At 35.2% G+C, this 72,089-nt stretch overlaps 4 protein-coding genes across 5 annotated transcripts in view; 3 read left to right on the top strand and 1 right to left on the bottom strand.

The window, feature by feature from the left end:
• The window catches only part of LOC144447066 (normal mucosa of esophagus-specific gene 1 protein-like), a 13,585-nt gene extending 5,712 nt beyond the window's left edge, over positions 1-7,873 (top strand). The window contains exons 3-5 of the mRNA XM_078136960.1: positions 4,005-4,093; positions 4,846-4,906; positions 6,010-7,873. Of these exons, the coding sequence (XP_077993086.1) occupies positions 4,005-4,093; positions 4,846-4,906; positions 6,010-6,090 (231 nt within the window). The 3' untranslated portion in view covers positions 6,091-7,873. The remainder of the gene's footprint in view (positions 1-4,004; positions 4,094-4,845; positions 4,907-6,009) is intronic.
• Positions 7,874-11,169: 3,296 nt separating this feature from the next.
• On the top strand, positions 11,170-17,794 carry LOC144447065 (normal mucosa of esophagus-specific gene 1 protein-like). 2 transcript variants are annotated; one of them, XM_078136957.1, is made up of 5 exons: positions 11,170-11,505; positions 12,397-12,466; positions 15,804-15,892; positions 16,434-16,494; positions 16,665-17,794. In XM_078136957.1, exons 2-5 carry the CDS (start codon positions 12,425-12,427, stop codon positions 16,749-16,751), a joined length of 279 nt encoding a protein of 92 aa, XP_077993083.1. In that variant the 5' UTR covers positions 11,170-11,505; positions 12,397-12,424; the 3' UTR covers positions 16,752-17,794. The 2 variants fall into 2 exon arrangements, with proteins under 2 accessions (XP_077993083.1, XP_077993084.1); XM_078136958.1 differs by having other exon boundaries at positions 11,170-11,509.
• A 10,638-nt stretch (positions 17,795-28,432) lies between these two features.
• LOC144447757 (protein hinderin-like) lies at positions 28,433-40,259 on the bottom strand. Its single transcript, XM_078137841.1, has 5 exons — positions 40,217-40,259; positions 38,777-38,815; positions 31,160-31,335; positions 29,616-29,719; positions 28,433-28,568 (listed from the first exon to the last, which is right to left on the bottom strand). The coding sequence occupies exons 1-5, from the start codon at positions 40,257-40,259 to the stop codon at positions 28,433-28,435; spliced, it is 498 nt and encodes a 165-aa protein (XP_077993967.1).
• Positions 40,260-64,096: 23,837 nt separating this feature from the next.
• The window catches only part of LOC144447334 (death-associated protein kinase 1-like), a 13,736-nt gene continuing 5,743 nt past the window's right edge, over positions 64,097-72,089 (top strand). The window contains exons 1-7 of the mRNA XM_078137301.1: positions 64,097-64,140; positions 68,098-68,186; positions 68,825-68,935; positions 69,406-69,552; positions 70,147-70,257; positions 70,968-71,084; positions 71,594-71,887. Of these exons, the coding sequence (XP_077993427.1) occupies positions 68,831-68,935; positions 69,406-69,552; positions 70,147-70,257; positions 70,968-71,084; positions 71,594-71,887 (774 nt within the window). The 5' untranslated portion in view covers positions 64,097-64,140; positions 68,098-68,186; positions 68,825-68,830. The remainder of the gene's footprint in view (positions 64,141-68,097; positions 68,187-68,824; positions 68,936-69,405; positions 69,553-70,146; positions 70,258-70,967; positions 71,085-71,593; positions 71,888-72,089) is intronic.

The following is a 72,089-nucleotide window of genomic DNA, read 5'->3' as shown; positions in this document are numbered from 1 at the left end:
TTCTGAATTTTTTTGCACTTTCATGAAGTCACAAATGTCTTACATTTACATATGTATTGGTAATGCATTTGGTGTAGGAAAGTGAAAGCTATATTTGTCAGACCTCAGTGTACATAAAATCCTTAGTTTGCTAGCACTTCATGACATCACAAATGTCTGACATTAGATAGTTATTGTGTTATGAGTATAAATAGATATTTGAATACACTATGTAGGTGATGTGATGTCCTTAGATACTCCCCACAAATGTCCCCACTACAGTTTTTTCACAAATCACGCATGTGAATGTGTGTTTACTCTGTGTCTGTGTTTCTGTGTATGTATCAGCGAATGACAGTTAAAACCCCCACATCAAATGCCTTGGTATTAAGTGATGACTACTTATGGTGTCTAGTTGGGAAATAAACAAGATTATACCACATGTGTATGATTACATGTATGGTCAAAATGTTTTATTTTGTTTTGTTTTCTAAAAAACTTCCTCTACAACTACTAAGTTGTTTGGGCTGAAATAGTAACATAATAGTAGTACCAAAAGAAATATTACAGTTGTGCTACAGTAACAGACTGTCGACAGTCGTTCACGCCTTTTTTTCCTAGACGTTTTATCTAAACTCCGGTCCGGCGCAACACTAGTCTAATCGCAAACTGATTTCGAGGGCCGAATTGCGAAGGCCCAAGCGAGTCGCTCGGGCCTTCGGCCCTCGATCACTGTGACTCGGGCCTTCGGCCCTCGATATCAGTTTGCGATTAGACTAGTGTTGCGCCGGATCGGAGTTTAGATAAAATAGAGGGGGAAAAAAGGCGCGAGCGACTGTCGACAGTCTACTACAGTTAGTTATTGTAGGGGACAGGATATTGTGCACTTTTTTTCTTTTTTTTGGGGGGGGGGGGGCATGAAATTTTTATACTTTTGAAAGGGGGGGCTGTGAAATTTTGGTCACAGTGGATGGGGGGGCCAGGAAAAAAACCAAGTCAGAGATAATTTCTCCCCAGGCCCCCCCCTGCCGTAAATTCTGTCCGGTCCCTAACACCAACATGTACGTGTTCAATCTTGAATACGTGTATATGAAACCCAAGCCTATATACCGTATACGTTACAATGCTTGTCAATAGTGATAAATTTTAACATCTAGTTCGGTACTTCATATGCTATTTTCACTTCTGCTATAATTATGAGTCAAAGGCTACGAACTGTAGATTAACACATTATCTGGTACGTAATTGTCCAGAAGAGGGTCGTGTCACCGTTTACTTTATAGTAGTTTTAGTCTTGGGACACGAGGTATCGAATTGCAGTGAATATGTTACACATGGCACGTTGGAACGTAGATCCCCGGCGTAGATCAATCATGTGTGTTATCACACTACGAGTGTGTGTGTTTGTGGATTGTGATTGACTTCAGTAGTACAGGGCAAGTAGCCAGTCTGAACCGGCATAATACTTCTCTGCATTTTATTGACTTCGTCGAATTCGTGGTAGCTCCACAGAATATAGGACGAGTTTATTTTGAATGTGCTTACTGAACCTTTGCTGATTAATTCATACACGTACACGGTGATAAAACTACCATGTTCTACTTAAACAAAGTGACTGTTCTAAAGGCTTTGTTCGTGTATCGATACAAAATGTCTTCTTCCAATATTTGTTCGTGTTGTAGTCATACTCCTCACGGGGATAGTTTGATCGTTTTGTCGACAAATTTGTCAACAAATGCTGTTTCGATATTCGCACATTTTGGAACAATTAAACATCCGCCGGGAATTTCGCTTTAGGTTTAGGTTAAATTCTCAAGGTCAAGGTGACGTTGGGATTTCACAATATATCTGTTTAGATAGTTAATGTATTGGGTCAATCATCATCGTCATAAAACAACAACGATAAAGAAAACAACAACAACAACAACAACAACAATAACTTATCCGAGTCTGCTGTAAGTTGCCAAAAAAAACAGACAATACTTGCTATTACCAAAGTGTTCATAGAAACATATACATAAATTTAGTCTGCAGGGACGTGTCATTCAAAATAATTTTCAAGGACATTGAGGTGTTGGCATTTGGCCAAAGTTGTAAAAACCGTGGTACTAAAGTCAACTTGTTGGCAATATAACATTTGACCAGTGAGGCCAACAAATTGGCTCGGGTCCCATGGTTTAATTTTACACAGAAGTATCCATATACATCATGTTTGTATATGGACTGTATCGTTACCAGTAAGTCTACACACTAACTATTGTTAAAATGTTGTTTTAGAAACCACGCTCTTCTTTATTTTCGTAGGATAATTTTCGCTTTTTCTAGTACTGTCCATCAATACAGTTACTGACTAGTATTCTTTTGGCTGTGCCTGTGACGGGACCTGTGACCCCAAATGATACCAAATAAACAGCTCAACCGAGCAGCTCGAGTGTTTTGCGTTGTTTTGTGTTGGGTTCAATACCACCTGTACATGTTAGATGATGGGAGAAAAGTTTACAATAATCAATACAGTGTATTGGGTTAACTAGAACACAAATCAATAGCTGATGATAGTTAACGCTGTTCAGGCGTAAACTCGGTGGCAACTCAACAAACGTAGTTGCTGTGCCGCATACAGCTTTGCGAACTAGGCAGAAGAATGAAACTTAAAAGCAAAGCACGTTATACATTTCCTAAGAGACTTTCAAATCTAATGCATTACATTGAAAAAGCTTTCCATTGATTGGGATTTTGAACTCTGTCTAACACAAGACATGTCGCGTTTTATTGAATTCATCGACATAATAACAAAGCTGGCTGAAATCCATCCAGGGCTTTGTTCTTGTCTAGTTTGAGATTTCTTTCTTTGAGTTCGTTCACCCTCCGAAGGTTGCCGTATCAAATGAAATATATATATCGCTTTCATGTTGCCATGGAAACACAAATCGAAGTACACATTCAGTCATGAGAAATGATTTGCTCGATTTTTATAATCACTTAAATCGTTTTGCAAGTTTTAAAGAGCTGCGTAATTTCCTGTTTTACACACACATAACACACACACACACACACACACACACACACACACACTCATATATATATATATATATATATATATATATATATATATATATATATATATATATATATATATATATATATATATATTACATACATACATACATACATACATACATACATACATACATACATACATACATACATACATACATACATACATACATACATACATACATACATACATACATCCATCCATCCATCCATCCATCCATCCATCCATCCATGCATGCATCCATCCATCCATCCATCCATCCATCCATCCATCCATACATACATACATACATACATACATACATACATACATACATGCATACATACATACATACATACATACATACATACATACATACATACATACATACATACATACATACTCATCTTTTTGAAACATAAGAGCGAAGTATCACTGGCAAATTTGCAGGAGTAAAATCTGACTGCAAGTTGATGGTCACATCCTTTTCGTTAGGAAACATTCACCGTGTTCATAAGAGGCAAATGTAATCAGCTTACTAAGATCATGAGTCATCATGATCGATCAGTCTCAAAGTATTCTCACAGTTTGTAAAAACACTCCTTGTCGTCTAAGATAGCCTTATCTTATGAAGACACAGGAAGCTTTTACTTCACCTACTGAATGTAACTAATATTGCACAACATAAAGCAGTTGCCATAGTAACATGATGTCCTGACGTAGTCGCAGTTTTATTCACCATATACTAAAAAAGACATAGTGCAAACATTATTTATATGTTGACCTATGACATATGACCTATGACATTTGATATTCTAATTCTGTTTAATTTTTGTCTCATATTTCTTATTTTATCAGATTTTTACAATTTCAATGTTCTCTGCAAAATAAACACTTCAGAACTAGACTAAGGCAGATTTCATAAAATGTACTTCTGGAAGACGTTCAGAATGTTATTGATTATGTATTTTGTGTGTTTTTTTTCCTACAGTTGACCCCACTTATTACAATTGTGGGTGGTGCCTGTGTTATGGCCGGTGCTTACATTGTCTACGCCGTTGCGACGAAGAGTGACGTCATGTAAGTTGTTTTTGCTATTACTGTTTAAAGTTATAGTTTCGCTTTGCTACAGCATATGAAACCTAAGAACGACGAAATGCGATTTAATGCGATTGGCTGTGGTTTGTGCGAGCTTAATTATCATTGGTTACGGTTTGTGTAAGCTGAGATATGATTGGCTGTGGTTTGTGTGAACTTAACTATGATTGACTGTGTAAATTTACAATCATATGAATGGTTATGGTTTGAGTAAGCTTTGGCTGGGACTTTCAGTGGCTTAAATATATTGCATTCTGGTTAATGACTTTGGTTTAAGTAGATAATATATATATATATATATAAGCTTATATAATCATAATTATATATATAACACAATATCCAGAAAGATGCTCTGGAGACGTTACACAGTGTTTCACGCTGTTGCGATAATCCTAAAATGAAAAATGAAATAATTACTCGACAATTGAGGATAATCGCAACAGCGTGAACCACACAGAAGGCTGTGTAAGGACTCCTGTGTATCTTGCTTGATATTGTGTTATTTACACCGCTCTACATACATATGTATTGAGCACTGTTTACTCCAGCATAGACATTTTACATATACTGAGTGTGTGTGTGTGTGTGTGTGTGTGTATCTGTATCTGTATCTGTCTCTGTCTCTGTCTCTGTCTGTACCCACCAAAAATAGTCTACATTACTCTCAAATTGTACAATATATTATCATATCACATTATGGAGACACTGACAGCGCACTTTTCAATACTTGACAGGGTGAACAGGAAAGCCTATGACCAACCATGGGATAAAGTTGACCCAACAGTCCCACAGAAGGTACGTATACATGTATAGTGAGCAAACCGTATACAAGTAAATACACCCTACTTCAAACATTTCACATTTTATAAGCAGTCTGGAACATTACGTCATAGTTCAATCGCTATAGTTACTGCACGTGTAAGTCTCAATACACGATTTTACGAGTCAGCTAATTGACAGGAACAATATATGCCTAGACTACGCTATTCACTGTGTAACCATGGTTACTGGAATTGAAATGTGATCTATTACTTAGGAGACATTCGATGTGTAATTATTTTAAGCAAATAGTGACCGCATGGTAAACTTAATTCTAGCAAAGTCAATTCAAAACTACACTGGAAACCAATTGAGTTGAGACAAAACGTTGTCTAGCTTGACAAAATGTCTTACTAACTTTGCTAAATTATATCGTCTGGCTTGACAATATATTAATTGCTACTTTTTGTCGTCTTGTTGATAAATATCTCGTCAATTGCTACTTCTTATCGTCTGGCTTACAAATATCTTATTAATTGCTACTTTTTGTCGTCTTGTTGAAAAATATCTCGTCAATTGCTACTTCTTATCGTTTGGCTGACAAATATCTTATTAATTGCTACTTTTTGTCGTCTTGTTCAAAAATATCTCGTCAATTGCTACTTCTTATCGTCTGGCTTACAAATATCTTATTAATTGCTACTTTTTGTCGTCTTGTTGAAAAATATCTCGTCAATTGCTACTTCTTATTGTCTGGCTGACAAATATCTTATCAATTGCTACTTTTTATCGTCTGTCTGACAAAGGTCAAAGTTCAATTCTTATATTTTAATCCATTGAAATGCCTGAAAACAATACATATTGTTACAATGTACGTGTATGTGTGGTTTGGCAACGATCTGCAAAGATAACGACAGCTTATATTACACAATAATAATGAAAATGTCACAACGTTGGTAAGATTTGTATCACCTCAGACCGGATGAAATAAAAGAAGCAAAAATAGTTAGATTTTTGTTGAGCCAGACGACGGATTGTTGCAACTCAACTGGTTGCCAGTGTATTATTTCTTTTACAGTGTGCCATCACAACAAATCTAATTGGCGATATATTTATTTTATTATCTTTTTATTCTACAGATCTTCACAATCAACCAAAAGTACACTGTTAATCCTGAGATTCTCAAACTTCGCAAAGAAATCGGATCACCAGCCGTCTAAATCCAGACACCCTTCTAACTTAGATAAGAAAATAATATTAATTTTATTTTGTTTTGATAAATATATGAACAGATTGACATATAGCTAAACTAAGAATTTATCGGGAAAAATTTACAATGTTAGTGTATGAGCGATAATGACAAACATTATTGAAAACTGACTTGAGGACTTACTAAGTCCGAAGTTTATAATTATTTTTGAACAACTCTTGCAGTGGAACAACGTTGTTTTTTGTGTGTTATGTAATTTTGGAAATTATTAACAAATGAAGTAATTTTGCTCACTAATTTTGATAAATTATGGCTACTGGCCCAGAACAATTAATCTGGGATTTCTATCTGGAAATGGGAACAGTTTTAACTGCACTTTGATGTGTTCTGCGGTGGTGAAATTGCCACCAGACATTAGAATTCATCGATATTCAATTTAATGATATTGACTACCGAGGAACCCCCCGGGCAGAATCATTAACACTTTGGCGCTGTTGGAATCCCGGTACGAGGTCACGGAGAATGTAACTTTTTTCTCAGCAATTTGATCAGCGTGAATAAACTACGAAGACAACACATACTGCAACCGTACTATTCTAAGTTTCAAAGTTTGACAGATTTGTCAAATATAACCAGGGAGCTGAAATACACTATATACACTTACCTCCAGAACATATTATCATCAGAAATGTGAACATAAACTATTGATATTGTCTGTGTGGCGTGAGTTGCTTTGACGATATCATGCGAATATATATAGACAAACATATACAGTCAAAGACGTAGATCATTTTAGAATTACTTAAAAATTCTAAACGTGTTGTGTACAGATGTTCAATAATCGAGGTGACCTTCTACGTCAAAGGTCATTCACAGTTGGTTAATATATCATCCAATTATTCTGAAAATCACTACGCAACGACCTTCGAGCTTAGGGGTCATTAACTCTATCAACTCGCAGTGTCTTAAGAAAAGTAATTTTCCTGACAACTACTTGAAAACCTCTAATTCATATAATTGTAAGACCAATCACATCCAATGCTTGGTAATTCCTGGCACGCATATCCATACCTAAGACACGACATATAGATCGTATAGTGGAAAAGTCTTAAAATCCCACTATCTTGCTAGTATAAATAGTCAGTCTGTGTTGTATGGAAATTTTCCCTGAAAAAAAACGACACAAATTTCATATTGTAGTGTTTACATGTGGAGATTCGATCTATGCAAACCTTGGCAGTTGAGATTTCTATATAAAGGGATTTTCGTATCTGCCGACGGTTGTAATAAGAAGCAGCCAATGTAATATTGATGAGAGATTAAAGTCTTATCATAACCATTGACTATAAAAACCAGACCTACGTCATCACTGAGACGTGACGTCATGTCATCAAATAAAAAAAAAGATGAAATAAATCAACCGAAGTCTATCTCCTGAGATCAAATTATCTGACCAGAAATTAACTCGTACCAGAATTCCAGCAGGGCTGATATACGTGATGACAATATCAAAATTTGTTCAATATCACTGCAGATATATCAAGTCAGTATTCTCTATTATAATTCAATCCAGTTGTCATGGTAACACAAAAATAACTTACGCTATGAATCCATCAACAAACTATTATTACTGTTATGCAAACTTTGCAATATTACCTGGTGAATTATGATATTTATTATTATTAATATTTAATAATGATCTAATGCGTGGAGAGGTCTTTTAATAAGTCAACAGAGTGATGTGGTTGTCAAATATTATTAAATTGGCTTGTCAATAAAAATGTTTAGTTGTATACATGCTATGTTTTATCTGTTATTTGTAAGTTTAACTGGCAATATAATTGTATGTATGGCAATATTTTATGATGTTTGTATCCCCCGGTGATCGTACCCCCACCCCCACCCCCGACATCCATGTCCCAAATCATACCAAGCGTGCAAAACAAACTAAATCATATATTTCAGACGACCTCGGATCAAAGAGAAATCGACTGGAATTTCTTATAAGTGATCTTTTGCGACAGTAGCCAGCTAGCTACTCTCTAGAAACTTAACGAGTGATCTCGATTGTAGAAATTTGACGCTGTACCTCAGTATTAAAGTCTCACCACGTACCTTGACGCTAGACACGAAGTATTACAGTATTACAAAGGAACCCATACCGTGACGTTAAAACTAAAAGGTTTGTGCCTACGTGCCTACATTGTACATAAATCGCCTCAGTCAATAGAGATGACGGGTGTTAGTAATTTATGAGGCAATAGCAAATGGATTACGATAATAACAACAATAGTGACTTGGTTTATTCGATGGATGGCACAACAAACACCGACATTCAAATATAATTAGCACGGCTCTTATAAATGTAAGATGGCATGAGTTAAACCAGTATATGGTCGTATTTCTAACGTCTTAAAACCTAAGTGATCATCTCAAGCTCCAGTTCTAACACGTAGTCACAAAACGCTGTACAGTCGCACGTTAAAAGTCAATATATTTACAATAAGGGGCATTACGTAAATAACAACCTCAAATATAATAGCAATATTCAAAGAAAAAACACATAAACAATGAAATGTTTTATGCCAAAAAGATATATATATGTTTTGAAACACGTTTTTCAAAAAAAAAATATTTTTTTACCATTCCAGGTGGGATCAATTGATAATCTAAACTTCACATACTCTAAAACTGACCGAATAAATGTCCCTACGTGTTTATTTGTTTTTATTAAAATATGTTCTAATTAGTAAAAAGCCCCGTGTTTGTTTTGTTTACATTGAACTGTTGCTATGGTTTGTTGCTATGATCATTGACAACAGGTGGTGCTAAGGTCAAAGATGTACGATATCAGTCGTGACGGCATGGTCCTGGTCCTGCCGCCATCTGCACAAATGGGCTGCCGCTGATTGGCAACAACAAAATTTGCTGCGTCAATGCGTACGTGACGTGAGGCGTGGTCTGTTATGTACTGAATAATTTTCAAATTAATGTTAGGTTTTTATGACTCTCTCCCGCGGTTTCCATTTATCCATTGCCATTTTCTCTGTTATGCTTTCGTGTGTGTTTTTTTTTTTTTACCTTTTCCCTGCAACCTTTTACATTCTTCTGTTCTTTCCGACACATATTTTCTTTTCTTTCGGTTTATTAAATTTGTCTACGAGCCAAACAGAAATAAAAATTTACCCACACATAGACATGTGTATGATGGCTACATAACTTTAACAACTGGGTGCAATCGAAACTAAACACTTGTTGAATGTGTGAAATGTCGGCAAGCTGGTTTCATGAGAAATAAGTTCCAAGTTGTGAATACCACACAAAACTTCTCAGTAATATTAAGCTTACCAGGGGAAAACCTAACAAGGTTGTTATTTCAACAGAACGAAAAATTTGGTCAAGTTTCCATCATTTCTCAATTGAATTGTTTCAGACGCTCTGACGATAAATGACACAGTTAGAGTGACTTTACCGACCATGGGCGCCAGTGTCGAGCCTACCGGTACGATGGAGCGATGGCCGGGCTCGACAAAAGGGGTTGGGCCGGGAAAAGACTCCGTAGCCCAAAACTGCTGTTGTAATAATCCGTGTGAGGATAGCATGCAACTTAGGCATTGCGAATTGTATAAGTTATGGTTACCTACAACCTGGACGTATTTTGTCTATATGTTATTCCTGTTTTTAGTTTTTTGTTTATTCACAGACAAAAGTTAACAGTGCGTACACATGATCCTAAATGTGTAAGCGATCTCATGATAATATATGTCCTAGTTTTGGTCAATGCATTTCCATTCAATTGAAAAACACACCCCGTGACGTTACACCTTTTGGGATAACTCGAACATAACATGCATAACAGATATAAATGAATAGGTTGTGAGTAGATACACGATACAGTCGTGGTTACGTTCCGTCGCTTTAAATAAGGTGATGATGAACATGAGACGATGTAGGGTAATGTAATATCCGCCTTTACTGTCAAAAATTCTTATCAAGCAAGTATTTTTTTTCCGTGTTTCTAATTTTTTTTAAAATTTTGTTTGTATAAGCTTGGGTGTGATTCTGTTCTGGTATGATTTCAAAGTAGAGGAGGACCAAGATAACAGATTTGTTATTGATAGCCAGTGGTAGATTTACGTGCCGGTATTTCACTATTTAGAAGTACGTACGTAGTCACGGTTGAACGGTGGAACAAATGTGTTCCTAATTGTAGGAATTTTTTTTTTTAATGTAAAATATGTCGGTCTTGATCTCAAACGTATGAGAGAGCATTGATTTTTTTTATTTGCGTTTTTAGAAGAAAATGAGCTAGAAAAACATCCGAGACAACTATATTATAATATATATGCATATTTTCTTCGGCTTTAATTTGGATAGAAATCGCAGTATGCTAAAGCTAATTCCCAAGCAGTATCATAAAAAAAAAGGGAACGCAGACGAGAAACAATTTTGATCTAAGTCATCGCTACCAACAGTATTTTACTTAGCCTTTTGGAATTAATAGTCACTCAATGCTGTATATCGCTCAACGTTCAAATTGAAAAATTGTAAAGAACGGATTTCTTAGTTTTTAAATGAATTCGTACTTACCTTGCAATTGCCATGTCATAACTTCAGTCTGTCTGCCATCCGACGTGACGCTCTACGGCAAAGGATCGGCATCGACAAGAAATGACTGAATCATACCAACGCCTTCCCAGTATAGTGGTGTTGGGTGGGTGGAGGTGTGAACTTGTTCGACGACGACTTCGTGGATTTACGGCCATGGGAGGAGATTTTGGGAATCACATGATGACATTTGTGACGAAACTAATTTGGCAGTGATTGCTCGTTTTAGTATGTTCAAGAAGTCTAAATTTAAGTTTCTTCTTCAAAATGCAATCTATAATAATATAATCTGAAGAAAAATCCAATGAAATTGTGTATGGAAAGCTGAGTAAGAAATTTGACAAAATTCTAACGTCCCTCGGCCCAAATCCACAAAGGTGTATGCGATAATTTTAAGTGAATATACATATATATAATAAAAACTAGCAATGCGTTCCGTGTTCGGACGTTTTTTTACGACCCATGACTTAATATAGTTCACCGCCAACGCACCTCAAAGGTAACGCCTATTAGAGCGACCAATTGGAATACAGGATGAACTCGATATAACGAATGGCAGGAGTGAAGTCCTTGTTTTACGACAGAGTTGACGGAATTATATATTTATCGTGCATAATTAGACATTTTTGACAGGGTTTACGTGTAGTTTCGCAGCACCCCCAAGAGGTGATTCAATGTGGGGCACTTCCTGAACTTGAATATTAAGCTTATAGGTTTGTACCGGCTTCGGATTTTGTTAGTAATATATTCAACTCGTCCTGAAAAGGTGTGAGGTGCAGAGTACCGGCGAAATAACACATACAGACGTAGTATTAAGGTAGGTACGTTATGTCCGATAACAGATGTAGCTTTCCTTTGACTGGGAGTGTTGACAACCTATACATATTTTCACCACTCCAAATCTATTTTTCTTGTATTAATTTTTCTCCCAATGCGATAATACGATAAGGCTATTTATTTTTACTTTTATGTGAATACGAATGGAGGGCTGACACTTCACACTTTCATTCGAATATAAATGCGAATTTTTCCAAGAATCTTCCAGTAACTGTTTTACGTTCTACGACACTTTATTTTGAAGATTTATCGCATTGTTGACAATCCAAGGTTTTCCGATTTCTAGCTACACTTCTGCTACCTACCGTTGTAATACGCAATGTCTACAGACGGACAAATGATGGCCGATTTGGATTCAATAACGAGGCATCCATTTGCAATTGTAACATTATGTACACACACAAAATACAACTCCCATTTGTATACTGGATGATACAGATTGTTACTGCTATATTTATGGTTTGATTTTCAACTAAAGTGTGCTTCTACGTGACAATGTAATTAGCAATTACATTTCGAGTAAATGTGTAAGCCATGCATATGTACCAATTACATTGGTTGCCTAGTAATAACAACCGTGCACAAGATAGCGCGTTATTAGGCAGAATTTGGTAAAACAGATATGTGTGAATATGCTCTCTTTGATAACCCGTAGACTTACCTATCTGAGTTGGAACGAGTCAGCTAGTAATGACTTATTATCATTGACTTATTTGTATTTGCAAGACACTTGTTACCATGGTTACCTTTCTTCAGGGAAATGTGTGTCCAACTTGAAAACGCTATTTCATCTTATAATATCTAAGCACTCGATTTCAGTTTCTGTGTGGATTTTTTTTAGTAAAGAAAGTGTGTTTTCACCTCCTTACAGAGAAGAAGAAGGTAGCTTGTTCAACAAAATGACGTTGTTTGGTCTCAGAGTTTGGCGAAAGCATTATGAGGTAAGATCCCCGACCGCCCCCCCCCCTCCCCCCCCCTCCATCTCCCACGCCCTGCCGATCATGTAATAATAATACGTCCCTTCGAGAGAAATAAGTACCGACTCTGAATTACAAAAACATAAAAACCGCGGTGATGTAGGAAAAATAACAATTCAAATTTACATTCTCGCAGGTCAGCAGGATACTTTTTTGCGCCCTCGCATATTTTTCTCGAGCTCTCTGCTGGAGCATTTTGCCGTAAGGGAGCCTTCAGTATTTACAAGGGGGCTGAGGAATCGGGGGTGGGTCACATTTTACAAACCTGTTCTTGGGGGAGGGTCATCTTTTGCATTACAATGTTTGGGGGAGTGTCACATTTTACAATCCGTAGTTTTATGACCAAATTGAAGATTCAATTATTGTAAATTGGTTTTGTGTGTTTTGAGATGTAAAAGTGAGATTAGCACTCAACATTTATTTTCCCACAGCACTTTACATGCCAAAATACAAAAATAAAAATATATGGATTGTAAGAAAATTGTTTTATAAAAACATTTTGTTGAGTGTATCATCTCACCTTATCACTCACACTGTCCGTTGTTGTTAAAATATGATGATGATGATGGTGGTGGTGGTGGTGGTGGTGATGATGATGATGATGATGATGATGATGATGATGATGATGATGATGATGATGATGATTTAGTTTTGAATGTCATAGAGAACACGGACAGTGATACATGTACTGATTCAAGTAGTACCAGTGAGTCAGATTAGAGTGACACTGATAATGGCAATACTGAAGGTGAAGGTGATGATGATGATGATGATAATGATATCAGGGAACTTTTACAAGTGACCAGATCAGGCAGAGTATGCACAACATGCCGGAAAGCACGTTTTAGATACTAACTAGATTGTGTATGATTATACGAGAAATGTAACTAGCCAGTCTTTTACTGTTTGTCACTTTATATTTACAACTATTGCTTTCTAATACAGAGTCAAAATGATTTAATTTGTATGTATACATACATATAATGGGAATATTGATTAACGTTCAGTATATGTAATTGTCATGGGGAGGGTCATGTTTTACAAAATGGGGCAAAGGGGGAGGGTCGCTTTTTCCAAATGGAGAATGGGGGGATCATGTTTTATTTAACAGACCATGTGTGATTTCCTCCGGGCTCCCTGTAAATACTGAAGGCTCCCTTATAACGTTACGGCAGATAATTTGTAAAATTCATCCAGTCTTGCCTTCGCCTAATAGTTGAAAGTCGCACCGACAGCGCCTATCTATCAAACATTGCGAAAATCTGCGAAAACTCAACAGAGCATGAGTAAGTTAGCTCACTGTCAACAGACTGCATTAACGTGTAGTTTGCCTTGTACTGTTGTATTGCCATGCCAGTCACAATTGCAGTATACTAGAGCCGAGAAATGGCTAATCGTGTCCACGAGTATTTAATAGCCAACACGCGTTGCTGGTGGTTATCTTACAACACACAGACAGGCGTGACGCTATTACTGTAATTTAAAAAAAAAGAGTATGGTAACTGACAATGTTGTGACGTGGATAGCCACGATGTCGGAAATTCCCAGCGTCGGTCAATCAAAGAACTCATATCCCTGTTTCTCAAAACTGATCTGTATATGAAGTGGATGTAGTTAACGAGACGGATCTGCACGTACAGTCTAGACGTATGACTCATAGTTTCATATGTATTAGATAGTCTGGTCTGCTTCTGAACGGTTTCGATTTAATAATTATTACTTTCCACCATGTTCATTTCATTCAAAAGACGACTGATCTAATTAAAATGCTAAATAGACATTGGTTCTATCATATTATGATGAGACAGCTAAACATACATTATTGTCATGTATGAATTATTAATAAACTTATACACGGTTAGACTGAATTTAATCTCACAGTGGGCGGCTTAATTTTAATATCAAAGTTTTATTTACTTAACCTCGGCCAGTAGTCTTTCAAATTCGTTTTAATACTGACATTGTAATTTACTACAATTTTTCGTTGTAGATTTCTCTCTGTGACGTGCGCGGTCATCATTTTCCAGCTGAAACAAACATCAGAATATTTCACTTTTACTCCTACCGTTAAAATATATCAGTTTCATATTTCACTTTATCGATATATTGCAAAACATTCTAAATATATACATACATACATACATACATACATACATACATACATACATACATACATACATACATACATTTTGTACATACATACCGTTCTCATACGAGAAATGTGATGAATGTATGTTATTGAAATCTGAGGAAATTGTTCCATCTCTAGTCGACGTGATACACATCAAAACGGATATACAACGCAAATACTTAGAACTTAAAGAGAAACAAGAGTCTAAGAAAACAAGCACGGAAGGTCAGATTCTGGGGTCAATTCTGAGGTCAAATCATCAATAAATCAAACTCTATAAATGCACCTTTGGTGTTCTACAAACATTATACACCGTACAAATATTTGTGGTGTGTCTCTTATAACCGCTGCTTTCCGGGTTCAAACTAGGGTCAATCATGTGTCCTTCACGTGGTAGTTACGAACGTTGCCCACGCACTATAGAAATAGAACTGTTTTTGACAGAAAATGCCATTTCCGGCAGATGGAGGAAAACGTGTAGTATCCTTGGAGAATTTATTTCTCTTTAATTCTATGCGTTTTCGTGTTAAATCCGTGTAATGGGTACATGGGTTCCCTCATCTTCACTTAGATGGGAGAACCAACAGTGGAACTCAATACTACATTGCATAGGGTCATATTAAACTATCATAATAGTAAAGGATATATATATTATATATATATATATATATATATATATATATATATATATATATATATATATATATATATATATATATATATATATATATATATATATATATATATATATATATATATATATATATATATACATAAAAATGGTCCAGAGGAAGAGGTGGAGAGATTATCACATTACTTCGAGGGGAAATGAAAAGCAGGAGACAGAACATAGTAATGAAAGTAGCAACATCAAGAGAACAAAATATAAAGTCTGGATAAATTGTAACCAACTCAACTAGATTACGTTGTACATATGGCCGTATATAGGGTTTTCATGATTGCATATATACCTGTCTTCCAATCATCTCACACATAGAACTATGACTATGAAATAGTTCCTTTTTGTGCACATAGTAAAACATTTAATATTACTCTTTGAATATTTAAGTGACTGCATTACGGTGCTTTTAATATGGAGGAATTAACTAGATATATAAATAATATATTACCTTTAACTTGAAATTTGACTTTTCATTTTATTTCTTAAAGTTGACACCATTGGTTGCCATCATTAGTTTTGTTTGTTGTATGTCATCGTCAGCACTTGCTTATGCAGCCTATCACAAGTCAGATGTCATGTGAGTACAGTCTCTTCGTTACAAAGAATTGCATTGGACACACAACAAATCCAGGAATTACATATAGTACAGAGCAGAAATAAATTGTACAGTTAATTTTGAATTGTTTACTTAATAGCAAGTATGTTCCTAGAGAAGTGGTTCCAATCTTCATACAATATTTATTGTTAAAAGACAACATATTAGTATAGTTACAGTTCAGGTAATTTCACAGGTTGAAAAACTCTAGTATAATGTCAACAAGAAATTGTGAATGTATGTATGTATGTATGTATGTATGTATGTATGTATGTATGTATGTATGTATGTATGTATGTATGTGTGCATGTATATGTGTATGTATGTATGTATGTATGTATGTATGTATGTATGTATGTATGTATGTATGTATGTATGTATGTATGTATGTATGTACATTTTGTATGTATGTACACACTGGTTTGCATACTGTTATTTATATTTTTGATCACAGTTAGAAAAAGAGCACAAAAAGAAAAACCTTTCATAAAACCAACCATACAATTTCATGTTGTCTTTGCAGAATCAGGAAGGATAGCAACCCTTATCCATATTACAGAATTGATCCAACTAAACCACAAAAGGTGAGTATAGTACTAGCTAGTTTTTTTTACAATGTTACAGACAATTACATAACACATCAACTCAACTCACAATGTAATAATTATTAAGACTCTTAAAGATTGGACTGTCGCCTTGTTAATGCAATCAATAATAAAATAAAATTTAAAATTACTTTCTTTTTCCTTTTCAGTTGTTGACAATTAATCAGAAATACGTCCCTGATGCAAAGCTCGAACAACTGCGCAAAGAAATTGGATCACCACCCTCCCCTCGTTAATGACTCCCCACCCTCATCCCCTCTCCCGTCATTGATTTGAAGTTTTATGTCTTTTTCGTACCAGGGTTATTAATTCTGTTTGTCAAAATCTTGCGTCGATCTAGTCAATAAATACAACGAACTGAACAAAGTTGTTTTTTAAGCAACAAGGGTGCGAAACCCCTGTCGTTTTTGAATGCCCTATGGATAAATTGAATTTTGTTCCAAACCAGTTAGTTTTCTGCAAAATATGGTATCATAGCAACCACAACGGTTAAGATACTCCCTCGAACGTTAACTGTGAAGTATAGGTGTCACTGATCATTGAGTCCGGAGTCTTGCAATTGGGAACACTGTTTGAAACGTTTGCTTGCTAAAGTTATCCGAGTGTAGACATATTGACCAATAATGTAATACATGTTATGATTTTTTTTACTTGCAATAACTGTACTTCAACTACAAACGTGTGATTGAAAATAAATATACACAGACGAAATACCTTGAACAGTATGACTGTAAAAAATCGGTATTTATAGTTTTAACACTAATTCTAGGGTTACCATACTGAAATATATACTTGAAGTGTCTTGACAATGGACTCTGGTATGTTACCTTTTATGTCTGTATTGATTCATATAACTTTCAGTAGTCTGCAAGGTACGACATGACGGGCGCCCTCACACGTCGGTCAACCGGTCGGTGAGGGCAGAACATCATGACATATCCTTACAGTCTACGTTGAGTTGTGTATCTATGAATATTAATATTTTAAAATGGGCACTTATGAATATTCATATTTGAGTTTGCGTTATTTATGAATATTCACATTTGAGTTGTGTAATTACGAATAATAATGTTATTTAAATTGTACACTTATGAATATTCATATTTGAGTTTGTGTAATTATGAATAATAATGATATTTAAATTGTGTAATTATGAATATTAATGCTTGACATGTAAACTTTTACCTCAGTACTTCAAATGCCTGGTGCTTGTGAGAGTCCTAAAAATTTTACACAAAGATATTTTGATGTTGTGTTCCAATAATTTATAACATGAAATGTGTGAAATGTAAACACAATAAAAGTTTAATAATTGATTATGGCTTTGTCGTTTTTTTTCCATAAATCGTTGATCTCAGTAAGATGATATCAGGGGCTATGTCTGATTTGTTTTCTAGTTTACACTTTATCACGTGACAATCAAACTCTATCATGTGTCACCAACTACCAGTCCATCACTTGGAAAAAGTGTCTAGGATAGGATGTGATCACTTTTGCCACTCAAAACTGCAAGTCCAGTAGGGTAGATTTTAATAGGAAACTTGCAAACCCACCATGTTGAATCATGGGAAATGTGATAACAAATACTAATGAATTGGTATTGTAAACAATACTGCTACATTGTTTGCAACCACAAATAATCAATTCATAGTTACCCTGACCATTGTGGGAGGTTTATTTTATCGGTAGCTCCAGATTAGGTAGTACGATAACCACAGATAATCCCATATTCCTTTGTGTCTGAGCATGCTCAGTCTGGATTGCAACTTCCCTTATTACTCTATTCCAAAGTAAAGGTATATATATGGGAGCAGATATGTCAAAATGGGTCATCTTTCAACTATAAAACTCTCCTAAAGATGGAGGAATAGTTATACCTATTTTGATTATTTTGACATTTCCAAATATAAGAACATGTGCAGACAGAAATATTAACCCTATCAGCCTTTAGTTTCTGTATGATTATACCCTGAGAACTGGAATTAGGTTTCATACTCTCAATAAACTAATTTATTTCAATAAGAAATATCAACAATATTATATATCAATAAAACATGATTCATAGATTCTGATTGCCATAGCAAAAGTATTGTCATCTTTCGTTTTTACTAATATGGACACTAGAGGGCGACATGTAACATATGTATATAATGCAAAGCTTATGTACCAAATACTACTAATTGGGACTCAAGGCCAGTTTGACCAGTCTTTTGCTCAGGACTAAGCTTCACCCATGCCCCTTCATCATACTTTCTGCTCTTTTATTTTCATAGTGCCTAAACTTCCAACATAGCACTGTAACTTTGTGTAGAGACGCTAGCATTTACATACACGAGTGGTTGAAAACAGACACATAAACACAACTCTCAAAATCAATGGATTTATTTATAATATACAAATTGATTATCAAAAGATAAACAAAACATTTATGATATAATTCTTGATTATGTAAAATAGCTGACCAGTATACTTAATTATGTAAATTAGCTCTAATCAGTATACTTAACCATGACCAAACATCATGCTAAGACTACACAACTCTAAACATTGATAACTGAAAAATACTACTACGGAAAGCCAACTACGGTAAACACCAACTAAAACTATAGTTGTTACATGTAGTAGATTTACATGTATAATACAAGTGAGGGATACTGGTACCTATGTTATGAGGATATACTCCCCCTGTAATCAAGATGATGTACACATAGAGTGAAGTTGAATGTGTGGCCATGTTAGGAAAACTTGTCTATCACAGATACCACCCTACTGAATGAGGTTGAATGTGTGGCCATGTTAGGAAAACTTGTCTATCACAGATACCACCCTACTGAATGAGGTTGAATGTGTGGCCATGTTAGGAAAACTTGTCTATCACAGATACCACCCTACTGAATGAGGTTGAATGTGTGGCCATGTTAGGAAAACTTACATCAGAGATGCCACCCTTCTGTGAGTGTAATTACATCAATGTCTATTAATAGCTACATTACCGTAGTTTTAGTTTGCTGATAGCATGCTTCCCACAATAGTAACTCTGCATAGCTTGGATAAGTGGCTTACTACATGAACGAAAACACTTTATTGCATTGCCATTTGAACAAAATGATGGCAACTTTCAAATGTATATAAATATATATATGTATCAATCATTGTATAGTGAACACTTGACCTAAACCAAGACTACATAATCCATACAGACTGATTGTATTCTAGGATTCAATAGTTAATACACCGAGTCTTCTAAAATTTGACAATGTTTTCTACAAAAATTATAACCATAATATTATTCAATATTAATGTTTTATACACAGATTTTTTAACACAAACATATATATGCATAGAATTGATGTTTTTTTAATACTGACATATCATTCAAGTGATAGTAAGATTCTTGTTTTTTCAAAGTGACACAAGCTAAGTTTGTAAAAAATAATGTGTTACTCTGATTTAAAGGGGCACAAGCTGAGTTTATACATTTTTGGGGCAAGATTTATGCTGCATATTTTAAAGTCACTCATAGTATTCTACTTACTGAAGCATACAGAACCATCACTTGCAATTAACTGAACTCAAACCTGGTATGGGGATATAACATATAAACGACCCAATGATGTATTTTTTACATGTACCAAAAATGTCGAGGAATCCATACTAGGTAATCAACTATTCTAAAAATGCCAGAAGGCAATCGTAATATCATAGAAGGTTAATATCATAGTTGAGATTTCTTGTAAGTATTTTTACTTCAATAAAAGGTTTATAAACTCATCTTGTGCGACTCTAATACAACATACATCTCAGATATACATTAGTATGAATTTAGTTAATGTTAGTGGTTTGACTTGTAGAGTACAATTCCTTTCTGACAGTCTACCATAAGGCCAAAATAAAAACTGTTTCTGGTCAGCGCGCACATCACTTAAATACCCTCGCATCGTTTTTTGTGTGTGTTTGTCCAGCCCATTGTAGACAAACCTGACCAGAAACTATTTTTTTCTATTTTTTGGCTTATTTAAATATTAATTGATGACCCTTACAGTGAGGCAGCCTTCAGGGTTTCTTGCAATAAAGTCAAGCTGAATGAAAATCTGTAATTTTAAAGCTGCCGAGGAAACAAGTGGAAAAAAAAACCAAGAAGTGACAAACAATTGTGTATAGTCTAAACTGTCATTGCTCAATAGTTGGAAACATGATATGATATAAAACAAAATATTATATAATACACCCCCCCCCCCCCCCCGACCCATGGGTGCTTGCACAGGACGATTGGATGCTAATGAAGGTGATGTGAGATGAGAAGAGTGCTCTTTTCTGAAGAGAAAAGGTTTTCTCTGACCAAAATATCCACCTGTTAGATACTCACTCATCTCTCCCCTTCCATGGTATAATATATGTAAGCAGACATATGACATCTTGAACAATAAATGGAAAGATGACATCATTGACAGTCACATGTTAGATGGACGAAACGATTTTCTGGACGGGTGATGGGATGTACAAAGCTAAAGCCTTACGTATAGTCCTAACAGGTGACTACTGATGGAAAGGAGAAAACATCCAGATCTGAAGGTACAAACACCCACATTGGAACAGTAATAATTTGTTTACATTTAAAGCGAATTCATATTGTGAAACAGATTTTATAACTACTATGGTTTTTATCAGGTTAGGTTAATAAAACCTGAGGCTGTTTTGTGGAAATTGCAGTTTGACAAAGTACTACCTACTTGTTTTGCATATACTACCTAGTAAACATCTTGGATGTAGTTTGCTATCAGAAGAAATGGTAAAACAGCATGTGTATATTGGCTTACATGTATAATATTATTTGCATCAGCTTAGTGATCACTTGAGGAAAAACACATCTTCAATGAGATTGTTCTCCTGGTCAGAGTAGGAACTATCTCCAAGACCACTGGAACTAAACAATTCTGGAGTTTTTGTTGTATGTTGTCTGGCTTTGTCATGTCCTATAGATGTCCTCTCTATGGTATCCACTATGTCAGTCAGGGTTGTAGTGTAACTGCAAAACAAACAGTATAAACAAACTTACAATTAATTTTTTTTTACTGGAAACCCAATGCCACAGTTTGCTAGTTAAGCACTCCCCCCCCCCCCACCCCCTATGAAGAACATCTCAAATCTGTGACATCATCTACTCTCCGAGAGATGTTACACATTAAAGGTTTATTATTTGTTAGAAATATTCAGAATATGTTGTGTTACTTTGTATGTTTTGGATTACTGATTTAGACCCATGCATGGTTCAATTCCAGTTTCTAGCATTAGTTTTAATTTGTCCATGTAGCCATGAGGACAAGATAGGCTGATAGGAATCATTCTCGCAAGCCAGAGCAGTTTTTTACCAGCTGACGCAACAAAAAATAATTTAGCGTTGGCTGAGTGATAAGATTCACTGTAGATTCACTGGTGATGAATGATGATGCTCTTGCTATAGTTTCTGCCAAACTACTGTTTTCATACCATCATCCAAATTTTAATCCGTATTTGACAAGGATGTCTAACTTTGTTTACCTAGGAATGATACCCATTAGTTGCATTTCTTATTTGTACAGATAAATAATCTACTTGTACACACTGAGATGTTATTTAATAGTCACTGGCTTGCACAGTGGCTCTTTTTCCATACAAGTTAATTAAAAATATGCATTAAAGAGTGAGTCAGGTCTTACCCATTGACAGTATGAGTTCTAGCTGGCATACTCCTATACCCATTCATATCACCTGGTAGGTTATATTGGTGTCTAGGTGGTAATACTGATGACCCTGGTTCATGTCTACAGTAAACATAGAAAATTACAGAGTTTAATTCAAATCAGATCTAGTATGGAACATTCATCCTAATATAATAAATTATTTATCTTACATGTTTCATAAAGCCTCGTCTTTCATCCTTGCTTTTGAAAAACAACACAATATCTGTGACAATGAAAATGCAAACATATTTTTTTTTAAATAAATGAATGGATGGATGGATGGATGAATGAATGAATGAATGAATGAATGAATGAATGAATGAATGAATGGATGGATGAATAAATAAATAAATGAATGAATGAGTGAATAAATAAATGAATGAATGAATGAATGACTGGATGGATGGATGAATAAATAAATAAATGAATGAATAAGTAAATGAATGAATGAATGTATAAGATCTACTCACCTATCCACAGAGGTTGTATGTGATTCTGTTACATATCTAGTATCTGCTAAGGGTGATATGTGTTGGTTTGGTGATCTGTAAGGTGATGTTCCAACTGATCTATCAGTATATAGAGGTGATGTACCGATGTCTGTTCTATGCTTAGTATCCAACTCATATCTAGGTGTTTGTACACTACCCTCACCTGTAAGAAAAGTATCACGGCATCATAAGATCTTATAAATCTTCGAGTTTAATGTTGGTTGCTATAATTTTGGTAGAGAATGCTGATAAAATTTGAAGACAACTTTGTGATAAGTAGATTATAACAAAACACTTTTTCATTTCTGTATACTGCAAATACAAAGATTTCATTTCTATTACCCTCGAGGTAATAGATGTTTCTAGTGCACTCATAGCCAGGCAGTAAGTGTATAATAATACAATAGCTACATGCGTAATGAAAAATGTGAACACTGTAAGTACAGAATCTAGTATAGTTGTAATAACTTACCTCTTCCAACAGTGCTATCATTACCATTATTACTGTACTGACCAGGACTAATATACTCTCTTTTCCTCTCAAAGGATGTATCACCATGGCGATGTCTACTGGCAGAACTAAGTTGACTGATATCCAAATCTCTGTAGGAGTTCTCTTCCTCCCTAGACTTGCCATATATAGATTCATGGGCATTGATAGAGTTGATGATGTCTTCTTCATCTAGGTCTAGTCGACGCAGCGGTGTTTCATGTTGTTGTTGTTGTTGTTGTTGTTGTTGTTGTAGATCCAGGGGTGGGTAGTTTGTAGACACTATGTCATCTCTACTATCCTGTGATGAGTTAGGACTGTATTTCTCTTTGTAGGTTGGAGTTTTGGGAGTGAATTCACTGAAATAAGGTGGAAATTTGCCATGTAGTTCAAAGTATCGTAGACGATCTTCATGTAGTTCACGTTGTTGTTTCAACTCTTCTTGTTTCCTGTGAAGCTGTGATTCTTGATCTTTCAGTTTCTGCCTCAGACGTAACTGCTCTAGGCGTAATTGTTCACGCTGAATTAAAAGTTGTTGTTTACGTAGTTCTGGTGACAACAGAGCGGCAGCTTTTTGTTTGCCATCCATCATCCTTTCAGAATCAGTGGGAGTTATGGGGCCTTGAGGTGGTATCACACGGTGGTGGGAATTGGCTCCTGGGTAGGCTGGTATTACAGGGTGGGAATTGCCACCTTCATATGCTGCGTAGGAAGACATTCCATTCACTGGCAAACTACCTGCATGTGTGTTGTTACTTGATCGGTGGCAGTCCAATGGCAAATTCTGAATTTCTGCTGCAAGTTGAGCTTTATAATTAATTCTGTGTAGCTCCTTTTTGGCACGGTTATACGATTCATTAATTATTTCAGAAGATCTTTTGTACTCTTCACTTGTTTCACTTTCTTGTTCACTGGCAACTGGACTCAGAGGTCTGAAATCTCCACCTGGTGTTCGAGATTCATACGTATCAGGTGGCGTGAGGTCATCGATTTTCTTCCAATCTCTTGGACTTGGCAATGTTGGGTGGTAATGATCTCTGTAATCACGTTGGTAAGGTCTAGAAGTGTTATTGCCATTTAGTTCTGATCTGACAGAGTATTGGTTCTCTGAGTACAAGTCTTTCTCTTCAAGTCTGGGTTGGAAATCAAAGTCTTGACTCCTGTAGTCGGCATCATATGATCTATCTGTACTAGCAAGGGCAGGTTTGAAGTCATCTCGAAATTCATGCTGGAATCGTGTTACTCCATTTTCTGCAGGATACAACCCAAGTCCAGCATCAGCTGGTCTTGACATATTCACTCGGTCACCAGGATGGCCTGACATAGGTTGACTTCGACGACGACCGGGTGACGAATACTGGATGTTTTCTTGCCGTCTTCTAGCTTTAGTATCACTGGGTTCTGGCAATGGTAGGGACGCCATCCTTTCAGAGACTCCATTCTGTATGGGAAATCAACCATGTCTGTGTTACCATGTGTACTAACAATGTACGAATGAAAGGCAATGAATGGAAGGTGTGAAGTGATTTCAGTCATGTAGAACAAAACCACCAGTATATCAAATGACAACACTAAGGTCGCTTGACCTATATAACAGGTGGAATGCACGTAATTCTCATTAAATATTTACAATTGATGCTGAATGAAGAGCACATACACATTCAGTACAACCAGTGAACATTGAACTTACATAAAGATGTTTTGAGATGAAAAATTTCACTTTATCACAGGGTGATGACAAGGAGTTGGGTACTGGGGTAGCCATTCAATGTTGTGTGTGTACAACAATAATTTATATAACTAAGGTACTGAACATCAATATGTAATTACAACATAAACTGTACACTTGTTGGGTTTATGATTTCATTTTGCGTTTTGTATTTCACAGTCACTTCACATCCTAAAATATGTATAACAGACAGAATGAATTATTGTCTGCGAGATAACTAAATTATGATCGCAATAAATTGGTGTGTTTACACTTATAAAATTGTGTGCACACTGTGATGGTAATCGATTATGTGTAAGTTAAGAGTTGTGGTTTGATTAGTAATTGGTTTGATATGTGACTTATGAAAACACTTACAACAAATTCCTCTCTGACTGGTTAAAGCCAGTATGACCTATGACCTTAGTAAACAATCATTACAAATTGAGATTCCAGTCTGACAGGTTTAAAGGGCCAATGACTAGTACAAGTAGATAATGTCTGGTCAGTTGGTGTGACCTGTGACCTCAGAAAAAACAAACATAACAAACTGACATGCTAGCTTGATGAATGATGGGGTAATAAGGTCAATCAATAACCAGGATCATTACAGGGTGTCTGGTCATTCAGTTGACCTACGACCTCAGAAAACAATCACACGACTATCAACATTCCAGCTTGATAGGGTGAAAAGGCCAATCAGTACACAATGGTCATTCATTCATCTATGAGTACAGACCTTACACATACCACCTTCAATAGATTTTAGCAATTTCTTATAATGGGGGGGGGGGGGGGGGGGGAGTAATGAATTAATGAGGAGATGGAGGGTGAGAAGGTTGCTGTTTGGTAAAAGACAACAAAATGAAGAAAACATATATTTGGTATGTTCCATAGCCTTTAATTAACTTGCACTTCATGGTATTAACAACAGGCTATTGCAAAAATGCAGCCTTGCTGTGTTTATTTAAATAAGTTATCAGTAATAAATCTACTTACCCGCTTAGGTGTAGCTACAAGTTCACTGAGAGTTTGTGACATTCTTTCTTGTTGACCTGCTATCTGGGTCTGGTAGTTGGCTAACATTTTCTGGCAATCCATGTACTGATTCTGAAGATGTACAGCTGTGTTAAGGAAACCTATCATTTTCATCACTACAGCTACAGCTGTGTTAAGGAAACCTATCACTTTCATCACTACAGTTACAGTTGTCTTTAAGGAAACCTATCATTTCATTATAACAGCTACAGCTGTCTTAAAGGAAACCTATCATTTCATAATGACAGCTACAGCTGTCTTAAAGGTAACCTATCATTTCATAATGACAGCTACAGCTGTCTTTAAGGAAACCTATCATTTTCATCACTGCGTAACTCTATATATTACAAAAACTAATATGTGTAGTCTCTGTAAATTTTCAGCTCTTGCAAAACAACTTTTTAGGGATATCGTTAAATATGTTCATCAGATCGGTAAAACCAGTGAACAGACAATTTGGCAAAGTCTGCTGACCTTGTGAAACGTTACTTTTTAAGTGATTCGAACCCTTGCTCATGGTACAAAAACTTTTTAGGGAACATTTAAAATATGCTTAGAACTTTTCTCGTGCCAACTTCCTATTTTTTCTGTCATAAATTATCCCTACTTAGTACCTTTCCTGTATATTACAGCAATAAATAATGAAATTGTTCAATTTAGGTGATATGTAATGTAAATACACTTATAATGGTTGTGGTAAAGGTGTGATGTGATGAACAATAAATATAATATTGAAATATACTTTGACCTTTTAATTCCCCTTTAGATTTTTTCTATGATAAATTATCCATACTTAATATTACCTCCCTGTATAAAAGCAATAAACGATGAAATCGATTAATCTTGGTGATATTTTAATGTAAATACAGTTCTAATGGATGCAATGGGTATAAACAATAAATAATATTAAAATATACTTAGAACTCTTGTCATACCCCTTTAGATTTTTTCTATGATAAATTATCCATACTAAGTACCTTTCCTGTAAAAGCTAAAAAAAAAAAATGATATACGTGATATTTCATTTTTAATGTGTATACATTTCTAGTGAATGGCAAAGATGTGACGTGATGAACATATAAACACGATTAGTATCACAATATTATCAGTCAGTACTACATGTACTCTGAACTCATCATACTATCTTTAGATAAGTTTACAATTGGTTTGTAATATGATGTCACATTATTATAGCCAAAAAAACAAGTACTAGTAATGTATTTGTAAAGATTACACAAATTCAATCTGCACTGAAATCAGGAAGGGGTACTTGAATAGAAAGGGTATATGCATATGTACCACTGTCTGACCCCCTCTTTTCTAATTCATGTAGACTTTCAATGATTTTTTTAGCATTATGTTGCAGTTTGAACCCCCCACCCCCACCCCCCTTGACAACAAAGTTTGCAAGTTGCTAGTTTTCACATTTTTCCAACGCTTTTGGACAGTGTAGTGTCAAAGTTGTCGATATTCAAATTTTTCCGAGACTTTTGACTGCTAGTTTCTGGCTGAAAGGTAGACTTCTGACTCCTAATTTTTCAGTCTTTGTAGTATCTGTCAATCTGCCAGGATGCACATGTACCCCCTACCCCCCACCCCACCAGGGTGAAACCACCACATACATGTACTAATCACAACATGGCCTGACCCGCTCGCTATAATATGACACCTGTTAGATTCCACATAAATATTCCATTTCAATATTTACATTTTATATCTTTGGGCAATCCAGAAATTATTTCAGTCAATTTGAGCTCTTTTCACATAATATACAATTTTGTACATTATACATTATAGAACAGAATGTACCTTATTTACATGTGTTTATTTGAGAAACATACATTTTACAAAATGGCAGGAGAAAGATAAAATTGGAAGACTATTCTGGATTCATGCATTACAAATTGCTGGAAATTACTTGAGTAGAGAAATAATATCTGAACGGATCTACTGTGAATGTACATCTACTTCAATACAGTGCCATTATATTTACGTTACACTAACTACCAAAGACTATATTTCACTAAAAATGTTTAGATGCATGTTCAAGCCAATTTTTATTATGTTCTAATTCTCAATAAAAACATTTCAGTAAACCTAACTTCTGTGGTTTTTCATTGACGCTTATCATTGAATTTATGATTTTTATAACTATTGGTGATTATTATTATTTAAGTGATCTGTGTTCTTTTTCTTAATTTTTCTTTTCTTAAACCAAAAATGGCATTTTTTTTTTTTTTACATTTGAAGAGTGTAACTAGAAGACAACACAAAAGTTATTCATACATACTTTCTACAGCAATATTAACCTTGGTGTATACTTTTCTTATTATTTTGCTTTTAATAGAACTTTTTGTAACAGATAAAAACCCACAGGATTGTCGATGTTTACTTACATGATTTAATATTGGAAAATTCTAAATAAGGTTTACCATTTTTTAGATGATAACAACAGCTACTGGACATCATATCAAATGATAAAAAGGATATCTTCTCTCTCTTTAAGTATACTGTCATACTGATCTTGGAGTTTCTGTGTTCTTTCTTCAAAGCTGAATCTTTCCAAATGTAGTTGTTCTACAGCATTCTCTTTTTCCTCTCCAATCCTGTGGAAACACATAATCAACACAAGCTGATTTCAGTATAAATTGTGTACTTTACCCCTCAAGGTACAGACTGTAATGTTTAGTCTAAAACCTACATGAAATTGTACAATACAACTTTTACTTAGTTCATGTGTCAGCTCCTTTCTGTACACAAGCAACAGATCCTTTCTGTATTTGAGTAAATACCTTGATCTTTACAACAGGGATATAGTTTGGTTATTAGCCAGCAAAAACAACTGGATACTCCGCAGTTTTCACGAATTTTTGTTTAAAAATACTTCTACCACACTACATTATCTATTATTGAGCAAATTCATGGGTCTCCCTAGTACTAATGTCTCCTTTTCCAATTTTACTTGGATACTTTTAATATTAGCTACATCCCTGTACACTTAAGTCTACTTGTAGCTGGAGAAGGTGAAGATCATAATTTCCTGTTAATACACTTCAGTCAATATTTTTCCTTTACTCTTACAGGTTACTATAGTTGGTATTACAAGTCAATAATAAAAAGGGAAGTAATAATTCAAATATACAGTAAATGGAAATGAAACTCTTTAGAAATAGCAAAATTAGATGAAGTCAAAAATATGCTAGTTCATACTATAGACTCTTATCACAGACACATACAAATACACACACACACACACACACACACACACACACACACACACAACACACACACACACACACACACACACACACACACACACACACACACACACACACACACACACACACACACACACTGTAATCACATATATATCATTGAGGAATGCTCTGTCTTATGAAGTATGTACATTCATGTAATATGCCAGTATATTTACTCATAATAAGTGGAGGAGAACTGTACATTTATCTTTCTCATTTTATCTCCCTTCACACCACCTGTTAATATCTCTCTATACTGTATACCCGGTTTGTATACCTTAGTATTCCGTCACTCTTATCACTACTGTAACACTAACCCGATAGGGTAGACAAAACACAGCTCAAATTACACACTTTGACTTTGTTGTTCTTTACCAAGGTTAAATTGCAACCTACCTGGCTAGTTCTCGTATCAAGTTAGCAACTCTTTTTTTATCTTCGGGTCTTAAATCTTTCAAAGCTGGCCTCTGTCTTGAATTCATGTTGTTCTCCTTACTGAACTGTTTGATATATAAATCATGTAATTTATCAGAGTGATATACACATAAGCAGACCGTGCCCTCAGTTACTCTATCAGCTACTGTTAAGCGTTGCTATCCGTACACTTAGCTTATACTCAGTGCTGGGTATTGTTTACATACCTGATATCAAATTAAGTTTATGTACCAATGAATGCAGTTCAGTCCACATAAGCTACTTATCATATTATAAGGCATTGTCATTTAAGTGCCCTTTGCCATCACAGCCCTTTGGCATCGCAGTCACTATATATCTCCCAATTTGGATGAAATTACAGCATTCAGTTCACAACAAGTGTCAGAGAATACAGCTACTATACACAGATATGACATGCTGAAGAGACCTTAATACAATAGCTGATGTGTCAACAACATTATTGATTCAAAAAGCATTGTGGAAATGACAATTTTAAAAGTGCGACAAAGTCTCATCTCACCACAAAACAACCAAAACCATTGCAATAAACACAAACTTAGATATTCCTTACTTTGAATTTGGTGGCACTGTTCACTCACATAACTGAGTTAGAAATAACGAGTCACACATGAAAACAGTTAAAAGCTACTACATGGCTTTTGCATTATGTATGAATACACACAGCAGCCCTTCAGTATGTGTGCACAATACAACTTGTAGTTGAAAGGCATTGATGCTAGTCAAAGGAGATATTGATTGGCGTTCCATAGGATAATGACAAAGGCCAGAAATCAATACATACATGCACTCTGATGCGTCATGAGACACTCCTAGTACTAATCTCTCCTTAAACTTACACATTCAAAAATGCACATGGCGTTTCCTGACGCTACTGTACAAGTTGCTATAGAAATATGCAAATAAGGCAAGAACAGACAGGTGCTATTGTATATTTTATCATACACATGTTCTTTCTGCTCAATACTATTTACAACGTAGATAAACTTTGTCATCATGAAGACTCTAATTTCTAAGACATTATTTTTCAAAAGACCACTTTTGATACAGTTACATGTATGTAGCTTCTCCTTTGCTAATTACAAACAACTTTTCAACAATTGATATATTTGACAGATAACATCGAAATTGCTTTCATTCCAACAGAAAAGCATTTTGCGAACTATGTCACCACAGAACTAATGAAAAATAACTCATACATCCTATTACTATAGGTTTGTTCAGTAAGCAAATAATACTAGTTCAACTACAAAATTACCAAAATTCAGAAGTTTTGTTTCTTTCAATCCATACATTCCTTCAACTTCATCACAAGTTCTTGAAATATGCCACTGACAAAAAATAACTTAATGAGATAAAATGGCCTCGGTCAAAAGAAGTTGATAAAAATTTGACATTTCAGGATGAACACTTTATTCACAGGTTAAGTCCTCACAGTTTTGGAATTTAATTCCTTGTATTATTCAATATATATTATATTCACATACCTCCACTGTTTCAGCATCATCATTACTTTTGTTGATACTCTTGAGGGGCTTCCGTTTGTTGGGAGACAAATCTTCAACAATAACAGGTGACTTAGGGGGTACTACAGCTTTGATTTCTTTGGTACGTCTTGCCCTCATCTTGACACTGGGTCTTTTATTGCCCACATCATTCACTCCTGGAAATATGGATGAAGACAAAACAAATTGAACAATTAATAACAGTGTTTTTGCTATATAGTATTATATAAAGTGGGTAAGTAGGAAAAATCTACCGGGTTACCAATGTCATTTTACCTAAGTTCACAAACAAAATTACCATAGACTCTATGGTTTTACCCCATTCTCTCTTTCTGTTACCGGGTTTTCCCAACCTTAGCAAAGACACTGAATAAGAAATGAATCGAATCAAATAATAAACATATGAAAGATAGAACAGATTCAGGATTTTATGAACAGATTGACACTTTAATTGCTCATGAATTTTTATGTTGTGTAATACTATAGTTTGCACTTATACATGTACGTATCTGTACATCATGTCAGCTTTCCTAAACATTTAGCAAATAATGAATGGTAGGATTCATTGAGATCATATGGAACTTCTCATTGTTAGTTGAGTGGTTATAAATGTCTTGCCAAACACTTCAAATAAGCAATGTTTGAAATGCTGGTTGACATTAATATGACGCTTGTTCTGTCAATGAATTCTCTGAAGCATAACGGTTTAGGCAAGCCTTTTTCACACCTATGGAGTCTTGACAAAGACAGGGATATTTTATTATTTATGTATGTTACACAAATGTTGGCTTGCTGGAGGGCAGGCAAACAGTGTAATGGTAACACATAGCATCATAAACACCACCGAACCACGATAAAATAAGAAACTTTCCAAATTACATGTACCAAGCAACAAGATTTAGTAGCATCACAGTTTAAGTAATTGCTATAACAGGTATAATTCATGTCAAATAAATCCTATCTGCTCACATGATTTAGTACAGTCAGACTCACTGTAGATACATTTATAATGTTCACAAAACATCACACATCAACATCATTTTTTATGGCTGTATACTATATTTGAACATGTTGTACATTGTATGTACACATGTATACTTGAGCTCTCTCCAGGATAGATTGCAAGAATGGAGGCTCATTTGCATGATGATTTACATATCAACAATGGCATGCAGTAATTTGCATGATGATTTGCACTATGATCAGCATATAAATTATAATACATTGTATGCATGTCTTCAACATTGAAACATACTGATATGTGTATTATAAACTTAAACACATGGACATTGGGATCATTAGCCATTTTTCTTCATGTGAAAGTATTACTATTATATGGTCATTCAAAAGCTCAAGGATGGTAGAACACTTTTCAGCATGACAGAAACCTGCCAAGCATGGTGGTCTGGGTGGCAAGGATTGTGTTAGCACCATGCTTTCTATAGTGGGGGAGAACACTGAGGTTGAGCTATATACAATGATACACACTACTGCATGTATAACATTCCATAAACCTTACCTGTCACTTTTATGTTTAAATGCATGTATAAATCATATTATCTTTCAACCTGGGTCAATCAAAAATGTTCTCAATGGTGAAATTTGTACATGTATAACAAAAACTGCTACATTAAAATAGTTACAATGTATTATATTTCTAAATTTGATTGTGATTACGATGGACACATTCAAGGTTAAAAGTTTTCGGTTAAGGTTCCTGAGACCAATGGTGGTACTCGATACAATATGAACGCCACTACCGACACTGCTGGAGTGTGACCTGGGCAAGAGGGACCCAGGTTACTGCAAGCCTAAAGGTTGCTCTTTGCATTCCAAATGTCACTATATGTATATCCCTTTTTTGTGCGTGTTAAATTAATATCAATCAATGGTTATACATTTGTAATAATATTAACTTACAGCGTACCAATGATATATGGCATGCACCATTGTACTAATAAATGACTGTACCTGATTATCAGGTCAACAAAGTGATATACAGAAAAACAAAAGAATACAACACAACCACCACTGGGGGCATAGTACTATAAAATGCCACAGAGTACATAATAATCATATGAATGTAATAATTCATTACATATATATTCTATCAAATAAAGAGTCAAATAAGGTGTAGTGCTGATAAACTCAAGATTTGAAAGCAAACTAGTGGCAATGCACTGAATAAAGACCCACACAGTTTACAATTCAAAACTTTTCATTAATAACATGCTACTTATCATACAGGTTGTGGTTTCCTGAAATCACCTAAAAGGTCACATACATGTACAACCTTTCTACATGTACATGCACACACCTAATATATATTGTTACGAATCTACTTGCCTTTGAGAAAAGAGAAGTGCAGATGCCCTAGAGTCATGCCTGAAGGTAAAGCAGACACACTAGTATGTGACTGCTAACTTTACAACACTTGGTGTCATCACTTTCAATTCAACAGAAAATGAAAGAAGAACAAGACTAATGTTCTCTTCTTATATACATACATGTACATAGTTGTGATGTCGTCATTACTGAGAAAACTATTTTTTTTCAACCCTTTCAAAGCTTTCATGTTTTGTATTTTGATACACCCTCTGGGACACAGCCAACATGTTATTTCTTTTTTTTTCTTTTTTGCTGTTTTGTTAATATTTCAAATCAAATTTATCTTTAGACAAATCCATATGAATCTAATTGGATAAAAGTAACTTTTGCAAATGGACATATCATATCTTGTGACACAAGAACAATATTTTCACTTCTTTTCCATTGTTCATACCATGTAGTGGTATAAACATGTACAAAATAACAGATACTGAATAGAAAGCAAAACCATGTCACGTTTCCGGTTTCTCTGACATCACTGGCCTATACTTTCACATGTCATCTGGCTATCATCACTTCCTGTTGAACATGTATACAATTGTATTTGATGACCTCATCATTGCATTACATCTAGCATAACAAAAGACACATTTCAGTTTGTCAGTTGAATAGCCACCAGAAGGAAGCTGCAAACGTACTGAATACTGCCAAGTTATCAAGATTTCTCAAGCACAGATGTGTGACTTTTATTCTACTTTGCAAATGGGGATATTTCATCCAACAATCTGGTGATTTCTACATGTGTTGTTGAGCAAATACATGTACCACAACCACTCCAACGCTGTTAGTTTTATTGCAAAATACTCTGGTGGGGATCGAAGAACCAGCCGCCCGTCATAAAGGCCCACAGGCCTTGTCGTAGTACTTCCAAGGTGTGTGAACCCATCCTCTACAAGCATTACCGAAGGATAACTGTTATAGATTTGATACAGACTATTACGGCACCAGTCCAAGGATTTTATTGCAAGTATCAACTAAAGATATCTGTTGTTTGACACCAGAATCAGACTTCACAAAGGTTTTATTTCAAGCATTAACTTTTCAACTGTTGTTTTACAACAGACTCTGGCTACATTGCAACAGTGCACAATCAAACGATTGGTATTGCAAGCATCAACCCAAGACTCAGAATAACCACTGTGTTTACAGACCCATCATAAAATGATGATACAACACCTGGATAGGTTTTGGTATGTTTTCACATTACTTTTGATTTTCAACTTGTGTACACAAGTGGTTCCTCAGCAACCACAATGTAAAGTGTACAACTTCACCTATGTTGATTGTGAATATCGAGGTTTTAATCAGTTACCTGACAACATACCACTACTAACTACACATCTGGAGCTGAGCAACAATGCTATAACATCCTTACCTCCAAATGGAATGACCCACCTTACCAGTATCCAAGAACTACACGTTGTTGAAAATACACTTCATGCTATCTTCTCCGAGTCTTTGCATGGATTATATCATCTGAAAACACTGAATCTCAATTTTAACACAATCACCACCATTGATGGTACAGCTTTCAGTAATTTGACAGACTTGGAGATACTGAACATGAGAGGAAATCTCCTCAAAATGGTTCCAGATCAACTGTGTGTTAATCTTCACAGTCTAAGAGTTTTGGACATTTCTGCCAACTTGCTGAGTACATTATCCACTTTCTCATTGGTCGGACTCTATCATTTGGAAGAACTGCATTTAAATTTGAATCAGATAAGTGAACTGTCCATGGATGTGTTCCAAGACCTAAAAGAGTTAAAATACTTACAACTAGAAGATAATAGACTATCATGTCTCCCCGGAGAGTCACTGCTACCACTGTACAGTATTGAAACCATTATTCTTAGTAAGAACATGTTTTATTGCGACAGAAATATTACTCATATTCATAACCTTCCGAGACTGAAAACACTGCAACTCATGTCATGTAATCTTCAGGATGATGATATACACAAGTTGGACTTTGCAAACGTGGCAATTCAGAAATTAGATCTAGCTGACAACAATCTTATATCTCCAAATTTGTTTCCAACTTTTCAGAACATTTCTATATTAGATCTGGACATGAACAGGATAACAGCTAACACGTTGGAGGGTATGTTGAATGATACTCAAGACTCTGCCATCAACTTAAAAGAACTATCTCTTAGCGTGCAATCAGACACCCTAGACCAAATCACAGAGACTACATTGAAAGGACTGCGGAGGTCTAAGCTAGAAATACTTGATCTTTCCTATAATGGATTGCAATCTCTCCCTGTGGGGGGATTTCAATGGTTACCCTTCTTGAAAACACTAGATATCAGTTGGAATATATTAGAGCATATTCCTCCTGGTGCTTTTTCAGGCCTACAAAATTTACAAAAGTTAGAATTAATGGTCAATTGTCTCCGTGACATAACACAGTTGCCACTTTGTCTGAGCACACTGTCAACATTGAAATCTCTGAATCTTCACGATAATCAATTTGGGGGTGAAATTCCTGCACACATCTTTGGAAATCTTAAATCATTGTTAATACTGGACTTGTCTGAAAACGAGTTTACCTCAATTCATCAAGACAGTTTCACTTCACTTTCAGGTCTTAAAGAGCTAGATTTGTCTTATAACCAAATACATCACCTCGCACATGCAGTCTTTACACCTCTGATATCACTACAGACCCTAAACTTAGAACAGAACATGCTCCAAAGTGGTATCAGTCAAAATTTAACATTCACTCACCATATCAATCCTTTCAAAAATATGATGAATTTGACAGAACTGATACTCACATATGCCGAAATTGACAGCTTGTATTTAGATGTTCCATCCCTTACTCGTCTTGAGATATATGGCTTACAAACAGCACACTTGAATTTGGCAATGTTGAATAACGCCAATCCACACACACTACAGAATCTCATGATACAGGACATCAGCCTAACTTATGAGACCTCTGACCAGGACTTCAAATTTTACTCAGTCACAAACTTAAACTTAGATTACTGTACATGGGTAGGCAGCAGACAAGAACTTGTCACTTTCTTGAAGACATTTCCAAACCTTGAAGTATTATCGATGAAGAGATTTAATCGTATAGACAGTATGGACATACTACCTGACAATTTGAAACATCTCAGATCGATAGATTTATCTGCGAGTCAAATCAAACATATCAAAACCGAAGTTTTCAATTTCTACCCTGATCTGCAATTTGTTAATTTTGGTGGCACCCTATTTGACTGCGCTGACTGCACCATGAAGGGTTTCATTGATTGGCTGAAAACTGACAAAAAGGTTAAAATAGTGCAATCCAACTACTTTGATGGATACATATGTGAGACTCCTACTAATAAGAAGGGAACACCACTTTATAACTTGACTTTTAGATGGGAATCATGTACAAACATAACACTTACCGTTGCTCTACCACTGACAAGCTTTTTTATCCTTTTAGTAACACTTATCTCGATTTGTTTTCATTATCGGTGGTATTTGCAATATATCATTTTCTTGCTTAAATTGAAATGTGGTCGTTACAAACTTCCAGTCAATGATGAGGAACAGCCACTAAATACTCTATATGATGCATTTGTTGTCTACAATCAACACGACAGACCTTGGGTTATGCAACAATTAGTTCAGAATTTAGAAAATATTGATCCCCCTAATTTCAAACTATGCATTCATGATCGTGATTTTCTCGGTGGGAATGACATTTTTGACAATATTTTGAATAGCATTCAGAGGAGCCATAAAACGATGTTGCTATTGTCTCCTAACTTTGCAGAAAGTGAGTGGTGTTATTTTGAGATGAGAATGGCGCAAGATCACTTGTTTACAGGGAAGAGAGACATACTGATTTTAGTGTTATTAGAAGATATTCCAAATGACGTAATGCCTAGAGTTTTACGTAAAATGCTTAGGACTAACAGTTATTTAAAATGGCCAAATAATGAAATAGGTAGGAGGCTTTTTTGGAAAAAACTGAAACTTGAACTGAGGTCTGGAAATAGAGTTAACAGAGTGGCTGATTTCTAGATTACTGATGTGATATTTACTATCTATGTTGATTTAACGGATTTAACAGGAAACATTTTCATTTCATGTTTTCATGTTTACATCTATCAGCAGAGATATTTTTATTAATGAATGACCACATGGTAAATTTGCACCTGAAGTGAAATATTTGTATTTTTCAAGAAATGCAGTCTTCATGATTATTTTCCAAAAGTACTAGAGAACGAATGAACAATAATGCACTAGCCTACACACGAAATCACGCTTTCTGATTTTTATGATTTTTTTAATGGAAATTTGCTGTTTCACATAAACGTATGTATTAATGATACAACCCCATGCCATGTGAGTTCCAGTGTGAGTACTCAGGAGTATCTGCACTTGTGCTTGCAGTGTTTTCTGCTGTACTTTCACTCACTACACTTGTGAAAGTATGGGCATAGAGAACACTGCTAGCACTCATGCAAATATCCTGTGTACACCACGTATCAAATGGTTCTGTCATAGACTCTAACAATTAAAATACATATTATGTTATTTCTCATACATTTAATATAGTGTCTGTATTGGAAGAATCTGATGTACCACACTGATACTAGTAATAAAATCTCATCATAATCCTTTCCAAGTATTGTAGACATTTTCATTTTGACATACCATTACTGTTAGCAGGACACATCAAATTTACAAGTCAAAGTTCCACTCAATAGTCAATTTTACACTTCCAAGAATCCAAGATGCATTTTGTGAGGTGACATCACTTATGTTGTTACGTATAGGCTTGTTTTGTCATTATAACATTTGAAATAACATTTTCATTCATGAAATGATGGAAAGACCTCTTTAATTGTGAGGGATTTTACATTTGTACTGGTAAATCCACAGTGTGGTCAGGTGACAACCATCCCCCTGAGTAGCATGTTCAAACCCCCCCCCCCCCCCCCCCACACACACACACACCCTTGCACATAACAGAATGCATGGCAGTGTACATTGTATGGAGAGAGGCACGATGGATTTTGGAATCGGCAACAGGTCTATTTGTTCTCCCTGAATTTTTTCACAAGAAGGTTCACAGATTGATAAAAAGAGAGACTGGTTGAAGTTTGAAAAGAATCTTGCATCTGGTAGCTGCTTTGATGCCATTATCGGGGTACTATTTAAATAATTACAGGATAAATTGTCCGAAATGTTACAAACCTGGAACCTGGACCAATGGTAGATCTTCATCATCACTGGCTGGAAATATGCAGTTAAGGAATCAAGAGTCAAAAAATACAGACATGTCTTGTAAAATTTGTATGGAGTACACTGATTTATCTTGGCCTAAGTAGACCTGTAACTTGAAGTACGTAAAATTCCATTGCTTTTCCATTTTTTCCACAGACAAGAGAATCCCTTGGCTTTTTCCACTTTCTACCATGGACAACAGAATTCCATGGTCTCCATGTTGCTATGATTGGTATATGCTCATACATTCCCAACTCAGACATCTGTACAGATTCAATTTGGGAGCTAGCCAACTTTTGGTTTACAACATAACTACCAAATACTGAATTTACACTCTATTTTAAAAGCTTCGTACATAAAATTATCTACAAAAGTGAAAACTTTAAAGTTGTGAATTTCAATCCTATTCCTTAGCCGTAATAAAAATTGATGGATACCATGGCCTAAAAAAAAATAATTGTTTGGTTCCGGTTACCCGACCCCACCTAGTTTTTTACTGCCACAAAAATTGTGAAGTCTCAGGAGAAATAGTGGATGCGGAAACTGATAACAACTTAAAAAGACAATATAAAACTGTTCTTCCCATCTGTAATGGCTGTACATCTGATGGGAAGATATAAACAACACAGATACCATTTGGAAAACAATGGAAAACCTGAACTAGACACTCGCACAGAAAAAAATATATTTATAAAATAAAATAAAAAATCTACCTACCCCACCTATTCTAAAGTTGAGCGTAATCGGAAATACACAATTTTTTTATTAGGCCTAACTTATCTCATCTGCCATGCACTACGTTAGCTGCAATCATATAAGTTATAAGAGATAGTTTTGACGTTTTTGTTTTTGAGCTTTTTATTGTTCAATGTTTCCTTTCCGAAATCTCGATAGTTTTAATATCTTGACTATCCACCATAATCGTTATCACTTCTAACACCGACGCGTGTTTCAAGTCAACAAGGCCTGGGGTTAATGTTTCAACCACACAGTCCCTAGTCTAGAGGGACTGTGTTTCAACGTTTTGGTTTTGATGAACACATACCCGGAAGTCATGAGATATATCAACTTTCACGTCGCAATAAAAAAATGAATATTATAATATAAACATTTAGTACTATCCTACCAATTAATATCCTACATTTACAAAAATACGTTCCAGTGGATCGAGTATACAACTGACATTTGTGTAATTTTGACAACGGCCCATGCATGCAGACGACAAGCTTCAACATGCTGTGTAGTGTACACCCATGTAGCACGTCCACTGTCGTACTTCAACAAAAGTCAATGGCTGAGAAAAAAATCACTACAAACATTACTAAAGCAGCAACAAGTTATATAACAAAGTACTCCAACATTAAAAAAAAAGTTACTGTAAAACTTATCGTTTTAGTCTGAAAAGGATACAATCTTTGGTCCAGTAGATTTCGTACGTCAAATCCTCCGACATGATTATTTACAAAATGACCGCCACTTTACTGCGCATGTCTACAAAGTTTGGCTTTGCATTGTGGGTATGGAAAAGTTCGATGAAAGACTTACGTGATTGCAAATGTGGTAAAAGTTCCCTGTTTTTAATTTAGGAAAGCGATGTAGGTGGATATATTTACATATATGCATATATTTTCTGTACTTTTTTATTTCTTGTTTATGATATCAATTATACTAAATCAATCAATCAATAGTTCATTTTTAAAGATTTATTTAAAGTATGGGGGGGGGGGAGACAAAACACTAGACCAATGAGACATCCCCCCCCCCCACAAAAAATACAAAAATACATGGCTGTCAAACCAGAAGTGATACAAGTTGAAAGTAGGAAAAGTTTACAAGTGAGTTTTGTAACTATCAAAGATTAGATGTTTTACATAAAAACTAATGTTATCTTCTTTCAAAAGGGATTTACTTTGCTTGTCTAGCTAATTCCTGACTTGCTTGCAACTGTCAACAAGTAAATACAACTTTGAGGATCGTGAGAAAAACGAAAGGAACCCCAGGGTAACTCTGAGGGCGCTAATTCACCCCACCCATGCCTAGTGCACTGTGCATGTTGGATCATAGACCGTCCACCCAGAGGGTCTATGGTTGGATACATACATACATACATACATACATACATACATACATACATACATACATACACACACACACACACACATACATACATACATACATACATACATACACACACATACATACATATGTATACATACATACATACATACATACACACACACATACATACATACATACATACAGACAGACAGACACACGTACATACACACATACATACATACATACATACATACATACATACATACATACATACATACACATACGCACACATACACACAAACAAAAATCTACAGCACTTAAATCATTATGCAAACAAATGTATTTTTATTCAACTCAACAAGTTAATCTTCTAGACTTGTTATAACTACAGCATCTAATGTTATCATGCTAGTGTATGTATAGATGTACACAATTACAACAGATTACTATATCACATAGCGATGACAACTGCAGTATAGATCTATATGATGCAATACGTTCTCTGTGTATAGATTAGTCTAGTTCCTATACATAAGAGTTACTATGATCATCTCCACTCACCATGTCTAGTCAAAGTTGAATTACCATATTTCTGGCTAAACCCCATGCTGGGTGAAGGGTAAATGGCGCATGTCAGTAGTAATCCATCACCAATTGACAGACAGTTGTAAGTGGTTTACTTCCTTCACACAACTGCTCATTTAAACCAAATACCTCCTCTCCAATCTGAAACTAATATCATGTGGGGGACCCGATAACAATGTCATGTTTATATGAACGCTGTCAGGGGTAGCACAGATTTCTATGCTAGAGTGACAACTAGACATAGTGAGTGGAGATGATCGTGGTAATCATAACTCGTATCGAATAGGAACTACACCATATATAGATCTAAACAGTGCAATACTTATTGTACAGCTATGTATAGTGTGCATAAACCTATGCACTATATATGATGCAATATTGTCCAAAGATCTGTACAGTACAGTAGTACCAGTTACTACTGCAAATTAAACAAGCTTACTTTTCTCTGTGTACATGTGTAAATGTAAATAATGACAGCTAAACTTTCAGAGGAAATTTCTTGTACTTAAAAAAGTATTGAAGACTAAATCTTGTAGTCTTGTTGTTTGGAGATATTTACCGCTATCAGTCATGAAACTTGCAAAAAAACACCAAAATAACGAATATCAAAATACTGGAATATAATCCAATGGGGGATGTATGAATCATTTAGAATCAGTAACCATAGTGATTAGGTAATGCAGTCTGATGGTAGGGAGATATGAATGAATTACAATCAGTAACCATGGTGATTTGTTCATTCTGTCCAATAACAGGGTAAGGACAATGATTCGCAATCAGTAAACATAGTAATTTGGTGATACAGTCCGATGGAGGACAGATGAAAAAAAAATGAATTATCGCAGTAGCCACTGAGGTATGACAATCCAATGTGTTTGAAAGGTGTCTAAGCTTAAAACTGTGAATATTCCAAGAAAAATGTCTACAAAATAAATATGTGAAAGAAAATATAAAACTCTTTCAAGATTTCACTGCTGTACATTCGGCGACTAAAAATTGATATACAATACCATTGAAATCAAAATTAAAACTGATCTGAGGAAAATACTGTTATGAAAATATCATCAATCATAATTGTTTGTTTTTGAAATAAATTTGTAAATATAATGTAGTAATGTCACAAGTATTATCAAAGTCAAATATATGATATTGCAAAATGGTTATTGCTTATAGATGTATCTAGAATCCTCCCAATGATGTGTTTTAACTACACTGCTGAAAGAGAATGAGAAACACCAGCGTGTCTAAATCTGATGTGGTACCATGCCAGTATGCTCAAATATGACAGTCTGAATTTGACAGAGTATCCAAATACAGCAATATATTGCAGACATGGCATTATATCCTAATATGGTCCATATTGTCCAATATGGTAGAATATCCAAATATGGCAGTATATTCTTTATATGGTAGAATGTCCAAATATGGCAGTATATCATAATCCGTATATGGCAGAATGCCCAATATGGTAGCATGTCCAAGTATGGCAGTACATGTATATCCAAATTTGGCAGTATTTCCATCTTTGATATCCAAATATGGCAGTATGTCCAAATATAGTCTATAAGATACCTGGTCATGCTGCCAGACAAGGAGAAAGTTATTGTCTGTGTGCTGCCATCGGGAAGCACAACAAATCATAAGGACAGAATGTCCACTATGGTAGTATATCTGAAGAAAGTACTATGTCTGAACATATCAATAGTTTACACAAATTTGACAGGAAGACTTCACGCTTATTCTGCAGTAATATGAAGATAAACTAAAAAAATTTGACACTTTGTCTTTTTATGCAAAAAATATGCATAACTTCTTGAGTAAAAGTCCAACAATTCACATCCTGTAACTTAAAAGTGGCCATATGGATGAGAATTTGGTATTTAGTTTGGATTTTTATTTGATAAAACAGCTTCACCATGTTTTTCTACTTGAAAAAATAATGTGAAATAACATATACCGAGTCCATGTTCATAACATAAAGATGCACAAAGTGTAAAAAGTTTGTTATTGTACGTACAATAACAAACATTTTACACATTGCTTAATGTTTTGTCGTTTATTGAGATGTGAACATGGACTTGGTATGTTATTTCACATTATTTTTTCAAGGAGAAAAACATGGTGAAGCTGTTTTATCAAATAAAAATCCAAAATAAATACCACATTCTCATCCATATGGCCACTTCACCATACCAAGACTCTGAACTGTATATGGTGACAAAAAATACCGTAATGTCACCTATGTGGATTTACTAAAGGTCTAGTTCACAGTAAAAGTATCAAAACGGAAGTGTTAGCAAGGAGCACCATGATATTTCAGTATGGAGATAGTAATTTACATGATCTGTACAATAATTTCAATGAATATGAACAGCTTGCCAAGATGACAAATGGATTCAAAACAGAATTCAGATTATATAAATCATCTATGGTGAATGATATAACCAATGACAAATCAGTCATATTATACTACCATGGAAAACTGACTATCGGCAAACTTACAAACTAAGATTTTTGTTGTTGCCTGTTTGCTTATAGTTATACAAGTGGATGATAGCATTGGCTTGGTTATATGGATATATTTACCCTGTAATCAAGATAATGTTAACACTGAATGAAGTTGAATATGCAATCACATTAGAAAAATTGGCTATTTGAGACATCACCCTGCTGTGTGTATAATTACATTCATCAATGCAAATAGTTTAGTTGTGTCTGTCTAAAAAACTGACTATCAGAAATGCCATCCTCCTATGAGTGTAAGTATGGCCATTGATACCTTGCACCAACATGTAATAGTTTTAGTTGTGTCTAAGTATGTCGACAGCTGATTTGCCTTTGTAGTATTTATAACCATTCTTGTCATTTGACTGTAGATGATGGAGGGCGCTGTCCATACTTACAAGCTGTACAGCACTGTAAAACCATGGACAGTCCACTTCCATTGTCAGTGGTATAAGAGAAGGCATAAAGTGCTTACAATGTATAAAACTGTGAAAACAAGACTGACATAAAATATAGAAAAACTCTGCTGAGATGTCAATTATAATTATAAATATATCACACGGCATAAATATAAGTAAACAGTGAGTGAAGTTCAAACAAAAGTATGAAATATTATATTAATAACATACTGAATACAATTAATTTGATACGACTATCAAATATAAACCTGGTTTACATATATATACTACTACTTATCTACATACATGGATCATCACAGAGGAAGGCAAGTCTAGATCTGTCACCACTCTTGGTAAATATTACTGGTTATGTTAGGGGTCTAACCCTATCACTATCCCTATATTTAGTATAAACCTACCTCCTAGCTTGTCAGTGATACGCACGTACACATGCATTTTGCAGTTAATTAATAATTCTACACTGTTAATAATTCAAACACGTCTGAAAGGGTTGTACTTGGTCATCTGAAAAAAATTTGGTAACAAATAATAATTCTGTATGTAGAAAAAAAAACATCTACATTTGTACAGGTATACTTGGTTAGTTGAGATCCGATAGCTAGCAAATTTTAACACCAACGGAAGCAATTTATCAACAAAATAATTGATCATCAGTCACATCCACACTTTTGGCACAAACTGAAAACAGCTTCTGTAAGCATTCCTCGGCAGAATACCTATAAAACTCTTAAACATGTTTCAAACTTTACATAACTGACTCTTCCTAGAATATTTCAGTCAACACAACATTTGGAAAACTGCTTTAAACTATTATGCATATTTATACATAGATACAAAATAATTTTCAAAACTGCAAACAGCAATATCAATTTTGAACATTTCAATTCTAACTCTTCTTTTTGAGTTAGTCATTGGAAATAAAGTTTTCAAATATCTCTATAAGAATGTGACCTATAAAATACTGAAACATTTTTGTAAGTTTTAGTCAAGCGTGTTTTTATTCTTTATACTACCTATGTCTCTTTCTAAAATACAGATGTTACATCTACTTTTCAAAGCTTTGATTCTGATATCAATGTAAAAATTTAAACGATTTTGATATCAACATAACTTTCCCTGAAGTGAATCAAGTCGAACTAATCACCTTTGTACATTTGTGTATACATACATGTAACAAACAATGTACATGTACCAGTATTTACACACTTTCATTTGTCGTTTACTTGCAATTCATTTACTTGTGATACTAACATCACTATGGTGATATTGATATTTCTATGGTAATACCAATATCACTATGGGTGATACCGATATCACTATCATAATACCAATACCGCTATGAGTAATACCAATATGACTATGGCTTATACCAATATCGCTATGGGGAATACTGATATCATGATAATGACAATACCAATACCACTTTGGGTAATACTGATATCACTATGGGGAATACCAATACCACTATAATGATAATACCAATACCACTATGGGTAATACTGATATCACTATGGGGAATACCAATACCACTATGGGGAATGCCGATGTCACTATGGGGAATACCAGTACCACTATGGGGAATACCAATACCACTATGGGGAATATTGATGTCACTATGGGGAATACCAATACCACTATGGGGAATATTGATGTCGCTATGGGGAATACCAATATGGTAATACCAATATCGCTATGGGGAATACTGATATCATTATGGGGAATACAAATACCACTATGGGGAATGCCGATGTCACTATGGGGAATACCAATATCACCATGGGGAATACCAATACCACTATGGGGAATATTGATGTCACTATGGGGAATACCAATATGGTAATACCAATATCACTATGGGGAATACCAATATCACTATCATGGTAATACCGATACCACTATGGTAATACGAATATCACTATGGGTAATACTGATATCATTATGCTGATACCAATATTTCAATATCACTATGGTAATATTAATATCACTATGGTGATACCAATATCGCTTACGTCACTATAGTAATACCAATATCACTCAAGTGAGACCAATATCACTAAGAATTAGAATACTGTTTACATACGATTGTCTAAATTGTTATATCAAAGACAAGCTAATGATATCTTAATACTCCACATGTAGTCACCTATATGTCATTGTTTCTGGTAGAACAGCTGTGATACTAAATTTGGCAGTGTACAAATAGTTAGTTGTTTAGTATACATTCAAGTATTGAATTCTAGGGTCCTTGTATGTGTTTACTTGGCAGTGTACAGCATTTTACTGTTAGTACTAGGTCATAGGGTTGAGTTCTATGGCCCTTGTATGTGTAGTAAGTTAGTTGGCAGTGTAAAGCATTTTACAGTAGTACTAAATCAAAGGGGTGTTGAGTTGTATGGTCCTTGTATGTGTGGTTACTCAACAGTGTACATCATTTTATTATTGCAGTACTACACATCAAAGTTATATCAACAATTGTCTATATCTTATATTTTTTCATTTGTCTACTCTACAATTGTTAAATGTTAGTACAAATTATAATTAATAATAAGAAAGACATATGGTGATGTTTTGAGCTGTTGTTGCCTGTGTTCAAAAAAACAGGAATTTAGTAAATAACAAAATAATTATCTATAACACAAAGTAAGTGTGTACATGTATGGCAGTACACAGAGTTGTCAATAACTTATTATTGTCAATCTTCACAGCTGTGTTCAACAAAGAAAAGTCTAACTCAAATTAATTATCATCGCCATCTTCATTATCTGAAGATGCACAGGCTGATGAGGAGGAGGAAGAGGATTGTGATGAAAGTGCAGATGAATGTGATTGTTCTCTTTCATCTTCTTTAGTATCTTGACTTGCTTCGTCTTCTCCGCTGACGTCGTAACTCGGCAAAGAACTTGACTGAAGCAATGCATCAATATCTGACATTGTTGGTGTAACATCACCACTGACAGAAATGTCATTTACATCTTGAAAGACTTCCGAGTCTGTGAAATCTGTGCTTGAAAAATTAAGACTTGGAGATTGTTGGTCTGTACTGACTGCTTCAACAGAGCTGGTATCAATACGATAACTACCACTAGTGGTTGATGAAGTATCAAGATAACTTTCTGATGAAGCACTGAAGGGAACTGATCTCGTGTTCTCCTCTACAGATTGACTGGTTTCTTGTTCAGTATTTGATGAAGTTTGGCTTGCATCATAAGTATCGGATCCTGTGATAGGTTGTGAGATGGAACTCAAACTAGCATCATAAGTATCAGATCCTGTGACTGGATGTGAGTCGTCAGAACTCAAATTTGCATCATACATGTACATATCAGATCCCGTGATTGGATGTGACTCAGGACTCAAAATTTCATCACATGTATCAGATCCTGTGATTGGGTGAGAGTCAGAACTATCACTGACCGAGTCCAGGATACTATCTGATTCAGGTGGGAGACTACTATTGGGATCTCCTGCTGACAATGTGGTGTCTACTACAGTACTGGCTGCATACGATGAGGTTGTTATCTCAGAGAACTCAGCACTCACGTCTGCAGGAGATGAGGTAGATTCATAGAAACTTGACGAATCAGGTGAACTGATGTCCTTTGACAGAGCAGATGCATACGATACACTATCATCAGACAACGGTGATTTTTCAGTGGACCCAGTAGAAGTATCGGTTAATTTAGAGTCACTAGTGCTTGGAATATGACCTTGATCATCAATATTTGAAGGATGGCCTGACACCTCGTCACTAGTAGTTGGCGAATGGCCTGACTCATAGACACCAGAAGTAGTAGGCTGAAGTGAATCACGTTGCTCTGTTTCTATCTGGTCTTCAGGTACACTTGATTGATATGATGTATCAACTGTGGAAGTGTCCAATAAACTAGATTCATCGGCCAATAACAGAGACTCTGTGAAATCAGTCATAACATCAAAACTGTCAATTTCACTACTACTTCTGTATCCATGGGAACTGCCAGGAGTATAACAATCCGTGTCTGTTGACACCACTATTAAATCCTCACTACAATGATATTTCTTCCCTGACTTTCTCACAGCGTTGTTTTCAGAGTAAGCTCCGTTGACACTGCTTGCCACAGATTGGTTGACAGAGTCATCAAATGTAACTCCTTGCATAGAACTGCTTAGATTTGAATACAGGGAATCAGATATACTGCAACTAAGCCCTGCGTTGCTACTACTGCTGCTGCTGTCTGCTGCTGTCGATGATGTAATGTCCAGAACAGAAACTGCACTTTGGTCTCCAGACTCACTGGCATATCTCCATTTGTCTTCAAGATCCCTATCAGTAAAATCTTTGGATGAATGAATCGGACTAGTATTGTCTGACTCTACAAACTCACTTAGACTAGATACACTAGGTTTCATTGGGGTTGAGGCACTTTGGAATATGGGGGCAGTCATTTTGACTGCTGCAACTTTTTCAGGAGATTGACTTTGTTGTAAAAATTCAACATCCTTAGCTATGGCTGGTTCGCCACAACCCTGCATCAGAACATTTCTCCTCACTGCTACATCATTAGCACCAGTTGATTTACGAGGGCTGTCACCTTCAGCGAGACTTCCCTGGTTTTCATTGCTTCCTTGATTGCCATCTGCCATACGTTTTGATGGAGACTGAGACAATGCTTCCATGGTGTCCGATTCTGATGGCGGGAATTTCATCGCAGACTTTCCTCTAAATTTCCCTCCATACCTAGCTCTTCTGGGAGAGCTAGTGTTCTGTTGACTGGCCTCTTTAGGTGAATTAACAGCATATCCCATTGCAATCATCTTCTTGTTGATGTTTAAGTCCTGTTCCCAAAAAGAGTCATAGAGTTCAGTTATTATCATGGTAATCATTCAATAAAGGTTTCCTGCTGACAACTGAGCTGCCTGGGAAATTAATGATAATTTCATTCATTATGAAAGTGGGACACTGTTCTCCAGAAACTTGGTCTTATAGGTACAAGCATAACACACACACACAGACACACACAGACACAGACACACAGACACACACACACAGACACAGACACAGACACACACTCACACACACAGACACACAGACACACACACACACACACACACACACACACACACACACACACACACACTTGTTTGTTTGTTTGTTTGTTTGTTTAGTATTGTTACTCTCTCACCTGTGGTTCATTTGTATCTATGAGTTCTACACATGGCAGCAATCCTTTGTCTGTTTGTTTGTAACTTATCATATTGTTTGTATGTTTGTACATTCTCACCTGTGGTCCATTGGTATCTATGAGTTCCACACATGGCAGCAATCCTTTGTCTGTTTGTTTGTAACTTAGTATTCTTGCCATGAGTACTTTCCATTTGGCACAATAACACAAGTCCTCAAACATATCAATAGCCACTTCAGTCCACTCCTCACCTACAATATACAGTACCAATACATCAATAGAGTCATAAAGTAACACTCACTATGCAGTACTCCATGTTCTGGTTTTTGACCAAATATGTACTTTATCAATTTGATCACATCGCCTTAAACAAATCCAAAACTTAACTCCCCAAGTAACTTCCTCACATAGTAATTTTGGAATCAGCCAAGCTAACTTTAAGTGTTTTGATTAAAAGGTACATTCTTTTACCTAATTTGCATATTGAGTTTGGCCTGAATGATTCCCAAACTAAGACACTACGAACAAGTCCTTATCGAAGACACAGTCTCAACATTTCAACTTAAAAACTTGAAAACCCAAAAGTTATTTAATAAACGTACCAACTGGTTCCACATCAGCCAGGAAACATTCCACAGCTTGAAAAGGTAGACCAAGGAAATCACTCCTGTAATGAAATGAACCATGTCAAAGTTATCCTCTATTCAAGTAATTGCATCAATCACTATATATCAGTGTTTTTACAGGTTTGGAAACTTTGACAAATGGAGAACGGTAACTTACATATTTCTGAAACCTATGAAATACCTACATAAGGCGAGAGGGTCAAGCTCAGAAATTGTATGCCTTCCCCTTCGGAAAAGGATTAATATGAGTCACTCCCAATCCCCCCCCCCCCCCATAAACAAATACATTCAACAGAACACAGACTTCTACAGAAATATAAAATTAACACTATTGAAATTGCATTGATTGGGGTAAAGGGGACATTGTTGTTATCTTGGTGCCGGAACATATTCTGCTATTTTCACAAGTCTAAAAGATCCTAGATCTTTGCATTGTCTTAGGGAGTCAAAATAGTAGGAATAGCCTACCTAAGTGAGTACAAATTCTGTCCACGTTACTACTGTCTCCAAAGTCTATCACTTACAAGATCCTAAATTTTAGCATTGTCTTAGGGAGTTAAAAGAATAGCCTACCTAAGTGTGAATACAAGCTCTTTTTCGACATCACCGCTGTCTCCAAAGTCTACATAGTATACAGGAAATTTGCCGTCTGATTCCAAACCAGTCACTTTAGCTCTGTACCATGAATCATCATACTTGAATGGTACACTGACAATATCACCTACACCGATGGAGAATGGAATTTCTGTCTGTGAGTGGAAAAGAAAACACAATTATGTCATGAACATTAGTCTAGTTTCTAAATTCTAATATGCATGACGATCACTATGATCATCTCCACTGTATAGTCAAACTGGTTACGCTGGCACAAGATTCTGTGCTTACCCCAAACATCGATGGTTTAATGGTAATGGGGGGTTGATATAAATGTGACGACGTCCCAATGTGATTTAATCAAACACGACCGTACTAATTGAAGACAATGAGCAACTATCGGAATACAGGAACCAAATACAACCGCCTGTCACTGTGAGATGGATTACTACAGACATGAATTGTCCAGCCTTACCCCAGCAGGAGGTATAGCTAGATTTTTGGTAAAATTTACCAGGTTGACTATACATGTAGAGGACAGTGATCGTAGAAAATGTTGACAAGTATAGGACTAGATTAGAACATCAGTGGAGGATGGGACCTTTGTACATGTATGATATATATGTCTACAGCATGATTTTCAAAACAAACTTTTCACTTAAAATTAGACTCCTTCATATTTTACAGTTTTGTTTATGTCCATATGCATCAACAAACGGGCGTCATTTTGAAATTTATTCGTGATAATAGCTACGATAAATTCTTCAATAGCAAATAGAAATTAAATTCCAGCTAAAGTGCTGCATTTAATCAACGAGAGAAAGAGATAGGGAAAGGGTAAGAGAAAGAGTAAGTGATCAAGAAATATCATAAGATAAGGCAATATTGGAGTGTTGCTGGGGGGGGGGGGGGGGGAGAGAGATGGGCACACAAAAAGAGAAACACATCTGTAACACAGTGTTTTTGTTAAGGGTAACATCAGGTAAAATCTACTTCAATTCCCCTGTCATTATCCCAGGGTTTCCTATCAGTGGTTTGTTAAGGGTGGTAAGTCGGTAAAATCTACCAGAGTTCCTCTGTCATTTTACCAGGTCTTCCCACTAAACTTATGGTACAATGTATGGGAAACTATACCAGATTTCATCCGTTTTGTTACTAGTTTTCTCAGTCCTTAGCAAAAAAAAAAAACACTGCCATTACATACCTTTCTATTTTCTGGACTAGAATAGTAATCTGTCATGGTCTGTACAAGGTAATCCAAGTGTTGTGATTTCTGACCGAGAACTTGAACCCAGAAGTGACCTGCTGTTTCTACGGCTGATACATATACTTCAAAGAAATCAGAATGAGGAGGGAGACCACCTCCTGACATCTCAAACTTGGTGACAGCTGTAGAGAGAAAGACAGGTTTGATATCAAAAAACTTGTGTGACAGTGTCCAATCGTCCCTTACTAAGAGATGTGATACTACAGACAATATATCAACTACCGTACAAACCTGGTTTTTTAGCTGTCCTTTGAGGGGCTAAATCTAAGTCATCTAATTGTGATCCATCTTTCTTTGGCTTGGGACTGCGAGGTCTTCTGTTAGCAGCAGCTGTTTCTAATTTTCTACGAAATTCCTCTTCTTCAGCTACTTTTTCCTCAATCAATCCCTGATATAAACAAGAATAACAAATCCAAATTATTGCTGGAACTGCAAGGTTTAGCTACAGTTCAGTTATAGATTAGGCAATTACACTACAGCAGATAAATTCTAGGTCAAGTAGATAGTTGGTCAAGATAGTATTTTTTTGGCCAATGTTATCATAGGGACAATGTTTGGTGGTGTGAATGTTAAATATCAAACAGCCAATGGATGAAAATTTAATTCGGGCTCTGCCTGCAACTTTGTATGAACATGTTGCACATGCCATACTACAAGTACGTCAAGAAGGTCAAGTTCATATTAACTCACCTTGGCATTCTGTACTTGCTCCATAGTACCTTTGATTGTTATTGTCTGTTGACCATTAGGATCTCTCTCATCTTCGGAGTGGTCCACTTTGATGCGTGCTTTAGAAATGCGACACATACTTCGTATATTGTTGCCATTTCTACCTGTAATTCAAAATAAACAATTATATTAGTTAACTTATACAATGATAAGGATGTTGAAAGACAATGCAACACAATTGACTGATGCTACTAATGTCTCATTGATGCTAAAAGCAGACCACTCTCCAATACTAGTACAATTCAATTTCAAGAACTTATCACTGGCGCTATAACAAACAATTTTTGAAATAATGATTTTCTCCTGTCCCAATCAACTGCATAGTACAAAGTACACACAATGCAGCTAAACATGAAAATTGGTCAGGGAAACAGTACAATGTGTGATTTAGACATTAAATACTTTAGACGAGCAGTTCACTTTCATTTTTGAATGCAAATACCGAATCTTAAAACTTACCTATAATTCTACCAATTGCTCTCTGAGGTACCATAACTTCCACAGTCTCTATCACTGGTTGTATGGCGATGTGTTCCCGTATCAACCTCTCTGCTTCCTGAGCATCTTCCTCCTTGCCACGAATCACAACAACTCTGTCTTCGTCTTCTTTCAAGCCTGTTTCATCTCTAAAATTGACCCTGGCTCCACTTTTCTCTTGAATCTAAAGAAGATTCACAGAAAACACATATGTCTTTATGTGAAATACTCGACCCTTTTTTCAAGTAAGTGAACTGTTTGCACATCTGTACAATACAATATGATACGATCCGATGTGATATGATATGATACGATATTATATGATACAATATGATGCAATATATGATGCAATACAATGATACAATATGATACAATATGATACGATGTGATACAATACAATATGATACAATGCGATACGATACGATATGATACAATGTGATATGATGTAATGCGATATGATACAATATATGATATGATGCGATACGATACGATACGATATGATACAATATGATACAATACAGTACAGTGCAGTTCAGTGCAATGCAGTACAGTACAGTACAGTCCAGTACAGTACGATACAATACAATACAATACAATACAATACCATTTACAAAACAATACAATATAACACAATACAAGACATCACATCAATTTTGATTGGACACAATGTCATTTTTTTTTCCAAAATGTATATATACGGTAGGTTTTTCTTCTTTTTAAAATCCTTTAAAAGTTGCTCATACATGTACATGAATACAAGGGCAGAAGCAACTCCTCACACTACATGTTTGCTTATGTTGCTATGACAACCCAACATGCTATAATCAGTAACAGCATATATGTAATACAGCATGCATATATACATAGACAGTTAATATTAACATTACTTTGTAGCAAGAATATTACAGGAATTATAAGTATAAGTATAAGTATTATAAGTAGATACATGTATGTTATGATAAATAGTGGTAGGTAACATAATCTATAAATAAACATATCAAGTAACAACAAAAATAGCTGGTATAAATTGCAAACACAAACTGTATGGTCAAACTTTTCAAATGCTATGTAATTATTTGGCAAATTGCATGTGTTTACTTTGTATGGTATTTGCAAAGTAATTATTTGCACCGTTGTGACACATGAATGTTACATTATGCGTATATAGAATATAAGAATAGATGATATCAACAAGGCAAGCCTTTTCACAATATTCACAGCATGCTGTAAGTACTAACGGTTAATGCCAATATAAATCAAAAGTAAATTTCTTGTATATTCCTGCTACTGTTTCATGAAGTTAAAGAAATGTATTTAATGAGTGTAAGTCTGTGAAAAGCATTAGATTCAAAATTGTTTTCCCCTTCAGTTTGAAGTAGACCTTTGCTGTAACTTTGGAATGTAAGTAAGGTAAGTAGCTAACTTAGCATAGCACCAGACAGCTGTGCTCAACACAGGAATTCAAGGAGTGAAATTTATAATAATGTTTATTATGGTGATAGGGTATTATCAATTTATCAGCCACACTTGTGGAATTCTTCACTACTTTACTCTCGGACTACAACTTCATTTCAGTTATTTAAATCTGGTCTTAAGACCTACATTTACAACATGACTTTTGTCTTATTTTTGTTATTTTATGTGAATTATACTTTTTGTGCTTTGTAAAGTGCACTGAGATCAATTTTATGATATGCGCTACATAAGAATTGTACATTGGATTGGATTAGATTAGATTAGATTAGATTAGATTAGATTAGATTAGATTAGATTAGATTAGGAAAATGTTGGATCTAGAGGAGGCAATACAGCCGTACAGTACATACTAGGGGTTAAGATTTCAAAATGAAATATGCCAAGCATCATGCAGTGTTGTGTCCCATGCACACAAACGAAAAATACAGCAAAGTCATGCTAGGTCAAACTATACAGACCACAATTGAAAGGGTAGTACAAACAGAAGCCATTCAGAGCACATACTTTATGCAGTGCTATCATGCCATCGACTACATCAGGAAAGATGGCATACCTCGTAAGTGTCATCCAGAAAATAGCCATCATAATCCTTTAGGTTATCGGACTCCTCAAGATTATCAAAAAAGTTAACTCTAGGCTCCTCAAGATTATCAAGAAAGTAAACTTTGGATGATTTGTCTTTTTGAGGACTACTGTCCCTGTCAGGAGAGTCACTCCACTCAGCTCCCTTGGATGCCACAAAGAATTTGAGAATGGTTCATTTTTAGATGTTAATGAATGTTCGACTCCTAATATGTTAGTAGATACAAGTACAGTATGTAACACAGAAATGCAGTGTTTGTAGGATACATGTACTGGTAGCATTCGCACATCTCGGTGAATGTTAGTCATTATTGTGATGACTACTGTTACGCTTCTACAACTTGTGTAATTGTTTGCCTATCGAAAGGGCAAACTATAAATACTGGATATAAATTCAAGCATATAAATACTGTTACTGTACATGTAGGTTTGCGTAGGTTTGTGGAACTGCATTATTATAAAAAAATATGAACTGCAATTGTCGATTGTTTGGTTCCAAGATGCATTGCACGAGAGGATGTCACTATGTTGTTACATTTTTGTTTTGTTTTGTCTTTATTACGTTTTGAAATAACATTTTGGTCATGGAAAGACATTTTGACGTCTTTGATTATCAGTGATTTTATAGAACAAGGACTAAACGCTAGCTAACAATGACACAGACGGTGATTTCACATGTAAACTCAGAGTACGGTCAGGTGATAACCAGTGTGCACATACCTGTACCAAATTAGTACAACGATTATTAACACTGAAGCAAAGCACTTTCTCTATGTGCTTCACTCATTTATAGCATTCATATCAAGTGTAAAAGTATACTGTTTCAATTGGTTTATTTACAAGCCTAGCATGTGGCCTTTCTGATGTGGTCAATTAGCAAATCAAACAGCATACTTTTACACTTGATATGGATGCTACAAATGACTGCGGTACATACAGAAAACGCTTTGGTGTCATGGGTTGTAAATGTAACATGATATTGCTTCAGTCTTACTTCATTGCTTTTATCAGACTGTGTGTATGTACATGCACCAAATTAATAAATATAACATACTGCTTTGATGTTACTTCCTTGTCTGCCAATAACTGAACCAACCATATCATGAGGTACTTTCATCTCAATCACCTTATGACGACCTATTGTCACATCTTCGGTCTGTTCATCTGAAAAATTTAACATTTTGTAAGGTAGTGATTTAATTATACACATTATAAGCTTTAATAGTCTCGACACAATATGTGTGGGCTTGTTTTCTGCAATCTCTCTCTCCATGTATAATCAAATGGACAAATTCTACTGAAAATATAGCTAAATGTCCAGCTGGAGGAAAGGGTGAACAGGACACTAGTATGTTGGCAGTAATCAATCACACACTGACAGACAGTTGTAATTGTTTACTTCACTCAATTTACTACAAACTCAACCTCCAGTTTGAAAGCAAGTCATGTGAGGATGCGACAACATCATGTTTATATCAATGCTCCAATAGCATTAAACTACTGCTGTCGGTGGTAAGAATTGAATGTCCTGCTTTGAAGAAAGCCATCTGACTATCCAGAGGAGAGAGATCGTAGCGACCACAAACCGACATATACAGTGTCTAGACTTTCATTGGTACAGTGATACCTAATGCAGCCCCTATCGCCTTCCTCACTATTTCGCTTTCGTTAGTTGCAAAGCAGGTTTGGCATAAATAATCTTTTCCTTCCAAGTTGTAACAGTATGATGGTACTGGGAAAGTGTACGGCAGCTACATGTAGTAAGACTAGTCTCTCCCCTTCCCCTCTATTTCCCTGTAATGTACCTACCTACACACCCCTGCATTAAAAGTAGGTACATAATGAGCAGCTGCTGACACAGAATTAAGCTAGTGCCTTCCTTCTTCTCTATCTCCCTGTACCTGTCAACAGTTCTCTTCATTTTGTCAGTTGCAAAGTAGGCAGAGAATGGCTACAGCTGTTGGTGTAGTGAAGCAAGTCTCTCCCCCTCCCCCTCTATTGCTCTGTACCTACCTATCTAAATTTACTCTCTTTTTTGTTGTTTCTTGTAAAGCAGGTAGAGAAGGGACACAACTGTTGGTACAGTAAGGCTAGCCCCTCCACTTCCCCTCTACTTCTCTGTACCTATCCACACTTACCCTCCCCCTGCCTCTTGTACAGCAGGTTGAGAACGGCTAGAGTGGCTTGTAAGTTGTACAGCCCTTCCCTTCCCCTCTATTTTAGTCTCTACCTATTTGCACTTAATTACCCTCCTGTCTCCTCCCCAAATTGCATGCAGCAGTTGAGAATGGCTACAGCTGCTGATACAGTAAAGCTAACCCCTCCCCTTCCACTCATTTCCTGTACCTATCCACACTTACCCTCCTCCTGTCTCTTGTACAGCAAATAGAGAATGGCTACAGCAGCTGGTACAGTGATGGCTAGAGCAATACACTGAGTGGTAGACAATCGACCCATTGTACATACTACACCACCAATATCGATACTTGTAATATGAAACACACCATCCAATTATATCAAAGTATCTTTTAACACTGTATAATGCAATGCTTGGACAGGTTATCTGTTTCCATCTGGGTTGAACATCAAACTCTGCTGGAAAGAAGTTTACAGGATATTATTACATAATTTACATTTACAGACAAGAATATCAAACACTGCCTGGTCATCCATCTATTCCATACATTGTTCTCAGGTTGGTCTGTTAAAATGACAAGAATGTCATAATAATTAACATTCTCATCAAACTAATGTTAGTTGCACCTCACATTACATGTACATATCCACATGCACATGTGCACGTGCACTCGCACGCACACACACACACACCACATACATGTACATACATACATACATGATACATACATACATACATACATACATACATACATACATACATACATACATACATACATACATACATACATACATACATACATACAGACAGACAGACAGACAGACAGACAGACATACATACATACATACATACATACATACATACATACATACATACATACATACATACATACATACATACATACATACACATTACGATACATCATGCACGTGCACACATACATATATCACACACGTCACAATACATGTGCACATGCACACATACATTGTAGTAGTAGGTACGTACACGTACAAAATGATCGAAACATATGCACAAGTAACACATACAATAACGCATACACATTGCACCCTAGACGAGAGTTTCATGTAAAAAATGCAACTTTAACACATTGGTAAAATACTGTGCTCAAAATAAAATGCCTTTTTTAAAAGACAACCACGGGCAAAACAGGACGCTATCAATCGGACATGATTACATGTATGAGTCGTCTCTCTATCATGCTCGCTTGCAACACAATCCAATCATTCAACTCATTGTCTGGCATTTACATGTGCGACTCGGATAACAATGGAAGACGTGAACTGTGCAAACAAACGACATTGCAAGTGTTAAAAAAGACCAGAGATGGAAGTCACCAACTACACAGCACTGCAAATTTCGCCGCCATGTTTCCTTCGTCACGTGAGTAAAAAAGTGACTTCAAATGACCTCTGACCTTATTATATTCCACGTTTTGGTGATGAGTTCACAATCATATCACGCATTTGAAATTGAAGTACATAGGTAATCATAAATCAGTGTCAAGTTGTCAACGAGACAATTCTTTTAACAAAATGATACAAATCGTAACAGATGTATTTATTAGGTAATAAGTAAGTAAGTAAGTAAGTAAACGAATAACATAAATGAACAGCGCGGCAGCCCAGCACAAGATTCATATATATATATATATATATATATATATATATATATATATATATATATATATATATATATATATATATATATATATATATATATATATATATATATATATATATATATATATATATATATATAGACACACACACACACACACACACACACAAACAAACAAACACACACACACACACACACACACACTAAAAAATTACTAGCTGAACTAACGATTATAAAGTTCTGAAGTCAGTCTTACTTCCAATCCCAAAAGCTTCCTTCGAATTATTTTGTTTCTTTGAAGACTGGCGCACGCATGTTTATTATATTTAACGGCTTCCTATGATGCGAGGTCACTTGAGGTCAGCCAGAAATCGTAACGTGATCGAAGGGAAATCCCCTCTTGAATCCCTGCCTGTGGGTCCCGCTACATGTTTTAGTTTAGGACTTGTACTCGAAAAAAATAACGATAAAACGTCATCTTTGTTCTCTAAAATTCTGCCGCTGTGGTCCAAAATTGTGTAAAAGTACCATAACTGGTGAAGTGTGAAGCTTATCACAGACAAGTTAAGTCCGGGAGAAGTTTGGGACAGATATGCACCATGTGCCATGTACGTTCACTGTGCGGTGCGGTGCGGTGCGGTGCGAGGCGGTGAGTTTTCCAATAATTTGGGAAATACGATAACGTCATTACTATACACGCCGTATGATAAAGATATACAGCCGTACTCGCGTTAGTGAATTCACCATTCCACCATGAATATCTTTATTGAAGTCACTATAACCTGCTGAAAACCTGTGTGGAAAGAACAGTGCTGTTGGGGGAAAGCCATGCGGTATAAAACGTAAAGAAATACCTTGGTGGTAGCGTGTGCATCATGATCCAGAGCTAAATGTAAGTCGAGACTAGTATACCAAAAGCCAAGTCGTCCCCTTTCTTCTCCATAGCCGTTACATTTTTGTATGAATACATGATTTAGAAACTGGGGAAAGACACTAGTTCAAGACTATAAAATACTGAAATAAACAATGTCTACATCATATTCGTTCATTGGCATGTGCCAATGATGGCACATTTTACAACATAATGTTCCCTGGGATAATGTTCATATATATATATATATATATATATATATATATATATATATATATATATATATATATATATATATATATATATATATATATATATATATATATATATATATATATAAGAGCTTACATGATGTTGTCAAGTATTATGTTCGCGTATGGGATATATATGTAGTGGGGCCATGGGGCGAGGGAATCGGTGATAGATTACATTATTTATGTGACAGAGCATTGAAAACCAAATTTCTAAATGTTATATATGCCATATGATACACAATATTGAAACAAATGCACAATATTAAAAACTGTAAAATTCTACTTTCACTTTCGGTTACGACCTTACACATTTTGGCACCAAAATTGATTTTTGCCTCGCGCTCGAACTACAGATGATCGTAGATTCATGCCGTTTTTGACCACCAGTTGTGTTACAGGTCCAAGCACATGATGGTGAGTAATAAAATGACAGATTTTGACGGGGGGGGGGGGGGGGAGCAGTTTGATAAATCTCGTGGTCTCGTGTAGAGCGAGATTTCGTGCATGGCATGTGTAGCAACTTTTGTAGCGACCATGACATGACCCCCATTCATACATCGCAACCAGACATAACATTAACACAGACAAGTAAGAAATCTTACTTGTCTGTGGTATAAATTACATCGAACGATAATGTCAACTTTTACTTCTATTTTCACTTAAATGTCATAACAAACAATCCTTAGATTTTATCGTGTGCCTGAAATAAATTTATTCATTACGATTTACAGCAACAAATCGACGAAGCGAAGAAGTCATCATGATCATGCATCATCATATTTCATAAATGTGCAACAGAGCTCCTGACACACTTTTATTTCTACCACAATATACGATGTTGCAATTTGAAACCGTGAAAAAAAATCACACAACATTCACACTATACTCTATTAATTTGAATATTTTCAATTCGTCGTCGACTAGCGAAATTGGTGGCCAAATTACAATATTCTGAGAGACATGTTAATGCCACAAATATGTCCCTGGCACTCAATTTAAATGGACCAATCACATAACCCTATTTGACCACCATGTGTAATGCATTTCCAATATCAATAATACATAGGAACGCGAAAGTACACACAGTTTATACTAAACATCACACACAAAAGAGACATTTGTCTGTTTTGTAGTTTATATGTTGTGTGTCAGGGCATGGAAGTATAGTTATACTTCCATGGTCTGGGCCATTGGATTAAGACTAGTTCCACTGAACTATTTCCATGGCCCTCACAAGGGAAGGTGACCATGCAATATTAAATTATGTTTTTGTCATGTACACTTTCCCAGTCTAAGTTCTGTCATCCTTTTTGGTGAAAATAAAATGAAGTATTAAAAAAAAAAAAAAAATTTAAATTGAGCCACTTTATTGAAAGAAATGTATTGTCAATGAACAAAATCTATCACAACCATTAAGCTTACTTACAGCCAAATCTTTTCTAGTTGTTCACATTGCAAAGCACACTTGTTTAAATATAAATTATTATATATGCTTTCTTTCATCCTGAAGTTGAAATAATCTCGTGCCTGGAGATGTATGCGATAAAAATCCAACTTTTATAAATGTAAATTACAAATTTATTATACAAGTTCTTTTCCATTCAACTGAATAAGTATGCAATACCAAACTACATTTTCATGCAATAATTTATCATGAAAATGTTATCAATTAGGGATTTTCAAATGGAAAGTCGACCCGTGTTTATGGATATTTCATAAAAAAAGTGACTCATTTCAACATTTGGGGGAAACATACCATTCTATGATAGTATTCCACCCCTCTCCATAGTAAACTGTACATACCGTTACTGTAATCAGATAGGGAATGTTGTAGTGGGCATGCAAATGTCAACAAAATGACATCATGGCCCTTAAAATTTATTCATGTTCAGTTCTTTCATAAAAAAGTGACTCATTTCAACATTTGGGGGACACATACCATTCTATGATAGTATTCCACCCCTCTCCATAGTAAACTGTACATACTGTTACTGTAATCAGATAGGGAATGTTGTAGTGGGCATGCAAATGTCAACAAAATGACATCATGGCCCTTAAAATTTATTCATGTTCAGTTCTTTCATAAAAAAGTGACTCATTTCAACATTTGGGGGACACATACCATTCTATGATAGTATTCCACCCCTCTCCATAGTAAACTGTACATACTGTTACTGTAATCAGATAGGGAATGTTGTAGTGGGCATGCACATGTCAACAAAATGACATCATGGCCCTTAAAATTTATTCATGTTCCGTTCTTTCATAAAAAAGTGACTCATTTCAACATTTGGGGGACACATACCATTCTATGATAGTATTCCACCCCTCTCCATAGTAAACTGTACATATAGTTACTGTAATCAGATAGGGAATGTTGTAGTGACACTTAAGTGGGCGTGCAAATGTCAACAGAATGACATCATAAACCTTAAAATTTATTCATGTTCTATTGTAGTAATATGGAATTCCCCATGCGTACTACTTTGTACTACGCATTGAGTGCACTACTATGTAGAAATACTGTCATCTATTTTTACCTAGTTTAAGCTGCTAATAGCCAGCTTTATCTGGTCACTTTACTATATGAGATTGTCATGGTAGCAGATTTGGTTAATATTCACAAACATGTTTGTTTGACTTCATGTAACCTTAATCAGGTAGTCAGACATGTGAGTTATAAACTTCATGTAGCTTAACCATGAAGGATGACAACTGTTGGTAAATTTGAAATTCCAAATTTAGAACTGTGATTGTTGGACCTTCTTAAAATGAGATTGTCAAGATGGCAAGCCATATAATTGTTTGAGCAGCAGTAGAAACTGCGCAATTACAGCATTGGTATGGTTGTTTTTTCTTCTTCATTGGACTAGACACTAAATACGCACTATTTTCAGTGATGTATAGTCATGTTATACAAATTTAATTTTTTATTCACTTATTTGATATTTTTAAAACTTTTTTATTTCATTATTTTTTTCAAGTATACCTACATATAATGTGAGAATGAATGCCCATTGACTCTAGCTAGGTTAATACTTTGTAATAAGACACGAATAGTCCATTGTATTTGCAGTACACTTCTAAAGATGGTGGTGAAACTTTGGGATTGATCGCTTCCAGGAGGTATTTTGACTCTGAGAGTAGACGTAAAAGAAATTTTTGTGGTTCTGATTACATTCAAGTTTAGAATAGGTGGGGTAGGTAGATTTTTTATTTTATTTCTTTTTAAAAAAAATTTTTCGTATGTGAGTGTCTAGTTCAGGTAGTTTTGTTTTCCATTGTTTTCCATATGGTCTCTGTATTATTGGTTTATTCTCATCTGATGTACAGCCATTGCAGATTAAAAGAGCAGTTTTATATTGTCTTTTCAAGTTGATGTCAGTTTCCACATCCACTATTTCTTGCGCGACTTCACGATTTCGCGATTTTATTTTATTTTTCTCGAACACGTAAAAAAAGTTTAGGGTCGGCATGAAAAACTAGATGGGGTTGGTTAACCGGAACCAAACAACTTTTTTATTTGGCCTGAGTAGAAATTTCATTACTATTTATACATATTTCAATAGTCTGTTGTGCATATACTATAAGACTATGAAGTGGCAGTGTAACAGTACAAACCGTTGCTTTTATACTCAGTTTTATAAACATGAATGAAAAATCATTATTTTCCCAGAAGTTCATTATTTCATATATAACCCTGGTATTATACCATACAATGTTGTTTTTAATGTTTCAGACCATCACCATTAGCACTTCAGTGATGTATTATTTGTGAGATGGGAACACCAAGCACCAAGTGAAATAAGAGACGATATTATGGCTGGTGACGGAGACAGTAACTTTGATAAACTCTTAGAGGCAGTGAAAACAGGTGACTTAGATGAAATCAAACTATTGTTACAATCGATAGGAGCGGAAGATACATTGATATTGCTAAACAAAGAAGATACCGTAAGTTATACTTTATTTCATTTTGTTTCATTACAACTCTATAGAGTCTAGAGGCTATCTATGACTTTGAATCTTTCTCCACATCTAAAGGAACGACAAGATTTTGTTTCATTACAACTGTATTTATAGTCAGAGTCTAGAGGCTATCTATGACTTTGAATCTTTCTCCACATAGCTAAGATGCAATTTCAAATTCAACTTGAACAAATTCACCAACACAGCAAATCTTAAGTATTATGTTAATCCGAATATTGAAGAAGGATTTAAATTTAAGTCACATACTTCTAGACTAGTAAACTGTATTTATAAGGTAGTCAACTTTGTTTGTGCATATATCAAGTTGTATGTTAGAGTTTTGCTGACTTAATACTCTATGAAGAAAGTGAAAGATGTAAAACTCTCAAACCTTTTAAGTTTAGTTTTGTTGAGACCATCCCTGCAGCCTTCTTTTTTCAAGTTGTAAATATACAGTCAGAATTTATAGTAGTTTATCTCTTACCTGTGACTGCAGTTTTGTCGATATGATTCCAGATTCTACCATTTTCTTTCAAGATGGCACATAGATTTAAGTTAATCAGTGAAAATTCCAACATTGTTATTCACCCACCCACTGGTATTAGGTCATGGACTAAAGAAAATGAAACCACACTTCAGAATATGACCTTTAACCTTTGTAGTAGGCGTACTGTTAGTACAATAGTTAGTTACTTGACAGGGCCAGGTGTTGTGCTAAATCAAGTACCATTACCTCCTGGGGTTTTTTTCACAAAGAAATAATACAGCTTGTGAAGGAGATGTTTTATTTGTGTTAGGTAACAAACACATGCGTGGGAACTATAATTCATTACTGTTATAACTTTTGGCTCAGGAGAAAGTAATGAGTCAGTATTTTACCAAAACAACTAGCAATATTTCAAAACTGTTTTTATGAGGATGCATACCTTCTCTTGTTTTTGTTAGCATAAGTCCAACTGCTTCCTGCTAAGTCCAACTGCTTCCTGCTACATTGTTACAGTCCTATTCATCATTGTAGTTGTTTTCAAATAAAGTACTGTAATCAGATCTAATCTAATGAAATTTAATTTGATACAATACAATACAATACAATACAATACAATACAATACAATACAATACAATACAATACAATACAATACAATACAATACAATGTAATATGATATATCATTGGGCAGTGGCCACCAGCTGCAATTGATATCCTATGAGGAGTTTGTTTTTGTTTCTTGTTTTGTTCCTTTTTTGGTTTTTCTTTATTTCTTTTTCTTTTTTTCTTTTTCTTTTTTTCTTTTTTTTTTGGGGCGGGGGTAATTAAACTACACCTGTCTTAAAAAGAGATAAATAAAAGGAGACATACACACAATATACTACATTTATAGAGGATTCCTATAGACTCCACATGTCTACACAGACAGTACTGATATCAGGGGTGATTATAGATTCATGTTGGAAATGATGTCTTTGGAGCAATTGAGTCCTTGAAACCAGTCTAATATAGGCTAAAAATGTATTGTTAGCATCAATTCTAGGCTTGCTTTCATGGAGTAGTATTAAAACAAAATCATGAAATGTTTTCCACTAATATTCAACCAGCTGTTGATATCACTATATACATACAGTGACTCATGCTTAAATAATTTGTTAATGTATGTATGATGTAGTGAGAATGTTAATGGTTTTATGACACTGACCTAGGGTGACCCCTTAAGTCATGTGATCAGTTGGTGTGCACAGTAACCATGGTAACAAATGTAAATAGGGTTAGGGTCACCTTGTACACTCACTATAGCTGGTTTTAAACAGATTGTCTGTATAGCGACACTGAGTGTCTGTCTATATGTATGTATGTATGTATGTATGTATGTGTGTGTATGTATGTATGTATGTATGTATGTATATATGTGTGGGAGTGTTTGTATGTATGTATGTATGTATGTATGTATGTATGTATGTATGTGCGTGTGTGTGTGTGTGTGTGTGAGTACATATGTGTGTGTGTGTGTACAATCTGAAGTGTGGAAATTGTCAGTCTTTGGTGGGGACGGTACAAAATGTACTTAAAAGTGCATGTGTTGAGTTGGGAAATTGTTCAAATCAAATGATTGTACCATTTGCATCAAAATGTAATTGTGAGAAAAAGAATAAACTAAGAAACTACTTGGTGAATTTGTCTGGAAGGGTCTGTAGATGAAGATTTATTCAAAACATGATGACATCATTGTTAATATGCAAATTGGGAAGACAAATGTTATTTTTGGTCAAAAGACTAAGAGAAGCCTAGATGAAGAATTGTTTAAAACATGCACCCATTGCTATATTCACGGAGTCACAAAACTTTTATAAGCATGACCAACTTTCAGATTCAAATTGTTTATATGTTGTTGTTTGTTTATTTTATGTCTTAGAATGGAAATTCTGTATTGCATCATGCCTGTCAATTTGGACATATAGGTGTCGTTTCAGAGCTGATCAAGAATGGAGCTAATGTTAATAAACGAAATAAAGTAAATATCTATTTCATAATTTTCGTAGTATCAGTTTATTTCCTTTGCTATAGTTTCTTGTTCTTCTAGTCTTAAGCTTAATCTAAACCTAAACCATAACAGTAATTTTTATTAAACAGTGTGACTTCACAAGGTCCTATAAAAAAAATTGGCTTCTTCCAGTTATCGTTCAATGTAGGATAAAAATACTAATAATGCCTCAGACCCCCCCCCCCCCCCCCCCCCCCGCGCCAACTAAATTCACTAAAATTGAAAATTGCTTGAAACCACACAATCAATTTCAAATCAGTATGTAGTGGCTTGAATATAAAGCCAGTATGTAGTGAGTGAAAAATAGTTCTTTGTTGGACACTTTACTTTATTTTAGTGCAATACATTTACTTAAGCAAAAATTCTTCCATTTCTCGATTTGACATTTTTAAAGAAATATTTGTATTCAGGGGTACAAAACATCCATTAAAAGTAAAATTTATTTTGTAGGATGAGAACTAAAATGGCTCAACCCACCCACCCCAAAGTAAAAGAATTTAGTTTTATATCCTACATTGAACTATTGATCTCACCCCTAAGTATCTAGTTTTGGTGTCTTAACCAGCGAAATTATCAACATCAATTTCTACTTAGATATCTCTCAATCGAATTTGTTGCAATTGGTCAATATGTCAATTATTAAATTGATAATTACACCCACAGCATGGACGAATACCACTTCATTGGGCTGCTAGATACAACCAAGTTGATATCACTGTGAAATTATTACAGAGCGGTTCTGAGATTGACAGTAAAAGTATTGTAAGTTTTACTGTTTATTAGTCTGGATCGAGGTCTATCCATGGCTTTGAAAAACTTAGAGGAATGAGAAGTCATGAACCACAAAATTGTTCATGCAAATGAGTAAACCTCAACTGTTAGAATTGACAGTAAACACTCAATTTATTACTGTGTGCAGAATTCTGTGATAGATAATCTCAGCTCCTTGTTCCTCTAGAGAAGGATTCAAAGCCATAGCTAGCCTCCAGACTAACCAAACATGACGTTGATGACTGTGTGAGTGGATGGCTTTGTTTGAATTTGGAATTTGAAAAAAATAAAGATGACGTAATCATTTTTGTATGCACACAATGTGAGAACTAGCTGAAGATTTTAAAACTTTCCGGTGGCAAAAATATCTAGGTTTACAGTACATTACCGGTATATGTATTTGGGCTAGCTGTCAGACCCAGTGCCAGGGGAAGAATAGAACCAGCACAGTAAATTGGATGTTCTCAGTCCAAATGAATAAATTTCATAAATTTGACATTTCAGGAAAAGTATTTTCATTTAGTTAATTATTAATTATTAGTATTGAATGCATGTCATATGTGAATCATGGACATTTATTGTTATACTCCTTTTGTGATGTAATTTGCTGTAATTAATATTTTCTTTGTTTTTGATAGTTCAATTCCACACCACTCCAGCTACAAAGATTTCCAATGTTGTAAATATATTAGTTGAGAATGGAGCAGACCTGAATGCAGTCAATAAGGTATGCTGAAATAATCACTGACTAAACCATCAAGCTTTTCAGTCTGTCTTAGTTGATGATCCTCAATGACTCGTTCCATACATACAGCTGACCTCTAGGTGGCGGTATTATCTGCCAATTATAAATAGGTGGCTTGGTGCCCCCATCTCTTGGGGGTTATACTAGTGTCTGGCATCAAACAAAACAGATTGAAAACGCTATATGCTAGATAGTTGAACTGAGTTTACCCTTCGTAATTCATTTCACCAAACTTAGCATCAAACAAAGCAGATTGAAAGCTCTATATGCTAGAAAGGTGAAGTGATTTTGAATTAACCTTTGTAATTCATTTAATCTAAATAACTGATTTTTGGTACAATGTCAAAACTATACTTGTTGGTAGTGCTTCACTGTATTTTCCTAAACCTTGAACTGTTAAGTTCAATAGCAGAATGTGTTGAGTAGAGCACTTTGCATTAGGATTAAAATCTAGATTTGAAATAAAGTTGTCCAGAACACAAGAATGATCCTATAACGTAGGCCTTATTGCTTTATTGATGAGATAATAGGTAATGTGATGACCTGGGATTGAAACATATTTGGCCCTTTAAAACTCACTTTGAAACTTACTTTCATTCAAATTGTCTTTATTTTTGTAGGGAAATATGACAGCACTTCTCCTTGCAGTAAAGAAGGGCAATTATCAAGTTTGTCAAGCACTACTAAATCCTGAACTTGGAGAAAGAAAAGCCAATATAAAGGCATTGAAGGTATACAGTGTAAGAAATTTTAACGCAGTAAAATGCTCTGACTCCAGGGTGCTCTTTGTATAATTGCTACCTATATATATATATGATTGACAACTTATAAGTGTACATGTGTATTATGAATATTTAAATGAGATCATTGGATGTAGATTAAGATATGTCATGTGTGTTCATTAGATATCTTGATGTGAGTGCTGGATGATAGAGTGGTACAACATTGTATCTTACAGAGTACATCATTGTATCATTGTAAACAACAGCTTTACATCACCAGCCATGACACACCAATTTTTTGATGTGTCCAAGAAAAATAAAGCTCTGTTTATTGAGAGCGAGTCTTAGTTAGATCAAATTCAAAGAAAGATAATAGTTTTTTGATCCAGTCTTTTTTTTGCATGTACAACAACAGTATGAACTTGTTCACTGACAAAGATACTTAATAAAGAATCTTAATATTTCTTAATATTCAATAGAATGGAGAAAATGCGCTATTCCTTGCAGTGGCATTTGTGCTTAACACTGGCGTATACTATGAGGAAGTGAAGAAACAAACTGAAGATGTCATGAAAATTACACAATTATTGATTGATGAAGGTGTTGATATAACCTGTAAGAATAAGGTGAGTTTGGATACCAAGTATCTAGTATGTACTAATCCAATATTTTTATTGAAATTGGTCCCAAAAACTACGAAATCTTTAGAATTTGTCATGTTTATAGTTCAGTGTTTCCAATGCCTGCTCGCCAAATGACCAAATGTGAGAGAATATCATATTTGGTGAGATTTTTGAGTTATGTTTGATTATCCAATTAGAATGAATCTTATATCTGGATCACATTATAACAGCCAATCAGGTTGTGTTTGTAGGAGATATATTTAATGGCAAATCAGGATTAACCTTGTTGTGTTTGTTGGAGATAATACCAATTAAGCACTCTCACCCAAGGCAGATATTTGAAAAAAAAATTATAATTTCATTATTCAACTTTCAGTGAATGTTTTGTAGTGTTACTGTTTTAAAAGTAAATTTGTTGATATTAGTGTTCTGTATTTTTCTTGTTTTACAATGCACCTGCTGAAGCTAAAGTTGTGTAATAAAGTTAATTAATGAAGATGGACATCTTAATCATTGTTTTGTGAAAATCTTCTTTTGTATGTGTTATTTGCTTTTAATTCATTTGTATATCACTTTTTTCATATTGTTATCTTTCAGGATGGAAGAACTCCTTTAGAATTGGCAACAAACAAATACAGAAGATCAAATCATAGCATAGTCAAAGCTCATTACAAGCGAATTATGAATTTACTTTCCAAAATCATAAGTGTAAGTCACTTAAATCACTATGTTTCAAGTCTCAGTCTGAACAAAAACACAGTTCATTAGTGAGACAAAAGACCTCCAGAATGTCAGGATTTTTGTCCATGTTTTGCATTTTGTTATTTTGTCATGAAGGTAGTGGATATATAACATATTTGAAAACTTTGACAAAGGTATTTGTCATTTAGAAATAGACATAGTAATATTTATGTTCATTATTATGAATAATGTAAAGTAGTCTGATGTCCATATTTTAAATATGTTATGAATAAGTTAGATGAGGTTTTTTTTTACAAAAAAAAGATACCAAAAGACCACTAGTTGTCAAAGCAGCTGAGATTTATTGATTATTTGCACAAAAATTTGCAGTTAATTGTAAAGGCAAGCCTTTTTTATTCCAGTAACTTTTTATGTATGGAATACGAATACATCATATGAAATAATATGGTATGTAATGTAATGTAATGTAATGTAATGTAATACTATATAGCACTATATACTTTATGCCATCTGCATAAAATGTATGTGAAATTTGAATGATTTTCCATCTGCACTCTTCAAAAAGTAGTAAATATTTTTTCTTAAATGTGATTTATAAGTCTGTTTATCCTAAGCTATAATGAATATATTAACTCCAAACGGTAATGCATATATCCAGTTCTGAGGAATATCACGAATGTGCATGTTTTCCTCGATCATATTTTTTGTACCTACAGGAAAGAAAATATGATAAATTAATGAAACAAATGCAACAGCCAGTTGATGTTATTAAATTATACATGTGTGGTCATGGTGGTGTAGGTAAAACAACGCTTACAGGCTCACTACAAAGGGTAAATGTCTTTTTTTGTTACAGAAATTGTAAAAAAACTGGAATTGCTGTTGTTGTTGTTGTTGTTGTTGTTGTTGTTGTTTTTAATTTGTGATCACATTTTCATTTTTACCCACTAGAGGGGAGGTTATGTCACATATACTTGTCTTTCTTGTCTGTCTGTCCATCTGTCTGTGGACACGATTTCTCAAAAACTACTGCATTATTTATAACCAAACTTGTAACATGTATGAAGACTGAGTGATAAAACCATATCAAAAATTTTTCATTTAAATGTTGACATATGATTACATGTTCCACACAATTTATTTGCACTGTTTATATTGAGATGTATATATACATAAAGTATACACAATGCTGTCATCAAGTAGTCAATTTTAAAGGCAAGAACTTTTTAAGCTAGTACTTCCAGTGAATGGTTGGTATATTTTTTCAATGGGGAAATTTTATTGTGACAGTCCCAGTTCCTACTTCAGTGTGCAAGTCAAATTGTGCTTTGTTTTATTTCAGACATTGCTGCAAGCTACATTACAATTGTGGGACAGGGAAACGTCTCCTCCTCCTGGACAGGATAAGAACTATACTCCTACTGCAGGAATTCACATGAGTACTGTGGACATCCCACATGTTGGTAAAGTCAGTACATGGGATTATGCTGGTCAGTCGGACTACCACCCAACACATTCCATGGTCCTTGGAGCTCAAAATGCTTTATATGTGGTCATGTTTAAAATAGCAGACACTATCAAAGATACTAATCAGTTAAAACCACCATCAGATACTATGGAAGAACAGTTACAGCAGGTAACTTTCGAGAACAATCCTTTGAATACCCATTCTTCATTCAGAGCCGCCAAGGAAAATATGAATGACCTAAGGGGCTTTTTCACTATGAGTCACTAGACGAGTAGTGACAGACCCCTTAAATCATGAGCATTTTCTGGCTAAATGAAGAAAAACATTAGGGAATAGTATCATTTTACCTCCGCAAGGGTACTAGCACAAC

Source organism: Glandiceps talaboti, chromosome 16, assembly GCF_964340395.1.
Source record: "Glandiceps talaboti chromosome 16, keGlaTala1.1, whole genome shotgun sequence".
In the NCBI taxonomy this organism is placed as follows: Eukaryota; Metazoa; Hemichordata; class Enteropneusta; family Spengelidae; genus Glandiceps; species Glandiceps talaboti.
This window is presented reverse-complemented; position numbering and strand designations above follow the sequence as displayed.

Bases quoted from the DNA above. Each gene is read 5' to 3' on its own strand.
- LOC144447065 (XM_078136957.1), top strand. From the start codon at position 12,425: ATGACGTTGTTTGGTCTCAGAGTTTGGCGAAAGCATTATGAG. The intron at 12,467-15,803 runs GTAAGATCCCCG...TATTTCTTAAAG, and splicing joins TTTGGCGAAAGCATTATGAG to TTGACACCATTGGTTGCCAT. The intron at 15,893-16,433 runs GTGAGTACAGTC...TTGTCTTTGCAG, and splicing joins TATCACAAGTCAGATGTCAT to AATCAGGAAGGATAGCAACC.
- LOC144447757 (XM_078137841.1), bottom strand. From the start codon at position 40,259: ATGTCGGAGGATTTGACGTACGAAATCTACTGGACCAAAGATT. The intron at 38,816-40,216 runs GTATCCTTTTCA...GCATATTTCCAG, and splicing joins AATCTACTGGACCAAAGATT to CCAGTGATGATGAAGATCTA. The intron at 31,336-38,776 runs GTTTGTAACATT...CCATATTTCCAG, and splicing joins ACCATTGGTCCAGGTTCCAG to GAGTGAATGATGTGGGCAAT.